The following is a 51286-nucleotide window of genomic DNA, read 5'->3' on the forward strand; positions in this document are numbered from 1 at the left end:
TCTGCAACACAATACATAATTTCCCCTACGTAGTGTACAGTATGTACTCTTACATACATCTCTATCTGAATATCTGAATTCACTGCCTTCTATAGCATATCCTCTGCAGCACAATACATACTTTACCCTGCGTAGTGTACAGTATGTACTCTTACATACATCTCTATCTGAATATCTGAATTCACGGCCTTCTCTAGCATATCCTCTGCAACACAATAGTGCCTCCCTCTTTCTTTGTATAACAACATTTTGTTCCAGAATGTTCCATTTGTTGAGTATTAACATGAGTGCGTACGCTAAAGAAGACGTTTTCGCGTTAATGTATCAGATAAGTCAACTTCAAATAAGACTCTACCAATGGGATGTGATGCCGATACGGGTCTTGATTAATTTGCTAGTAAAAGGTATAATTAATTAATACAAATTAGTTTAATTAGCTTCCCATCTAAACTGAGTCTTGTATTTTTTTTATCCCTGAATCCACCGAAATGGAAAGCGACCGCTGCCCATAAACATCCGTAATTGCAGATACGTTGCCTACCCCTGACGGAGAAGAAAACGCACATAAAGAGCACATTTCCCCTTCGTATGCGTCTCTTCCACCGTCAAATCCACTTTTCCTTCCCATCCTTTCCTTTTAAGAAAAGGGTGGAAAGGGAAAGAGACTAAACTTAGGCCTCCGCCACCACACTCATCAGACGAAACGCGAAATTGCTTCCACTTCACGCCTGTTTTCTGCGTGGTCGTGGTATTACACCGGGCGATCCACCCATTGGTGCTAAGATGTTAAAGCGGGCACTACCACTGTAGAATAGCCAGCCAGAATAGTATAGCCTTTTTTAGTTAAATTATAAGTTGGCAAACGAGCAAGCGACCACCTGAATCCGCCAAAATGTCGAAACGACTGCCCATAGATATCCGAAATTGCGAAGCGTTGTCTACCCTTAAGCGACGGAGACGCACATAAAGAGGATGTTTCACCTTCCTATGCGTATCCTTCACTGTCAAATCCACGTTCCTAATAAGTGACTATAGTTGGGCTTTTAAATATTGGAGAAATTTAAAATTAAATTGTGGTATTATCTGGTCTCTATTAATAATTAAACTGTGATTTGATTTTAGGAAAACCGCATACTTTCCGCAATTTAAAAGCAAGCATGAGAGAAATGTTCGAAAATTGGCATTTAGATTTTCGTAATTTGACGAAGATTATTGAACAGACCCGTATTATACGACCCGCGTGTACAATAACATCACAATATACTGGTATAATTCATACAAATATTATAAATGCGAATGTTTAGATGGATGGATGTTTGTTAGCGTTTGTAGCCTAAACGGCTAAACGCATTTTAATCAAATTCGGTATAGATGTAGAGGGTAGTCTGGAAGAACACATAGGCTACTCACTTTTGCTTTTTTTAATACCACGCGGACGGAGTCGCGGGTGAAAGCTAGTTTTTAATATGAAACAAAAACTGCTGTCTGTATGTTTACTTGCATCTTTAAAATTACGCAACGGATTTTGATGCAGTTTTTTTTTTATTAAATAGAGTGAAGAAAGAGAAAGGTTTATTTTTACAATACATGTGTAATATTGTAGAGAAATACTGATGATTTTTTTAAGTTTCCGATTTTAAAGTCTGTCCGTGTCGAATTAAAAAAATACAAAAGTAAGTAGCCTATGTCTCCCTCTAGTCTGTGCTCTATATCTATGACTTCCTTTCGCCGGCGACTCCATCCACGTGAAATTAAAAAAATATATAAAAGACAGCCTATATTATTCACTGATAACGTAGCTTTTTAATGGTGCAACAATTTTTGAAATCCACCCAGTAGTTTTTGAGTTATTTCAGTACATATAAAAATACAAATCTGTCCTCTTTATAATATTAAGTATAAATATCAGTAAGCCTAAAAAACTATTTTTATTCAGGTTCAACGAAAACTGCCAAAGTGTCGAGATATAAGGAATTCATGACAACAACGATACAAACGAATACATAAAAAACAAATAAATACGGTGCGTTTTGAAGAATGTAAACTGCGCCATATTGTGACGTCATTGCTCTCAAATCGAAAAATGGGTACTGTCGGTAAAACAGATTTGATGGCTATGTTTTATTTTAATCCGATATGTCAAATTCTTAAAACATTTATTTTTAATTGCGTAATTAATAAACGATTTTTTACAGATAATTAATTAATAGTACATTCTTAATTGAAATGTTTGAAGAAATAAACTAGTACAGTTTAATACCAAGTTTTTTTTTAAATCCTCGAGTTTTTACAATATTTAGGGCCTGTCCCACCATTACTGTCACTGTTAGGTAAGGGAACAAAATTTGTCATCGCATATTTTTACATACGTCTGGCAGGCGACAACGCAGGACAGACGACGCTGGCGCTCTCTCGTGTCGGAGGCTAAGACCCACTTTGGGTCGCTGCGCCAACGCAGTAAGTAAGTATATTTTTACATTCGTTTGTTATCAGACAATTTACAATTTAGTAGGACAGGCCATTAGTGTCTGGTTTGCAACCAAAATGTGCATTTAATAATTTCTCCTGTCGGTTTTTTGAAGGCCTTTGACATTGCATAACAATTACCGTTACCATGGCAACCTTTTGCTCTTAATGTCAACTTGTAGTTTATGGTCCCTTTCTCGCATGACGGAGTTTTCCAAATTATTTACTCTCTAAGTTTAAAAGAGTGAAAATATATAGCCAAAAGCGTGGCGTAAGTGTAGATTTGATAAAAAAAATTATTCGAAAAAATGCTATGATTGCTGGCATCCATAATTAGTGTTTTTACGTTTTATTATCTTACTAATCTTACTAATATTATAAATGCGAAAGTTTAGATGGATGGATGGATGGATGTTTGTTAGCTGTTGTAGCCTAAACGGCAGAACGGATCTCCATGAAATTTGGCACAGGTTTACAGCGTAGTCTGGAAGAACACATAGGCTACTTTTTATCCCGGGAATAGTTACGGTTCCCGTGTGATTCATTAATTTAGTTTTATAATATTTACTCGATTATTCTGCAACGGTTCAAAATATCTTATTGAAATTTGGCACAGATATAAAACAAAGTCTGGAGTACACATGGGATTAGCTTCATCCCCGAGAAATGTCCAGTTCCCGAGGGATACGAAGCGTTTTGTAATTTATATAGTTAGTATGTTTTCTAATACCACGCGGACGAAGTCGCGGGCAACAGCTTGTAGATACATAAATTGGGTATAAACAAAATGAAACTATAAATTTGTAATGAATTTATATAATAATAAAATATTACATTTGTCTAACAGACAGACCATTTATAGTGTATTTTCTTACCTTTTTTATCTGTCTGTCAAACCTTGGTCTGTAATCGATATGACGAGATCTTTTTCCAGCATCTATAAGTTTGTTTGCTGATATCTTTTTCAAACCTCTATTGTTGAATATATAAAAGTTGATTGGATTAATTTGATCCATTTCTTTAGGTATTTTTAGAATTATTTGGTCATCTGCAAATATTGGTTTGCAAAGAGTAAGAAGTAAAAGAAACGACATGTTTGTAATCTATGTATTAAATATTTTATTGTTTTCATTTTTATTTTAATATCAAATATCTGAATCGATATAAATTTTAATATTTGAAATATAGTTGTTTATTGATTTACATTTTTGTTACGAATTTGTACGCTCTTGGAAATACGCGTTGATGCTTTATGCAAAATCGTCTCTCCACTTCTAACAAGACATTGCAAATAACAAATTAGGTATAACGTGCTTACGAAATATCAACAAAAAGCAATTATCCCCGTACCCTTGTTAATACTGACACATTTGCATAGCATTTTTATTAATAAACGAACAATTTTTTATTTTTTTTTATAATCGAAGTGTTTAATACAATTACTAGCTGTTGTCCGCGACTTTACACAATATTAAGATTAAAAAGCCTATAATATGCCCCTCTATGTCAACTACCCTTCAGTGAAAGACCGGTCGAAATCGGCCCAGCCGTTTAAGACAAAGAAAAATTTAAATGCGATTTTAGTTATCAGCAACGCAAATACATCATTTTCCCGAAATCTGAAATTTTTCTTTTTATATATAACAAACAGACATTCCAATTTTATTATATGCATAGATATATATCTTTCAACCCTAAAGAGGGGGATCTGCTCCCCTCTTGGTAACTATGTCCTGGGGTAAAAGTATTTTTAAAGAGTCATTTAAATTCACAGGCATGTTATGAGGAGGGATGAATTGCATGTTACAAGGAGAACGTTAGTTATGAGTGTAGTACACCGGTAGAGGTAGACATAGAAAGAGATGGATGGATTGCGTGAAAGGTGACATGATAAAGGGATGGAGTGAGATGTATGACAGAGTTATGGAGGACAAAAACCTGTTGCGCCAACGGGAGTAGGGTAAAGAGCATGATGATTTTCGCGGAAGATTGCGCAAGCGTTCCCGTGACCCAGCCACTGGCGGATAGAAGGAACACCGCTGGGTTTTTAGTGGGTATTCCGGCCATTTTCCATCTTCTCGGCCGGCGAGTCCCGCATACCCTCCCTGGTAACGGGGGGGGGATGCGTAAATGCATTTTCCCAGCAAGAAAAAAAAAAGGAGCATGGTGATGAATTAAATTCACTCTGGTTCTCATCTCCGTGTCCTACTCCCGTAGGGTCGGCGCAACAGGTTTTTGTCCTCCACATAACTCTATCATACGTCATCTCAGTCACTCACGAATTTACAAATATGATTCACAGTCAAATTCACTCTGGTAGGCATATAAGAATAAATAAAAATTGTTTTTTTTTTTTAAATTTATTTTTATATCGCTTTCTGTTTTTTGTTTATCCTTGAAGGTGGTTTTTTAATCGTTTTTATGTTTTCCCTTACTCTGTCCTTTTCAGGTAATGGTTCTCCGAAATCATATTTATCTACTATTGTTGGTGATTCTTCGTAATTGAACGGTGTTGTTTGAAAACGTGGTTTTTTAGATTTAGCAGTACTTGTGGATATTTCTTTGATATTTCCTTCATTTTCTTCGATATCATAGTCACCGTCAACCCATAAATAACTAGTCACAGCTCTTACTATGTCCGTTTCTTTGCTAACTTTATTCATACTTTTTATGTTATCTAGGTTACTTTTGATTTTTTTATTATTCATTGGAGTTTCTTGTATCTTTTCATCTTTTTCAGAATATTCATTGCTACTGTTTGTGTTTAATTTTATTCTTTCATAAATGAGATCTTTTGTGGTTAGTTTCTTTTGGGATACTTTTGCTTTGGTATATCTCGATGGTGTGATGTATTCTTTTCTTGTTTTCTTTATAAATCTGAATTTTCTCGTTGTAGTTTGTTTATTTTTTACACGTCCTTCTATATCTTTTTCCTCTAAAGAGTCCACTTTAGGTTGCAAAATTACAAATATTTCATTACCTTTTACTTGTTTGTTTCTAACACTGTTCTTAATTGTATAGCGAGGTTTTCTTTTCTCAATAATGTTCGGTGTTGGTTTAGTTTCTGGTATTTTCCGTAGTAATTCATTTGGGTTATTGTTAAAATTTTTAGCATAATGTTTTCGTGTCCAACGTTTGTTTTGCGATTGTTTGTTTTCCCTTGAAGTTTCTGTTGATTTTTTGATGTCATTCCAACGCTTTTTCTGCATTTGTTCATTTTCTCTTGAAATTTCTGTTGATTTTTTGATATTATAGTCATTTTTATGTTTCGTGTTAGGTTTTTTATATTGTGGAGTCTTTGCTGTGTTTATAATTCTTTGTGTACTTTCTGTTTGAGCGAAATTTAATTTGTTTCTTAAATATTTCGATACTAAATCTTCAATTACTCGTTCTTTTATATGTTTTCCTAGTTGTTCGATGACATATCTGTTAGCTTCTTGTATTATTTCATCATCACTTTCTTCTGTTTCGAAATTGTTAGTTTTAGACGATCTTCTGAAATTAAATTTTCTAGAATCATCTGAATAATCATCGCTTTCGTTAGAAATATCTTTCCTTTGTCCATTTGATATCTTTATTATCTTATTCAATATTTCAAGTACGTTCCCTTGAATTATTTTCCTTGCCATAGTGTTTAAATCACCCAAATTCGCAGACAATAATATATAACTATTTATACATTTTGTTAATATAAAGATGCTGTCTGGAAAAGAATAAAAAATGTAGTTTCAAAAGCTGTCGCGCAAATTTGGACCACCCGTTACGCCATTTTGACGGCGAGGAATTAAAAAAAAAGTAGCTTATAATATGCCTATCCATGTCAGCTGCCCTCCTGTGAAAGTCCCGTCGAAATCGGCCCAGCCGTTTCAGACGTATCCCGGAATGAACGCGGCTTGGAGACAGACAGACAAAAAATTTTTAAATTCGAAAATCATTAGTACAGCGGCATTCGAACCCAAGACCTATAGGTGCTTAAATCACTAAGCCATCGACGCTCTTAGCAATCTTACTAATGTTAAGCATGCGAAGTTAAGTTTGTTAAAATTTAAGCTGAACGGATCTCGATGTTTCGCATAGATGTACTTACTTCATCTCCCCTGCCTTATCCTACTCCCGTAGAGTCTACGCACCGGGTTTTCGTCCTCCAAAGCACTCTATCATCCATCATCTGTCATCACTCCCTTCTTGATCATGTCACCTTTCACGCAATCCATCAATCTCTTTCTACGTCTACCTCTACCGGTATACCACACTCATAACTAACGTCCTTTTTACATGTGATAGATGATAGTACTTACTTATTTCTTTAAATCCCATGACGAAGTCGCGGGTGAAAGCTAGTATTAGTATAGATAATGAATTTAACTTACATATTAATGTAGGAATGGATAATAAAATCATCTCTTATGCTATTTTATAAATCCTTTGAATTATCTTGCATAATGTTTCACCATCTGTACTGAATATAATAAAATTATTATTTTTTAGTAAGAATGGGCTGTCGCCCGCAAACTTCGTTAGTTCAAATTTGGAATACCCGTTACGCCATTTTGCCTATAATATGCCTATATGTCAGCTACCCTCCAGTTAAAGTCCGGTCGGAATCGGCCCAGCCGTTTCGGAGATTACCCGGAACAAACGCTGCTTGCGGACAGACATACAGACAAAACGCAAATATCATTTCGAAATCAGGATTTTTTTCTTTTGACATTACAAACAGACACTCCAATTTTATGCAAGTAGAGACATTAAAGAAATCTTTAGACTAGACATATAATATTTTTCACCGGTAACTTCTTTGTACGGTAACATCTTAGTGTATTGATTACCGAACACCAGGTGGCATTAGTGAGGTTATGTGAACAATGTTTCATCTGATATGTCAATTATGCTTCATATTTTCTTGTTAATCTGTGCATTCAAGTATGCCAGTTACTTGAATGTGTTATCTCGACCTTAGTCATGTTTTGCTTACCTTATAGTTGTTTAGAATCATTAATAAAAGCAACAAATAGGTTAAAAATGCAATTAAACACAACTTAAAGATCGTTTACTAATGTTTTTGTACTAGAAATCCAATAAAATAGTCATCCTATAGTTTTGAAAAGCATAGGAATTTAATCGAAGAATTGTTATTGAATTTTGTTTTACGAGTTCTACAAAAATGTTAGAGTTTTATTACTATAGTGCGACACTGTTATTTGGCCCGGCAAATTATATTAAACTAGCTGTTGCTAGCAACTACGCCTGCATGAAATAAAAATAAAAAGATAACCTACATTATTCACTGATAACGTAGCTTTTTTATGGTGAGAGAAATATTGAAAACGACCCCGTAGTTATTGAGTTATGTCAATACATACAAAAATAAAATTCTTTCCTCCTTATAATTTTAGTATAAACTAACAGTTCCCATGCGGCGTCATCAGCATGAAATTATGAAAATTTAATTTTATTGTTTATATTTGTCAAATTATCAATTGCAAATGTCAAAATGACATAACATGACAAACCTTGGCAATCTTGTTTCCTTGATGTTGGCAGCAACTTATGGTCTCTTTCCCACATTAAAGTTTTTATCCAAAATATTTACCCCCTAAGTTTAATGGCGTGAAGATATATAGCCCAAAGCGTGACGTAAGTGTAGGGCTTTTTATTGTAAAAAGAATTATTCAAAAGTATGCTGTAATTGCTGACATCTTGGGCATAAAGTTGTGTGTGTTTACGCTTTATTATATTAGTATAGATTCAAACTACATTTTTTTTTAATTTCAAGCGTGTGAAGTCGCGAGCAACATCTAGTTAGAAATAAAAAGATAACATCAATATGAGATCATTTATTTATAAGTAACTTATATGACTTAAGTTGTACTTAGTCCAAAACATATTTAATATGCCTTATAACTTATAACCGTCCATTTCATGCCATTGTATTTTTACATATTTTGTCTCTGTTTGTTCAAATAGGATAGAAGAGTTATGTTTTTATACTAATTCCACAGTAGATAGTAATTCTTGCCAGTCGTCTGCATTTTATTTCGATTTTGTGCTGTTAACACTCCTTGCCACTCTAATATTCTCCGGATAGAGTTCTGTGAATGGACAATTAACGTATTCATTTAAAAATAATTTCCTAGATTACCATTAAAATAATATTTAATCGTACTTGAACTCGTTAAAAATATATAAACAGTGCCATCTATTGACACTGAACTGAAATTAAATTTTAACGCCATCTATCGGTAAGGTTCACCCTTTAATTACCTGAAGTTTGATAAAGGGGTTATAAATCGCATTAGGCTACAATCGATTATATTTTAATATATTTTTTTTGTTTCTATTACCTTTGATAATCTTCAAGTTAGAAAACAATAGATTTTTTTACTACTTCTCCTGAGTAAAAATTACGGAGTACAATTATACATTTTTTAATTTGATTTGTAAATCAGGCTTTTAAGGGATTAATACCTACCATATGCCAGTTCCCTGCCAAGACGTGGTGAAAACTGCACAGTGCGGCCCAATCTCGGTGAGAAATATTCCGATCTGATATCAACACGATCTCGGCCAGAACTGTTGAAATCACACATCATCTACTTATAATGACAAATAACTAGCTATTAAATAAAATAGAAAATGAATACTGTATCATTCTGTATTCTTATATAAACATAACATATATTTGAATTTCTTCTCCGACATGTGCAATCACGATGTTTTTCCTTCACCGTAAGAATGTCGGGTAAATTATGTACATATGAAAATTCGTGTCACATTGGTTTGGCGAGATTCGAACCAAACACGTAGTCACGTCAAACTCTAAATCTAGCAGGGTTTTTTTTATGTTACAAGGGCAAACGACCAAGCGGCCACCTTAAACCACCAAAATGGCGAAGCGACTGCCATGTACATTCGCAATTGTATGCGTTGAGAACCCCTTAATGGACGGAGGAGGAGACGCACATAAAGAGGATATTTCCTCTTCCTACGCGTCTCCTCCGCCGTTAAATCCACTTTTCAATACCATCCCTTCCTCTTAAAATGGTGGAAATGGAAAGGGACTAAAATTAGGCCTCCGGCACCACACTCATCAGGCTGTACGCGGAATTGCTCCCACTTCACGCGTGTCTTATATGGTCGTGGTATTGCTGAGTCGAGCCCCAGTGCGAAGATGTTAAAGCGGAGTCTACCACTGTTATAATAATATTTCATCTTACATTTCTTGTTCCGGTGTTGTGGCAGATTCAGGGACTCGTCTACCAAGTCGTGGTGTGAATTCCACATTTTCGTATGCTCTTTTCTCCTCGTTTCTTTCCAAACTGCGTCCCAATTTAGGTGTGAAAATCACTTTCTTGATGACTAGAAGAAATAAATTATATTTAGAAATTTTATCTACATATTTATACATATAATAAAATTGATGTGTCTGTTTGTAATATCAAAAGAATTCCAGATTTCGGAAAGATGTATTTGCGTTGCTGATAACTAAAATCGTATTAAAAATTTTTTTGTCTGTCTGTCCGCAAGCAGCGTTTGTTCCGGGTACATTCCGAAACGGCTGGGCCGATTTCGACCAAACTTTGACTGAAGGGTAGTCGATATAGACGGGCATGTTATAGGCTACTTTTTGATTCCGCGTTGTTAAAATAGCGTACCGGGTAGTCTAAATTTGAAAGAAATTTAAGGGCGACAGCTCTTTGAAAAAAAAAGAGTAGAAAGACTTTAAATAAATATACAGACGAGACAACATTTTTTCACCGGTACTTTCTCTGATAGGTACTATATCAGTTGTCAAATTTAGTGCCGTTTCGTATTGACATATTATAAAACATTTTACTAAATTATAATAATTCAATTTTCTGTTAGAAAAAATAGTGTTGAACGTTGGCAATTATATTGATTGTGGTTTTGAGGTTAAAAAGGTCTTAAGTGAAGTATCAAGTATGGCTCCTCTATATATTTTTGAATCTGTCTGTGCATTAGAAAAAAGATTGCGATGTACATTCGCGCGTTTGACTATTGAGAAATGGACTAATCAGCGACTGTTGTAATTCTGTCAGTATTCGAATGTTAAAAATAAATAAAATAAAATAACATTTAATCTTATCACAAGAAAACACAACAAAGTAATTAAAAAAAGGAATAATAAACTCGTAATTACAGGACAAACAAAGTATTTAAAATGTGTATTGCAATGCTGACCGGATTGGGTCCTCGCTTGCTATAAATGCTGGATAAATGATCTTAACTTAATGTAACTTACTTGTACATATTACACTTAAAATGTTACCTTTCTGGGGTTCATCCAATTGGGATTCGTAAAACGGCAATTGGTCATAATAATATTTTAAGGTGTCCGCCGCTTCCAAAAGTCGAAGAAACTTTTGACTGTAATTTTTTAAAATAATAAAAACATAACATTATACACAAGAAACGATATAATTAAAAAAATTAATAAAAACATTAATATTTGGTTATTTTAAGAATATCATATTCATACTAATATTATAAATACGAAAGTTTAGATGGATGGATGTTTGTTAGTTTGTAGCCTAAACAGCTAAACGGATTTCGATGAAATTTAGTACAGATGTAGAGGATAGTCTGGAAGAACGCATAGGCTACTCACTTTTGTTTTTTTTTTAATTCCACACGGACAGAGTCGCGTGAGAAAGCTAATTGTGAAATAAAATAAAGTAATATTTTAGGAGCGGTGACTCAGGGGTTTTAACACTTGACTTGTAATCTACAGGTCTTGGGTTCGAGTCCCGGTGTTATGTATTTTCGAATTTCATATGTACATAATTTACCCTGCGTTCTTATGGTGAAGGAAAACATCGTGACGCACATATCAGTGGCGAAATTCAAAGATATGTGTGAAACCAGGACTAAGGCCTAGTCACGTAAGCTCCGAGCCCCTTAGTGGAGATGCATAGTGAGGTGATGAATATTTTAAACTAGCTGTCCCCGTGCGGCTTCATCCGCATTCAATAATGAAAATTTTATTTTATTGTTTACATTAGTCTAATTGTCAATTGCAAATGTCAAAATGACATGACGTGATGACAAACCATGGCAACCTTGTTTCCTTAATGTGGGCAGCTTGTAGTTTATGGTCCCTTTCCCACATTAGAGTTTTTATCTAATTTATTTACCCCCTAAGTTTAACAGCGTGGAAATATATATGCATAAGCATGTCGTAAGTGTAGGGCTTTTTATTAAAAAATAATTATTCAAAAAATGTGCCGTAATTGCTGACATGTTAGGCAACAAAGAAGTGTGTGTTTACACTTTATTATAATAGTATAGATAGATAAGCAACGATAAGTATATCGTATGTAGATATGTTTTTGTTAATTTTAGAAATATATTTAACCAGTAATATGTTACCTGTTGGCTTCTGAAGATAGAGGTAGCGATCTTTTTCCCAATCGAGGTCCGAACCATAGACCATTCCGGTCACTATGAGCACCTCTATCCAATGTGTCTTCCTGTAATAAGAAAAAAATTCAATCTTCCATCTTTATCCATAACGAAGTTACAGTGGTGTCAAAAAAGCCCTGAATCGCTTCGAGATAATAATGTTCGGTGCACTGCCGTACACAGATTACACTCTGTATAAAGACATCTAAGAAATACGTAGACTAGACATCAAGTTTTTTCACCGGTAACTTCTTTGAATGGTACCAAGCTAGTTCTCAAGTTTAGAGGCTCACGTCTTTGTATTGACGTTAAAAAACATTTAACAAAATTGTAATAAGCTCCATCTTTTGTTAAAATAAATAGTGTCACAAAATAAACATTTAATTATGATTTAGTGACATCTATTGACAATTTATTTCAATGTTAATTCTCTTCAGTCAATGTAGATTCATTTTATATGAGAAGGGGGCAAACGAGCGGCGGGAACACATAGGTGGTCAACGACGCCCATGGATATCCGCAACACCAGAGGTACTACAGATGCGTTGCCGGCCTTTGAGGAAATTGTAGGCTCGCTTCTTGAAGGACCCTAAGTCGTATTAGTTTGGAAATACCGCCGAGGACAGACCGTTCCACAACGCGATTTCCACATTACTTAAACGTTTCTATACTTTCAATTGTCGATTGTTATGGTAAAAATGTAGAAAGCCTTACGTAGAAGTATCACTGCATACCTTGGCTAACACCGACATCTAAGTAATAATTGTACAATATAGACATAACAGCTACAATACTTTTTAGTGAACTGTTTTTTTTTTTTGAGAATATTTTGTTTTTAGTGTACTTTATTTGGAAGTCGGTTTTGTTATTTTATTAATTTTTTTATTTATCAAAGTAATACTGCCGACACTGCGACACCGAACTGCATGACAGTGAGGGCTTGACGCAGTATATCCATGAAAAATTAAATCCACACATAACTGCTACTCATTGAAGGAAATACAGTCTTCACATGTGTAAACATAAATAACATATAAATTTTTGCATTTGCGTCAGCAAAATTTCCCCTTAAAATGAGGATATCATTTGAACGTAATTGTTAACGAATAGGATATTTTTAATGCTGTAAACGTTGAAATACATTTTTATGTAATTAAAAAAAACACAATGAGTTTATTGAAGAATTATTTAAGCTTTCCACAATAATAAATGTTGCAATAACATTTTAGGTTTGATAGTGGTAAAGCCCGCTTTAACATCGTAGCAGGAATGGGCCGGCTCGCCCGATGTAATACCACGACCACACAGAGGACAGGCGTGAAATGGAAGCAATTCCGTGTTTCGTCTGATGAGTGTGGTGCTTGAGGCCTAATTTAAGTCCATTTCTCTTTACCACTTTTCTTATAAGGGGAGGATGGGAATGGGAAGTGGATTTGATGGTGGAGGAGATGCATAGGAAGGAGAAATATCCTCCTTATGTACGTCTCCTCCTCCTCCGTCGGATAAGGGTAGGCAACGCATCTGCAACTGTTGATGTCTATGGATAGCGGTCGCTTCGCCATATTGACGGATTCTGGTGGCCGCTTACTTGTTTGCCACCTTACGGTATATATAAAAAAAAGGTTAAACCCTTTATACGGTGACTAGCTGTTGTCCGCGACTTCGTACATTAAAACATACGAAAAAAAGAACTATTTATCCCTTGGGAACTCTTTTCAGAGATGGATTATATCCCATTGACTAAACCAGTATTTTGTTTAATATTTTTGTCAGATTTCAATAAGATATGTCGAACCATTGCAGAATCAAACATGAAAAAACAAAATTAATGTATCCCATGGAAACCGAAACAATTTTCGTGATAAAGTTACCTTTGGATTTATTCAGACTCTACATGACAATCATCGAGATCCTTTCAGTAGTTTAGGCTACAAACTCTAACAAACATCCATCTAAACTTTCGCATTTATAATATTAGTATGATTTCTATGAATTATTAAAAAAAACTACATATTGTAGTTAAACTAGCTGTTCCCGTGCGACTTCATCTGCATGAAATTATGAAATTTTTATTTTATTGTTTACATTAGTCAAATTACAAATGTAAAAATGACATACATGATGACAACCTTGCTTCCTTGATGTTGGCAGCAACTTATGGTCTCTATCCCACATTAGGATTATATGCAAAATATTTACACCCTAAGTTTAATGGCGTGAAAATATATAGTCTAAAGCGTGACGTAAGCGTAGGGCTTTTTATTAAAAAAAGAATTATTCAAAAATATGGTGTAATTGCTGACATCTTAGGCAACAAAGAAGTGTGTGTTTACGCTTTATTATAATAGTATAGACATAGATTTGACTTACCTTTATTTCTTCGCATATTAATAAACTATACAAGTTAAATACAAACAAGCATAGAAGAAAATCTTTTACTATAGAAAACATTGTTTTTTGAATTACTTTGAAAAGTTCCTTGTTTTTACCAATGTCTTGGTTGTGACTGAAGAAAATCGAGTCCTACTACCCTTTTATACTATTCTAAAAGCAGGGAGGCGGTTTTAATGAAAAGGGGATGTTCGGGTAAATATGTATACAAGAAAATTAACAATTTAGATTATTTATTTAATAATATTCTTAACGTGATTTCATTTAATAATTTATCTGTGAATTTCTCCAACCTCTCTCCCCAATCTCTCCTTATAAGAAAAGGGTGGTAAAGAGAAAGGGACTTAAATTAGGCCTTCCGTACCACACTCATCAGACGAAACACGGAGTTGCTTCCATTTCACGCCTGTTTTCTGTGTGGTCGTGGTATTACACCGGGCGTGCCGGCCCATTCGTGCTAAGATGTTAAAGCGGGCACTACCACTGTTGAATATGTTGTCTATAACTCTATCATACGTCATCTCAGTCACTCCCTTCATCATGTCTCCTTTCACACAATACATCCATCTCGTTTTAGGTCTACCTCTGCCGGTGTACTACGCTCTTAAGTAACGTCCTTCTTGTTACATGTGATTCATCCCTCCTCATAACATGCCATACTAACCTTTTACTCTTTACCTTCTCTACCACTGGGGCTACTCTCAAACTTCCTCTAATATACTCATTTATCATTTTCGTATATACTCTCTTTTCTTTCTCTCTTGGTTTCCTATGTCCTCAAAGTGGGGCAGAGGGCGTCCACAGTACGCCGCCAGCTCGGTCTGCCCTCTGCGTTTGGTCTCGGACCATGACAGCCCGATTCCCTTCAAGATATACTCTCTTAGAGAATATAAAATACGAAAATGTAACAGAGAATTCAGTTACGCAAAAACCGTGTACCATTTTTCCCCCACACACCCCTGCCTTTATAAATTAGCGACAAATTGAAACAAATCGTCTAAACGTAATGATTTCTGTACATCGAGGTGATCTGTCAATACGAGTCTATTAATTCCTTTCTCTATTCCTCTTTTAGCTAAAAACTAGCTTTAGTCCGCGACTCCGTCTTCGTGGAATTAAAAAAAAACAAAAAAGCAGCTGTGTTCTTCCAGACTAACTACGTCTGTGACAATCATTGAAATACGTTGTAAAAGAAATGTAGGCTATGTTATTCAGTAATAACGTAGCTTTTAAATGGTGTAAGAAGTTGAACGGCCCTTATAGTTTTTTCAAATTATTTACCCTCTAAGTTTAATAGCGTGAATATAGCTTGAACTTTGAAAGTGTGGGGTTTTTAATTTATAAAGAATTATTCAGAAATGTACTGTGTTTGCTGACATCCTACGCCACAAATAGTGTTTACGATTTATATTAGTACTAGGTTACACCCGCGACTCCGTCTGCGTGGAATAAAAAAAAATTGTAGCCTTTGTGTGCTCCGGGCTGTCATCTATATATATGACAAATTTCATCGAGATCCGTTCAGCAGTTTTGGCTACAAACTCTAACAAACATCCATCTAAACTTTCGCATTTATAATATTAGTAATTAGTAAGATAAAATTCCATTTCTAACTACTTTTTAACTTGTGAACTAGTATTTAATATTAGTTAATAAAATTAAATAAAGATTTGGACATTTTAATTTTTATATGTATTGTAATAACTCAACTACCGAGACAATTTTAAAAAATTCCTTCACCGTTAAAAAAGTAATTTATCTGTGAGTACCATAGGTTTTTTTTTTAAATTTCGCGTAGACGATGTCAGGAGTAACAGCCAGTTAATGAATAAAAGGATTACAAACACACAAACAACATTCCCGTGATAATGTTTTTGTTTAAATAAATTAGGTGGTTTAATTCCATTTCGTGCTAAATTACAACTGTATTAGATTTGTATCTCTATAAACATTGACTTTTAAGAGACAGGACTAATCAAGGACGCGCAACCCTTCCTAACAAACATTTGTTCGTTTAATAACCTCTGAAGTTATTTGTGTGCTCGATTTGCTATGTTTTGTTACTTGAGGTTACGAACAATCGACATCTTAGGAGACATATTCTAAAACAAGCTTGTTAATCGTCATCCAAAACGAAGACGGTTACTAATTTGTCTGCATATTTTGTTTTCATTTTTTAAATTTAACCTAAAAGTTACAGCGTCGGTGGCTCAGTGGTTAAAGCACTTGACTTGTAATCTACAGGTCTCAGGTTCAAATCCCGCTGTACTAATGTGATTTTCTATTTTTAAATTTCATATAATATAATTTACCCGATGGTCTTACGGTGAAGGAAAACATCGTGATACTGCACATATCGGCGAATAAATTCAGATATGTGTGAAGATTATTAGTTGCAACTAAACAGTTGAATTGGCTGCAATACAATCGACAATCGCACAACAGTTGTGGGATAGTTTAGTCAAGAGTGTGTGCGCCCTTAAACTCACCTCCTTTGATGATTGGAATGATACATCATAATATTATAAATGCAAAAGTTTAGATCGATGGATAGATATTTGTTAGAGTTTGTAGCCTAAACGGCTTAACGGATTTCGATGAAATTTGGTATGGATGTAGAGGATAGCCTGGAAGAACACAAAGGCTACTTAGTTTTTTTTTAAATCCACCCCAACGAAATCGTGGGCGAAAGCTAGTTTGTTATAATTGTTTATTTTTGCCTAGTCCATTTTTTTGTACCCAAAGTTAACACGAAACAAACAATAAGATTTGGTGTAAGACAAAATTCCTTACAGTAAATATATAAGAATTTTAATAGTTTTTAACCTAAACCATTCATCTATGTATATCTATACTAATATTATAAAGAGGAAATATTTATATTTTAGTATGTATTGAAATAACTCAAAAACTACTGGACCGATTTTAAAAATTCTTTCACCATCAAAAAGGTAATTTATCTGTGAGTAACACAGGTTACATTTTATTATTACTAATGTTTAGGAACTATTAATAAACAGCGTGTTTTTTTTATTATATCATAAGGTGGCAAACGAGGAAGCTGCCACATGAATCCACTGTAATAGAAAGCGCCCGCTGCTCATAAACATCCATAATTGCAGATGTGTTGCTTACCCTTCATTGACAGAGGAGGAGACGCAAATAAAGAGGACATTTTCCCTTCCTATGCGTCTCCTCCACCGTCAAATTCACTTTTCCTTCCCATCCTATCCTCTTAGGGGGGAAAGGGAAAGGGATTAAAATTAAATATTGTATATATCAAAAGTGTCCTACTAACTTTCGCACTCGGCTCCGTCTGTGATATTAAAAAAATAACAGAAATAAATATCCCATGTGTTCTACCAGACTTCGCGTTACATCTATGCCAAATTTTATCGACCTCCGTTCAGCAGATTAAATTTTAACTAACTGAAACAAACATCCATCGAAACTTTCGCATTTATATTGTTAGGAAGATCATCTTGGTCCACTTATACATATCTCAATCATCTATACATATAATAAAATTCGAGTGTCAGTTTGTTGTTGTTGTCAGTTGCTGATAACGAAAATCGCATTTTATGTCTGTCTGTCTGTCCGCAAGCCGCGTTTATTCCGGGTAATCTCCGAAACGGCTGGACCGATTTCGACGTGACTTTCACTGGAGGGTAGCTAACATGGCCGCGCATTTTATAGGCTACTTTTTAATTCCGCGCTATCAAAATGGCGTAACGGGTGGCCCCAATTTGCGAAAAGTTTGCGGGTGAGAGCTAATCTTACTAATATTATAAATGTGAAAGTTTAGATGGATGGATGGATGTTTGTTAGCGTTTGTATCCTAAACGGCTGAACGGATATCCATGAAATTTGGCACAGGTTTAGAACGTAGTCTGGAAGAACACATAGGCTACTTTTTATCCCGGAAGTAGTTACGGTTCCCGAGGGATTCATTAATTTAGTTTTTTAATGTTCACTCGATCATTCTGCAACGGTTCAACATATCTCATTGAAATTTGGCACAGATATAAAACAAAGTCTGGACTATACATACATAGTCTGGATACGTAGCTTTTTGTAATTTATATAGTTCGTATGTTTTCTAATACCACGCGGACGAAGTCGCGGGCAACAGCTCGTTATAACTAAAGTAACAGTCAACATTTATTCATACATGACTACATGAAACCGCATTACAAATAAAATAATTGAAAACCTAATTACAATCTTTTTTCCTCCTAAAATTATATAAAAACCGAAAACATTATAATTGTCCTCAGTCACTAAACATTGGTGTATATTCTGTGTTTTGAACAATAGTAAAGTAAAATTTTCAAACAAAAGAAACAATGAAATTAACAATATTCCTATTGTGTACTGCTGTTATGTGTGAAAACGTATTTGGATATTTTTCAATAAATGTGGCAACATTTTTAAAACAGATAAGCAGTTTTAATATGGATATAAAATTAAACATTGACAATATAGACAATGGATACGATTTAAATAATAACGTTGACCAACAGGACATTGGTGAAGATAATTTTAAGGGGAATTTTGATGTACCGCATAAATGCCCAGACAACAAAACTCCCGGCATTGCAGGTTGTACAAATAAGAATGTAACAGTCAGAGGCTTGATAACCAAACAAAATATTATTCGCAAAAAACCACGGACGTAAGATGTAATACACTCCAAACTTTATAGAGGCTCGCAGAATGTATGCAGCATGGAAGACGCAATCATACGAACTGTGTTAACACAATCGATGTTTTTAATAAAAAAAGGGGTTATTGTGGGACAATCTTAATATAGATATATTATTTTACGGACTTCAACTTAGCAAATTTAAAGGGCTACAATTATTCCATACATCATTTTTGTGTAAATCTTATAGTTTAGGCTACGTAAGCAAAGAAAGCAAGAAAAAATAAACCAGCGTTTTTAACTTAAGTCGACTAATTTTAAAGTAATGGCGGACGACTTTTAACAAATGACATGTGAAATAGAAATAGAAAATTACAACTATAGTTATTATATTAAATGCTTATAACAATTTGAAATGAAATAAATGATATAGCTTTATTGATTTTCCTTTTGGGCAGAGATGTGTCCAAACTTGAGTTTCCCTATGAATCACCGGGCCCCCATCACTCAGACCACAACGAAATTTACAAAATAAAAAAACAAAATAAAAGAACATTATGAATTTATCAGAACAAGCATAGAAATATTTTAAGAAAATAAAGAAGAAATTAAAACTATATGTGAGGTGTTTGTGCGTAATGTGTAAGGAGTAGAAAAAATGAAATAAATGTCACAAAATCAACAGTGAAACCTATTTGCATGCCAGTTACTTTAATGCTAGTTGGCATATGCCAGTACCAGTCACATGCCAGGTACTGGCATGCAATAAGCTAACGTGACTGCTACGTGCTTACAAGTTAACACATTTACTGCGGCAAGTAAATTCATAAGTAATGTGGTGTGGCGACGCGCCGAAATGCGCCCCCAATTTCCACCAGTGCGGGGCAGGTCTTTTTAAACCCACTAGGATAGATTAAATTGCTATAAATTTGGTGGAAACATATACATTTTATGTAATGTACACATCTGAGATAATTGTTTCACTCTAGCATGAAGGATATAGTTTTCGTCCGCACCAGATTACCGCGGCAGGTCGAAATCGGCCTGTTACGCAGTGAAAATGTTAAGAGTGGGGTTAAATGGGTCGGAAACTAGACTGTCTCAGTGTGGTCTCATGAGATCTTATTGGCATTTTATTAGTACGTGTATAGCCATAATTATACATAACATGTATCAGGTAAAATGGACGCTATATAATATCGATTTTCTTTAATAAAGACATGCTTACATAAAATGAATTTTATTTGTATCCAATATTTCGTGTACTGTGATGTATTTTTGATGTTGTTTGCTACAGCATCTTACCGCTGCTTATTAGTTACTAGGTGTTCCCGTGCGACGTCATCCGCATGAAATTATGAAAATTCTATTTTATTGTTTACATTTGTCAAATTATCAATAGCAAATATCAAACTGACTGACTATATATAGGAAGTTTGAGGGTAGCCCCAGTGGTTGAGAAAATAAGGAGTAAAAGGTTAGAGTGGTATGGGCATGTTATGAGAAGGGATGAGTCGCATGTAACAAGAAGGATGTTAGTTATGAATGTGGAGGGGTACATCGGTAGAGGTAGACCTAGAAAGAGATGGATGGATTGCGTGAAAGGTGACATGATCAATAAGGGAGTGATGACTGAGATGACGGATGATAGAGTGCTTTAAAGGACGAAAACCCGGTGCGCCGAACCTACGGGAGTAGGATAAGGCAGGGGAGATGATGAAACTGACATGACATTACAAACCTTGCCAACTTATGGTTTCTTTCCCACATTAGGGTTATTATCCAAAATATTTACCCCCTAAGTTTTAATGGCGTGAAAATATAGCCTAAAGCGTGACGTAAGTTTAGGGCTTTTTATTAAAAAAAAGAATTATTCAAAAATATGTTGTAATTGCTGACATCTTACGCAACAAAGAAGTGTCTGTTTACGCTTTATTAACAGTAATAGATAACGAGATGGAATTTGTCTCGATGCAAGAAACAAAGCAATATAAGTGGTATACCGCAGATTTCCTCGACTGTACATGCAGGTTTTTTTTATCTTATGTGTTGTAAATCTTTTTTATTGAGAATTAGCTTCAAGTGATCTTTTAGATTCTTGTATTACATAGTCTAATAATCGCCGTGTCTTGAATAATTCCTTCCTTAGAGTATATACAATTTTTTCTGACGTTTCCTCGTTTATATCTTGAAATTCCTCTTTGACGTTTCGCTTTATTATATCGAAATTCTCATCCGGTATACCATCTTCTATATTTTGACTCAAATCTATATTTTCAACATTACCTTTCAAGATTTCTCTTAAATGATGGGAGAAGTTTTCTAAGAACTCTTCCAAGATGATTTTTACAGCTTTCATGTCATTTATTGTCAGATGTTGGTATTCTTTTTTGACGTAATCTGACAAGATTTGTTTGAAGTTTTCAACGTAGGTGATCAGTTCGAATTGTCGATGGAGCTCCGCGACGGAGTCATTCTCTTTGATGTACGGTTCCTCTTCCACTGGTCGAGCGTTGCTCAGAACTATTGTATAGAGGAGTAATAGGTAGCCTGAAATAAGAAAATGTATTTATTAACAAATTAATAATGTATCAATTTTAATAATCTATATCTATACTATTATAATAAAGCGTAAACACACACTTCTTTGTTGCCTAAGATGTCAGCAATTATAGCATATTTTGAATAAATATTCTTTTATAAAAAGCCCTACACTTACGTCACGCTTTAGACTATATATTTTCACGCTATTAAATTTAGGGGGTAAATATTTTGGATAAAAACTCTAATGTGGGAAAGAGACCATAAATTGCTGCCAACATCAAGGAAGAAAGGTTGCCATGGTTTGTCATAATGTCATGTGAATAATAAAATTTCATAATTTTATGCGGATAAAGTCGCACGAGAACAGCTAGTAAACAATAAAAGCAACTTTGATTAAACTATCAAACAACTGTTTTGCGATTGTCGGTTGTTTAGCAGCCAATTCAACTATTTAGTTGCATAACTAAAATTCGAGTTGTACAAGGTAGATAGATACACGCGAAAATGTTATAGATAGATGGCCATATTTTGACCGACTTCCCATAAGAAGGAGGTACTCAATTCGTCCGTATGTTTTTGACCGTCTTCCCAAAAGAAGGAGGTACTCAATTCGTCGATATGTTTTTTTTTGTTACGGCATAACTCCGCCGCTAGTGGACCGATTTTGATAATTCTTTTTTTATCCGAAAGGTAATGCTTGCAGGTGGGTCCCATTTTTGGATTGATTTTTAGAGTCGAAGACTACGACGTAGTTAAATAGTTTAGCTCAAAATCGCGCGACGAAATTTAGGGTCATTTTAGCTTTCTTTGCTTACGTAGCCTAAACTATAAGACTTACATAAAAATTATGTATGGAAGAATTGTAGCCCTTTAAATTTGCTAAATAATATATATCTATCTATTAAGGTTGTCGCACAATAACCACTTTTTTCCGAAAGGTAATGCTTGCAGGTCGGTCCCATTTTTGGATTGATTTTTGGAGTCAAAGACTACGTCGTAGTTAAATAGTTTTTTAATTCGTTGGTAACGAAGTTTCTGGGCGACAGTACGTTATGATTAAATGGATATTTCCTATAATGTATCATTATTCAATATGCTTTTACGTTGTTATTTGCAATCGAGTTATGTATTTCCTTAAACCAATATCGCTTGAGTCATGTATTTATGTAAAATTACAATAATTGCGTCCAATTAGTGTTTACATTTTTTAATCGTTTACCTTTTATACTGATAATACATTTATTAGAAAATTCTCTCGTCTACTAATACGAGCGGTTGCCCGCAACTTCGTTTACATGGTATTAGAAAACATACAAACTATATAAATTACAAAAAGCTACGTATCCCTGGGGACCGGACAATCCTCGGGGATGAAGCTTATCCCATGTGTACTCCAGACTTTGTTTTATATCTGTGCCAAATTTAAATAAGATATGTTGAACCGTTGCAGAATAATCGGGTAAACATTAAAAAACTAAATTAATGAATCCCACGGGAACTGTAATTATTCCCGGGATAAAAAGTAGCCTATGTGTTCTTCTAGACTATGTTTTAAACCTGTGCCAAATTTCATATAGATCCGGTCAGCCGTTTAGGCTACAAACGCTAACAAACATCCATCCATCTATCCATCCATCTAAACTTTCGCATTTATAATATTTGTAAGATTAGTTATAAGGAGAAAAGATTTATATTTTTGTATGTGTTGAAATAACTCAAAAAATACTGGACCAATTTAAAAAAAAATCTTTTACTATTAGAAAGATTATCTGTGAGTAACATAGGCCATATTTTTTATTTTTTTTTAATTTACACAGACGAAGCGAGCAACAGCCAGTAAAATGTAAATACAAAAGTTTAGATGTATGTTGGTTTGTTAGGATACTTACTTTTATTTTTTTTTTTAATACCACGCAGATCAAATCACAGGAAGCTTGTAATTATATGATTGTTTTAATATATTTTTCAAATGGTACATAAATTAAAAATTGTACGATGGATTTTATTACATTTTTCCTTCAAGTATTTCATTTACCTTGTAACTATATAAAAAGATATTAATTTTGTTCATATAAATGACTAGCTGTTCCCGTGCGGCTTCATCCGCATGAAATTATGAAAATTTTATTAATATGACATGACAAATCTTGGCATTCTTGCTTCCTTGATGTTGGCAGCAACTTATGGTCTCTTTCCCACATTAGGGTTTTTATCCAAAATATTTGTCCCCTAAGTTTAATGACATGAAAATATATAGCCTAAAGCGTGAGGTAAGTGTAGGGTTTTTTAAAAAAATTATTATTCAAAAACATGCTGTAATTGCCAAGATCTTAGGCAACAAAGAAGTGTGTGTTTACGCTTTATTATAATAGTATAGAATATAGAATATATATTAATTTTGTTCATATAAATGATTCCTCTTTGACTGATTCGATTATAATATGTGTACTTGAATTATTTTACGACGCGAGGCATAAAACCGTGTTTGTTTCACAAAAGTGAATAAATATAACCTTTTCTGAACAATTGTATGCTTCTATACTAATATAATGAAGCGTAAACACACACTACTAAGTTATGCATGATGTCAGCAAGCACAGTATATTTTTGAATAATACCTTTTAATAAAAATCCCTACACTTATGACACGCTTTAGGTTATATATTTTCTCGCTATTAATTAATAATTTGAAACAACCTTATGGGAAAGGGACCATAAACTACAAGCTGCCAACATTAAGGAAACAAGGTTATTATGGTAACGGTAATTTTGACATTTGTAATTAGTAATTTGACAAATGTCAACAATAAAATAAAGTTTTTACTATTTCACGCGGATGAAGCCGCATGGGAACAGTTAGTTTTATATAAAAGGACATTTCAATGTCAAATATAGAATACTAGCTGTTCCCTTGCGGCTTCATCCGCATGAAATTATGAAAATTTTATTTTATTGTTTACATGTGTCAAATTATCAATTGCAAATGTCAAAATGACATGACATGATAAACCTTGACAATCTTACTTTCTTGATGTTGGCAGCAACTTATGGTCTCTTTCCCACATTAGGGTTTTTATCCAAAATATTTACCCCCTAAGTTTGATAGCATGAAAATATATAGCATAAAGCGTGAGATAAGTGTAGGGTTTTTTTATAAAAAAAATAATTATTCAAAAATATGGTGTAATTGCTGACATCTTAGGCAACAAAGAAGTGTGTGTTTACGCTTTATTATAAAAGTATAGATTGAATAATCTTATATGGAGGTCCGCACACTATTCGATTTTAAGTTGTGCAACTAATCAGTTGAATTGGCTGCAAAACAATCGATAATCGCACAACAGTAGTTCGATTGTTCAATCAAAGCTGTGCGCCCGCTCAACGATAAAAGGCGTGCGTCATGACCCTTAACGCTTATTAACACGCTCACTGCGTAACAGGCCGATATCGACCTGCCGCGGTACTTAAGCTGGTGCGGACGAAAACTATGTCCCTCTCGGTATTGCGACACGATTATCTCAGGTGTATACATTACATTAAATAAAAAGTATTGTTTCCACAATGTTTGAGCAATTTAATCTATCCTAGTGCTGGGTGTAGAACGACCTGCATTGGCGGAAATTGGGGGCGCATTTCGGCCCGCCGCACCAGATGAATAATGATTTTACTTGCCACAGTAAACGGGTTAATATGCGTCACCATTGGCGATAAAAAAAACGCTTTATTATTAAAAATTCGATAACATATTTACTCACGCATTGTGAATAGCGAAGATTCGTGGACGTCTGGCTGCGACACAATGCAAACTTGCAAAGCGAGATATGACCCATAAATAAGGATGGTATTATGCATTAGTAAACAAACATACAAAATAATCTGTTATTATTTAAAAGTATTACTTAGTGTTTTTTTTTTCGTATTATAATACATTTTTAATATTATAATATTCATACATATATATATACTAACATTATAAAGGGGAAAGTTTTTTTTTAAAACATAAGGTGGCAATCTGAATCCGCCCAAAATGGTGAAGCGACCGCTGCACATAGACATCCGCAATTGCAGATGCGTTCCCTATCCTTATCCGACGGAGGAGGAGACGCACGTAAAGAGGACATTTGCCCTTCCTATGCATCTCCACCGTCAAATCCACTTCCTCTTCCCATCCTCTCTCTATAAGAAAAGGGTGGTAAAGAGAAAGGGACTAAAATTAGGCCTCCGGCACCACACTCATCAGACGAAAAACGGAATTGATTCAATTTCACGCCTGTCTTCTGTGTGGTCGTGGTATTACACCGGGCGTGCCGGCCCTGCAGTGCTAAGATGTTAAAGCGGACACTACCACTGTTGCATGCATTAAAATAACTCAAAAACTACTGGACCGATTAAAAAACCTCTTGCACCATTATAAAGCTACGAAAAAACGTAGCATATGTTAGTGATTACGTAGGTTTTTAAGGAAGCAAGAATTTTTGATTTCGGCCCAATAGTTTTTGAGTTATTCCAATACATACAAAAAATAATATACACTAGCTGATGCCCGCGTCTTCACCTGCGTGAAATATGCCTATGCTGAGTAGTAATCTGTGAGTACAGATACCTTTTTACCGGCGAAATAATTTTTAAAATAGGCCAGTAGTTTTTGAGTTATTAATACATACGAAAATACAAATCTTGCCTCTTTATATTAGTATAGATTACACGGACACACTTGTACAAACAAACATTCCGTATCACCATTACATAGTATTAAACAAAGTCTTTTCCCTCTGTACGCTTACGTCTTTAAAACTACGCAACGGATTTTGAAATTGTATTTTTAATAGATAGAGTAATTTAAGAGGAATGGTTATATGTACTATTATAATAAAGCGTAAACTCACACTTCTTTGTTGCCTAAGGTGTCAGCAATTACAGCATAATTTTAAATAATTATTTTATTTAATAAAAAGCCGTACACTTACGTCACGCTTTAGGCTATATATTTTCACGCCAATAAACTTAGGGGTAAATATTTTGGATAAAAACCTTAATGTGGGAACGAGACCATAAGTTGCTACCAACATCAAGGAAGCAAGGTTGTCATGGTTTGTCATATCATGTCATTTTGACATTTGCAATTGATAATATGACACATGTAAACAACAAAATAAAATTGTCATAATTTTATGCGGATGAAGTCGCACGGAAACAGCTAGTAAATTATAAAGAAGAAAGATTTGTATTTTTGTATGCATTGGAATGACTCAAAAACTAATAGGCTGATTTTAAAAATTATTTCACCAATAACAAAACTACGTTATCAGAAACTTAGGTTATATTATTTTTTAATTACTGGTAGACGAAGTCACGAGCAACAGCTAGCATTTTATTAAAATACTGATTATTTTAGAGGTTTCTAATGTGATGGGATCCGTGCGAAGTCGGAGTGGCTGGTAAAGAACAAAGTATTCTCTTGTTATAGTGTCTAAATAATTTAGATTAGTTTGACAATTCATTTCAAATTTAGTAGGGATGGGTTGTGTAAAATAAGTCATGAATCTTATCGATTTTCGATTTTTATTCTTATAGAAGTTGGAATCGATAGATTTATAGTTATAATTAATGAAATAAAAAATAACACTGTTTTCTCAAATTAATAATGACCATAACAAAAAATGAGAGTAAATAAATGTTTATTACTACTACAGCCGTACGTAATCGAATTGGATTTCGCTATTATTTTTGTCATCGCTAAATTCTCTACACTAAAATCAATACTAGAATTGTCCTTTAAATTAGTTATTAATAAAATAATAATTTAAGTCGATTTCGATTATTATTTAAACCGAATATCGATAGTTCGAAATTATTCGCTGCGTGTTTCGTCACTACGATACCTGTCTATTAAGTACGGCATTTGCCTTCATACAAATTGAATTCGATACTTCATATGCGTCATTTATCAAACTAATTTATTTTATTTAGACAAACTATAATCAGAAAAATATTATTAATGAATGCATGTTGTATAACACCATTCAGTCATTTAAACTTGTTATGCATATAAAGATTATATTGTTCTGTCCACCTTTGACTAAAATCGCACAACGGTTGTGCGATTGTCAATTGTTTTATAGCCAATTCAACTGTTTAGAACAACTAAAATTGAGTAGTATAACCTCCACATAAGCTCTAATCAATGCGTGAACAAAAGTTGTGCGACAATCTAGTTTCAGGTGTGCGCGCTGTTATTGTTTAGATTTCGATTGGAACACTGCGTAGGTGGCAATGTCAAGTAAATAAAGGAGGTAGAATTATTGCTTAAACGAAGGAAGTGATTATCTACTTGGATATAAAACTGCGTTTCCACTAAATCATTTTACGCGAACGACTATTTTTATCTATACCATTATAATAAAGAGGAAAACTTTGTTTGATTGTAATGAATAGGCTCAAAAACTACTGGGCCGATTTTAAAAATTCTCCCACCGTTAGAAAGGTAATTTATCTGTGAATAACATAGGCTATAATTATTTTTTTTTTTAATTTCGCGCGGACGGAGACGCGGGCGGTAGCTAGTCATAAACTAGCCCATGAACACGAGTCCACCTAAACTAAGTGAAATTTTATTCTATTGTATGGTAGAGGTGTTTGACTCGGGATCGAGTATATATACAAGGATCATATGTCAGTTGTCAATTTAGTGAACTAAAAATTTCATGAAAACGTCACATTTCGATCTATGAAGCGGCTAAACGGAATGTCTCCATTTTGATGTCTAAATTCGGACTAAAAATCCATACGGTTTTGTTTCCAACGTGGAAGAATATCGAAAAAAGTGATTACTGCTTACTGGTTACTAAGAGCAGGCATTACCTTTGACTATACTATGACACAACTGTTTCGTCGCGCTTTGATTCCTAGGTGCACTATTCGATTTTTTATTGTGCTAAACAGTTGAAGCTGCGAAACCGACAATCGCTCAACTGTTTTTTTTTATTTCTCTTTTAATAATACAAAAACAAATAAATCTAGCTTAATCTAAAAAAACGCTAAATAAACCTCAATGGTTTTTCACTAGCGTTTCAGTGGCTTGCGTACATAAATATTGTTTCAGTTTATGCATGTTTTTTTGTGTTATACATTTTATTAATGTTGTTTGATTGTTTTGTCAAAGTTCGCTCTAAAAAATAGTAGGCCTAATTTAGTCCCTTTTCCTTTCCTTTTCTTCAGAGGAAAGGATGGAAAAGAAAAGTGGATTTGACGATGGAGGTGATGCATGGGAAGGGGAAATGCATCTGCAATTGCAGATGTTTATGGGCAGCGGTCGCTTTCTATTTCGGTGGACTCAGGCCGCTTGCTCGTTTGACACCTTATAATAAAAATCCGGTTGTGCTAAACAGTTGAATAGGCTGCACGACAATCGCACGACAGTTTAGTCAAAGTTCGCTCTAAAAAGTAGCAGTTCTGTCAATGTCAAAAGTGCCGTAAGATCCTTGTGACACACATGGCCATTGGAACATGTTAAGAAAAAAAACTCACACATCAATTGTCTTTTTTCGTTTTATTAACGATACTTTTTAGTTTCCTGCGTGTGTTTATAATGTTCTTTTTTAATCTGTAAACAATCTCGTCTGCTGTGATATCATCTATATCTGGAAATTCCCTCAAAACTGTTATTTTTATTGCTTCATCTAACTCAGGTAGATTGTTTACCTTTTCTTTAGTATCCAATTTTTCTTTTTTCGATAAAACTTCGATTAAATCTTCACTAAATTTAATTATAAACTCATCTAAATTATTATTAACTTCTTGTTTTTCTTGTTGCGATAAATTTATGTATTCCTTTTCGACGTTTTCTGATATTGTTGTTTTAAATTTTTCGATGTATGAAGATAGAGTTTCTTTGACATCTGTCATTTGTTCTTGTTTTATATCTTCCGTCGGCTTTGCATTCACAAATGCTATTACAATCGAAATAATTAAAACATCTGTAAAGAAAAACGGCAATTATATAATAACTAGATTTCGCCCGCGACTCCGTCTGCGTAGAATTAAGAAAAACAAATGCAAGTAGCCATGTGTTCTTCCAGACTATCCTCTACATTTATGCCAAATTTTGTTGAAATCCGTTCAGCAGTTTAGGCTACAAATTAACAAACATCCATCTAAACTTTCGCATTTATAATATTAGTAAGATTATTTTGAACGAATCACAATGGATCGCTAGTATAAAATAAATTATTCATACTTCATACCAATATTATAAATGCGAAAGTTTAGATAGACGGATGGCTGGATAGATGTTGGAGTTAGAGAGAGAGAGTTAGAGCCTACATGACTGATCTGATTTTGATGGAATTTGGTACAGATGTAGAGGATAGTCTGGAAGAACACATAGGCTACTTTTTATCCCGGAAATAGTTACGGTTCCCCTGGGATGCATTAATCTTGTATTTTAATGTTTACTCGATAATTTTGCTATGCTTAAATTTCAACATATCTTATTGAAATTTAGCACAGATATAAAACAAAGTCTAGAGTACACATGGGATAAGGTTTATCCCCGAAAAACGTACGGTTCTCAAGGGACACATTATTTGCATAGTTCGTCTGTTTTCTAATACCATGCGGACGAAGTCGCGGGCAACAGTGTAAAATATTATTACAAAATGTACTTACACATTTTAATAACAAAACAATGTTGCTATGTGGTAACTCTTGCACTAAAATTATTTCGACAGCGTTTGTATTAAATACGAGAAGTCAGGGTTATGTGAATTTTAAACAATATAGCATTTCTAAAATAATTCTCAAGTACAATATGGCGATAGACAACCTCTGATATCGGCAGAGAGGTTAAAAAATTCACAGAGTGTCCGAGAAAGACGTGTACAATGGACTACCACAAATTACTTGGTTGTTATATTATGACGATTTGACCCAACTTACCTCTATCCCTTTGTTTCTCTCTCTAGTGCCTCTTCATTAATGGAGGTTGGCCGTCAGCTCAGCGAACTTTTCCCGGTCTTGTGTCTCTCTTCCTTTGTTTAAGAGTTCTAAATTTTGCTAATTATTTTACATTTATTTTTTTATATTATAAGGTGGCAAACGACCAAACGGCTATCTGTATTCGTCTAAATGGCGAAGCGACCGTTGTCCATACATCCGCGATTGCAGATGCGTTGCCTATCATTAATCGACGGAGGAGACGCACATAAAGAGGATATTTCCCCTATGCGTCACCACCGCTGTCAAATCCACTTTTCCCCGTCACTTTCTGTTAAGAAAAGGGTGGAAAGGAAAAGGGATTAAAATCAGGACTCCGGCACCACACTCTTTAGACGAAACGCAGAATTGCTCCCACTTCACGCCTGTCTTCTGTGTGGTCGTGGTATTGCTGGGACGAGCCGACCCTGCAGTGCGAATATGTTATAGCGGGCTTCACTATTGTTAACTCAAATATCTCGAAAATCCTTTAACAGATTTTATTCATATTGAGACAATTGTTTTCATTTGTTAAAGTACATCTTTTTGTGATACATCCCTTTGTCATTAAGTCCTCAGGGTGTTCGAAAACTCGAAGATCGTAACAAATTTTTTATCACATTCTTGTAACCGCCTGTATAATCCTGTAGCGTTTTATTCTCAGATAGACAGTGTTATTTATATTATTTTTGGTCTCTTTAGCGTATGGTTTTAGAACCAAACAATATTTTATAAATAAACTTCGTTAAAGCCCAATGTTTGTGCTGAAATATTCGATTGGATTTTAGATTGGATTAATCATCTATACTTCTATACTATTATAATAAAGCGTAAAAACACACATCTTTGTTGCCTAAGATGTCAGCAATTACAGCATATTTTTGAATAATTCTTTCTTTAACAAAAAGCCCTACACTTGCGTCACGCATTAGGTTATATATTTCACACCATTAAACTTAGGGGGTAAATATTTTGGATAAAAACCCTAATGTGAGAAAGAGACTATAAGTTGCTGCCAACATCAAGGAAGCAAGATTGCCATGTTTTGAATGTCATGTCATTGTGACATTTGCAATTCATAATTTGACACATGTAAACAACAAAATAAAATTTTCACAATTTCATGCGGATGAAGTCGCACAGGAACAGCTAGTTTCTGACATTTAAGGAAAAATCGTGACAGGAAACTAAATAAAAGCATGTTTTGATATTAACAAAAATGCATTTTATTCATCTGTACAAAAATAACAACACAAAATATAGTTACTGAAAGTGTGGAATGTTAAAAAAAACACGATTTACTTGAAGTGTAAAATCTAGTAAAGGTCGGAGACAATATATTTTTAATTATTGGACAACAAAAGGGACGGATGAAAAGACACTACATGTGGCGAAAATGCGAATGTTAAGATGGATGTGTGGGGTAACACGATTAGGTAAGATACGAAATGAGTATATTAGAGGAAGTTTGAGAGTAGTAGTGGTAGAGAAGGTAAGGAGTAAAAAGGTGAGTGGGTGCATGTTATGAGAAGGGCTGAATCGCATGTAACAAGGACGTTAGTTATGATTGTGGTACACCGGTAGTGGTAGACATAGAAAGAGATGGATGTATTGCGTGAAAGGTGACATGTTCAAGAAGGGAGTGATGACTGAGATGACGGATGATAGTTATTTGGAGGACGAAAACCCGGTGCGCCGACCCTACGGGAGTAGGTAAGGCAGAAATTATGAATCTAAGGCATTAGTATTTGCTTATATCCATTGATGAACATAATAAATGGTCTTGTGCCGCGTTTCTTTTTCAAATAGCTCAATAATTCTTCACCATTTTCTGGTAATTGTACATATACAACACTTGGTTTCAAATTGACATCAATCTGTACATTATCTGTGTTTTCGTTGCCATCTTTATTATCTGTTGATTCTTTATTTTTACAATAATTGACAGTTATATCGAGTACGGTATCTTTTTCGTCTTCGTCCTCATGATGTTTGTCGATTTGTAATTTTAACGAACGTATATCGAAGTCGTCGTAACGATCTGATAATGTATTTAGAAATTCAACTATTTCGTTGACCATCTCGTTTATTTTGACCTCATTGTCTTTTGTTGAATTTATACAATTTGAATCTAAAGGGTTATCTGGAAAAGTAAAAATATTTAATCTATTTTAATATTATAAAGAGGAAAGATTTGTATTTTTGTATGTATTTGATTTACGCAAATATTGCTGGGTCGATATTGCAAAATCTTTTACCATTAGAAAGTTAATTTATCTATGAATAACATGGGCTAGGCTATTATATTTTAATTTCTTACGGACGAATTCGCGGGCGAAAGCCAGTAATCTATATATGTTTTTTGTAGTTTTTTATTTGTACCATTTTTACCTCCATCAGTTTTTATGGATTATTATTTTTTTTAACTGACATTCCAATAAGAGATTGTTATAAAATTGCAGAAAAGTAAGATGGCCGCTTGAATTCGTCGAAAGGGTTCTGTCCATAGACAATGCAATGCAGATGCGATTTTAACCGACAAAGGAGACGCAATGAAAGAAGATATTTTCGCTTCTTATTCTTTCCTTTTCTTCGCCAGTCACTTCCCCTTTCCATCCATTCCTTATAGAAAAAGTTTGGTAAGAAAAATGCAATAAGGCCTTCAGTAATGACTAGTTAAATTTTTTTTCACAAAAGACAAAATAACAAAAGTATATAATTTCTAAAATAATACCTGTGGATGGTATCGCGAAAGCCGCATTAAAAAACTGAAAAATAAAACCTTTGTAAAAAAATATTTTATAATTAAAACAGACAATAAGTTAATCAATATTATAAAGAAAAGAGATACATATTTTTGTATGTGTAATAACTAAAAAACTACTCTTCCTATTTCAACAATTCTTACACTATTTAAAAGCTACGTCAGAGAGTAACATAGGCTATATCTTTTAATTTCACTCTGACGAAGTCGCTAACAGTTAGCAGTAATAAAGTCAAAAAACTACTATTTCAGACAGATTTTAATAATTTTTTAATTTCGCTCTTTTGAAGTTATGAACAAAAACTAATCATTACATACGTACGTAAAAAATAACATTCAATTGAAAATTATAAATTGCTATAATTTCAAAATTTTAATAGCAAATATTTTTTTAATGAAATTTGCGGATACTTTTTTGAAAATGTTTTCAAATTCTCAAACAGTATTTATTAAATATTTACAAGGTATAATTAATAAATAAAAACTTACTCCAAACAATAATAAAATGTTTATCATTGTTATTTTGTTAATCCAAAAATGTCCTGCAAACTCTATTACTTAAACGCAACTGAAATCTAACCAAACATATGTCTAAAACATCTGCACGTTACAAAACAATTGGTTACTAATTTGCATAAACAAATTAGATTCATAAAAATACTTTTTCGTTTGACGTAGTTTCTATTTGATGTCATTCCTTTCTTAAAGTTTGTCTAAATTAGATAGATTAGTTTGATAAATGACGCATATGAAGTATCGAATTCAATTTGTATGAAGACAAATGCCGTACTTAATAGACAGGTATCGTAGTGACGAAACACGCTGCGAACAATTATGAACTACGAGCTGTTGCCCGCGACTTCGTACGGGTGGTATTAGAAAACATACAAACTATATAAATTACAAAAAGCTACGTATCCCTCGGGAACCGGACATTTCTCGGAGATGAAGCTTATCCCATGTGTACTCCAGACTTTGTTTTATATCTGTGCCAAATTTCAATAAGATATGTTGAACCGTTGCAGAATGATCGAGTAAACATTAAAAAACTAAATTAATGAATCCCACAGGAACAGTACCTATTCCAGGGATAAAAAGTAGCCTATGTGTTCTTCCAGACTATGCTCTAAACCTGTGCCAAATTTCATGGAGATCCGTTCAGCCGTTTAGACTACAAACGCTAACAAACATCCATCCATCCATCTAAACTTTCGCATTTATAATATTAGTAAGAAGTAAGATTGATATTCGGTTTTAATAATTATCGAACTCATCTAGTTAGTGTATTGTTTTTTAAATAAATTAAAATTATATATCTATACTAATATAATAAAGCGAAAACATACACCACCTTGTGACGTAAGATGTCAGCAATTCCAGCACATTTTTGAATTATTATTTTTTTAATAAAAACCCCTACTATTACGTCACTCTTTAGGCTACATATTTTCACGCTATTAAACTTAGGGGGTAAATAAATTGGAAAAAACCTTCATGTGGGAAAGGGACCATAAACTACAAGCTGCCAACATTAAGGAAGCAAGGATATTATGGTAACGGTAATTTTTATATGCAATTGAGAGTTTGACACAATAAAATGAAGTTTTTATAATTTCGAGGATGAAGCCGCACGGGAACAGCTAGTTTTAAATTAAACGCATACATTTGTAGGAAATGTAACAATTTTTCATACTTTATTGACTGAATAGACGATTATTTAAGTTTTTTATTTGTACAAGTGTAAGTTAACGCGTATAACCTCAAATAGCTAATGATTTATTACATTTACATTCATTTGCGTATTATATTGTTTCAATATTTAATGCTATTGTTTTATTTCTATACTATATGTTGCCCCAAACTTCGTCCGCATTGAATTAATGTAGCCTATGTTATTCTCGAACACATCAACTATACTTATAAGATAGACTAGCTGTTCCCGTGCGGATTCATCCGCATGAAAATACGAAAATTTTATTTTATTCTTCACATGTGTCAAATTATCAATTGCAAATGTCAAAATCACATGACATTACAAACATAGCCAATCTTGTTTCCTTGATGTTGGCAGCAACTTATGGTCTCTTTCCTACATTAGGGTTTTTATCCAAAATATTTAACCCCCAAGTTTAATAGCGTGAAATTATATAGCCTAGAGCGTGACGTAAGTGTAGGGCTTTTTACTAAAAAAAGGAATTATTCAAAAATATGCTGTAATTGCTGACATCTTAGGCAACAAAGAAGTGTGTGTTTACGCTTTATTATAATTGTATGGATTAGTTTGATAAATGACGTATATCAACGAACGAGTTAAATTTGTATGAAGGCAAATGCCGTACTTAAGACAGTGAGAAGTACTTAAGAAGAGTGATGACAGATACGTATGATAGAGTTATGTGGACGACTAAAACCTGCCACTACTGGAGTAGAATAAGAAGAAAGATGAGACGCAAATATTCAATCAATAAACTTCAGATAGAGACAAAAAAACACCATAACTATAATGTATTTATTTATTGAAAATCACACTTAAAAACCTGCGCTCTGCAGTCAAGATTCGTAAATTTGTTAATCTACATTGACACTTCCGTCGTTTACATCTGGCAGCTTGACTTTGATGCCTTTCACATACTGCATAGCTAATGCTCGTCTTTTACTTCGTAGGTTGTATGTATATGCACTTTGTGGTCGATTTTGTACAATACTTTCAAACAGTGGTGGTTCACCATATACTGGTTGAATTAACCCACTGCCTGAATATGAAGTTGGAACTTCGCCTGTAAAAGAAAAATTGTTAGTGTTGCCACAACTTCGATCGTGTGGTAAATCATTACTGATTTGACGAACCACATTCCAAGTATTAATTGTCTCAAAGACAAGGAATGTATAGACTATAGTGTGTCTAAATAATTTAGATTAGTTTGACAATTCATTTCAAATTTAGTGGGGATGGGTTGTGTAAAATAAGTCATGAATCTTATCGATTTTCGATTTATATTCTTATAGAAGTTGGAATCGATAGATTTATAGTCATAACACATGAATTAAAAACACACTGTTTTCTCAAATTAATAATGACCGTAACAAATAAAGAGAGCAAATAAATGTTTATTACTACCACAGCCGTGCGTAATCGAATTGGATTTCGCTCTTATTTCTGTCATCGCTAAATTCTCTACATTATAATCAATACTAGAATTGTCTTATAAATTAGTTAATAAAAAAATAATAATTTTAGTTGAGTTCGATAATTATTTAAACCGAATATCGATAGTTTAAAATTGTTCGCTGCGTGTTTGTTTCATCACTACGATACCTGTCTATTAAGTATGGCATTAGCCTTCATACAAATTGAATTTGATACTTCATATGCGTCATTTATCGAATAAATGTCAAAAGTTTTTTTTTGTATAATTTTTTTTGTGTCTAATAAATGTTTTTTTTGGTTTTTTTTTCACCGGTAATTTCTCTAACAGGCAATATATAAGTTGTTAAGTTTAGTACGCCATTTCGTGTACGGGTATCGACATTTTACAGAATTACTAGCTGTTCCCGTGCGGATTCATCCGCATGAAATTATGAAAATTTTATTTTATTGTTTACATTTGTCAAATTATCAAAATGGGACATGACAAACCTTGGCAATCTTGCTTCCTTGATGTTGGCAGCAACTTATGGTCTCGTTCCCACATTAGGGTTTTTATCAAAAAATATTAACCCCCTAAGTTTAATGGCGTGAAAATAGCCTAAAGCGTGACGTAAGTGTAGGGCTTATAAAGGATTATTCAAAAATATACTATAATTGCTGACATCTTAGAAAACAAAGAGGTATGTGTTTACGCTTTTTTATATTAGTATTGTGATAGATATAGATGAAATATTATTTTTAACTGACAATATTAACATACCTCGAGGTGCTGCCAGCGCGCTCAGGACCTGCAGAATAACATCAAATATGAAAGACGTGCTGTTGCCCGCGACTTCGTACGCGTGGTATTACAAAACATACAAACTATAAAAATTACATAAAGCTACGCATCCCTCAGGAACCGGACATTTCTCGGGGATGAAGCTTATCCCATATGCACTCCAGACTTTGTTTTATATCTGTGCCAAATTTCACTAAGATATGTTGCACCGTTGCAGAATGATCGAGTAAACATTAAAAAACTAACTAACTATTCCAGGGACAAAAAGTAGCCTATGTGTTCTTCCAGACTATGCTCTAAACCTTTGCCAAATTTTATGGAGATCCGTTCAGCCGTTTATGCTACAAACGCTAACAAACATCCATCCATCCATCTAAACTTTCGCATTTATAATATTAGTAAGATAGATTACGGTTGATAGCCATCTGACATTGACAGCCAAATGTCATAGAGAAGGACGTGTCTGGTTGTGGTTCTGCGCGCACACCTTTGACTAACTATGCAACTGCTTAGTGTCGCTTTGATTCCTATGAGATTGCATGGAGGTGCACACTTCTAGATTTTCAGTGCAACTAAACAGTTGTATTGGCTGCGAAACAATCGACAATCGCAACAGTTGTGCGATGGTTTAGTCAATTGTGTGCGAACGATCTATAAATGATGTGATCTGTTTGACGTACTTTGATTTCACTCCTTTATTATTCTCTCCTATTTAGATCTACCTTTTTCTATATAACAAAAGGTGGCAAACGAGCAAGCGGCCACCTGAATCCGCCAAAATGGCGAAGCGACCGCTGCCCATAGACATCCGCAATTGCAAATGCGTTGCCTACTCTTATCCGACAGAGGAGATGCACATAAAGATGATATTTCCCCTACCTATGTATCTCCTCCTCTGTTAAATCCACTTTCCCTTCCCATCCTCTCCTTATAAGAAAAGGGCGGTAAAGAAAAAGGGACTTAAATTAGGCCTCCGGCACCACACTCATCAGACGAAACACGGAATTGCTTCCACTTCACGCCTGTCTTCTGTGTGGTTGTGGTATTACTCCGGGCGTGCCGGCCCTGCAGTGCTAAGATGTTAAAGCGGGCACTACCACTGTTAACTACCTATGAAATCTAGTTTCAGACTTAAACACATTTTACATAAAAAAATATAGTTACACGGCTATATTTTAGCGATGTAACATTTTAGAGTCCAATCTAATCCGACACGCTTCTTCTTAACATGACAAACTAGCTTTCGCCGGCGACTCCGTCTCCGTGGAATTAAAAAACAAAAGTGAGTAGCTTATGTGTTCTTCCAGACTCAGACATCTATACAAAATTTCATCGAGATCCGTTCAGCCATTTAGGCTACAAACTCTAACAAACATCCATCTAAACTTTCGCATTCATAATTCTAAAGTTTAGATGTTTGGAAGAGCGCTTTTGTTTATTTATTTCATTTGAACGGAGTCGCAGTCGAAAGCTAGTAGATTTATAAGTCCTTAACATTACAAAATAACTTACACTGAGCGTAAAAATGAGGAAAACAGTGAACTGACACATTTTTTGGCTTACAAACCAAACAAGACTATAAAAAACCTAATACTCGACTATCACTCCCTAACTACAGTTCTGGTACCATTTTATATAAGAACCGAAACACCGGAAATGTCAGCGTTGTAAATAAAAATGCAATAAACCGACCCCCATTCAGTTGTGCAAACTTAATCTTCGTTATTTATGGAATGAGTTGCTATTTATACAGGGTGATTCTTAACAGACGAATGAACTGCTTTGTGAAGTTAGAATGTCAAAATTCAGGCACAAATGACAACGAAGGTCCTTGACTTGGACACCAATTACCGCAGCTGATCCCGGAAGACATTCAGACAGCAAGTGGAACACAGACGGTGCGAGGGGAGCATGAACGGGGCGAGCGGGGGACATATACCGGCACAAACTCGTACTTTACTCCGCGCCTGATCGTTCTACCGGCAATAGGGAATATGCATGTATTTTTTTTCTTTTTTCAACGATTGAGCTAAAAATTCTTAAGGTCAAAAAGTCAAAAATCGATTCATTTTTATTATTCCTGGTACAAATAAGTGGTAACGGTTTTTTTTATTTTAAAGTTGGTTTTGATATCGTGTTTACAGTAAAATACTTCAAGAGTGTATTTCTATATAAACTAACGTAAATGAACTGTGTATTGTCAACACAGCGACGCCATATTAGATAAGCCACTTGCTTCGACCAATAGTGTGCGTTTTAGAACTTAGCGAGGGAATTTGAAAAAGACACTTTTAAAGGATTAAATTTTGTCACTAAATCATACTATATTTAAAAAATCTTTGCAGGAATGTTTTTATAGTTATAAAGTATACTAAAAAAAAGTTTGGTACAATTTGGCGTCATATGCATATTGCCTATTCGTAGTGACAAAACGCTCGGTAAAAATGCCGAACCTGGGATAATGTGAATAGCTTATATGAATTGTAGCCACTAGCCCTTCCGGTAGATTTACCGGCGCGGCAGATCTGCCCGTCCGTAGTGGGAACCTGGCCTTACATGGCAATCTTGCTTTCTTAATGTTGGCAGCTTGTAGTTTATGGTCTACTAGCTAGGCCATCCGTGCTGGTTTAGTGAGCAAGGCGCATATCTTTGAGTGATTTGGAGTTGAGCAAGCAGAAACGAGTAATTTGGGATGATGTGGTTTGTGAATGGCAGAAATGACGGACAAAAGATACAAAAGGTCGGGAGCTGTTTCGCTTTTTCCCGGACGTAAGGGCTCGACTCAGGGCCACCTGGGTCGCAACCGACTACCAAGTCTTGCAGATCCTCAGCGGCCATGGATGTTTTAGAAAGAGACTGTACGATATGACACTGGTCGAATCGAGTATGTGTGAGTGCGGTGAGGATGAGGAGGATGCTCATCACGTTCAGTGGGAGTGTCCTCAGTATGCAGACCTGTGAATGAATATGATGGATGGGATTATTCGGCGGGATCCGGGTCCGATTTATTATCTGGATCTTGTCAACAACGGGACGAACTAGGCTGCGTGAGTTCGCGCATCGATGGCATCATCGAAGATGCAGGCTAGAATGCGCTGGAGTGGATGCCCGACTGCGATGGTGTTCATGTTTCGTCATGCCCATTAGGGGGAGAGTGACTCAACACTAAGGAACGGACGAAATAACTTGTAGGGAGTCAAGAAGGTGCGTGCGGAGCGGAAACCGGCCAAACCGCGCGCCCCTCCCGCGATTCGGCCCGTATGACCCGATGGTCGGTGGGGTCATGGGTGGTGGTGGTCCACTAGCTGTTCCCGTGCGACTTCATCCGTGTAAAATTATGAAAATTTTATTATATTGTTTACATGTGTCAAATTGTCAATTGCAAATGTCAAAATGACAAGACATGACAAAACTTGGCAATCTTGCTTCCTTGATGTGGGCAGCAACTTATGGTCTCTTTCCCACATGAGGGTTTTTATCCAAAATATTTACCCCCTAAGTTTAATGGCGTGAAAGTATATATCCTAAAGCGTGACGTAAATGTAGGGGTTTTTTTAAAAAGAAAGAATTCTTCAAAAATATGCTGCAATTGCTGACATCTTACGAAACAAAAAGTGTGTGTTTACGCTTTATTATAAAATAGATTTCCCACATGAAGGTTTACAAATTTACCCCCTGAGTTTAATAGCGTGAAAATATAGAGCTTAAATTATGGTCGTTAGTGTAGGGTTTTTTTTAAAGAAAAATATATTACGTTGCTGACATCCTACGTCACGAAGTAACGTGTATTTACTCTTTATTATATTAGTATAGTATAGATTATTATGAAAAGGAAACAGAAAATTCTATTTATTTAAACACCGTAATACAACTTCCTTGGACATTAAATGTATTAAAAGCAAATAAAAAAAGCAATATATTATATAAAACAAACATATTAATGGCCACACATTCAATTAAAAACAAAAGCATAGTTTACACAACTGAAATTTAGGGTAAATTTATTACATTTTTATTTACAAAGATAATATTTTCGGGAGTTAAGTTTTGGTATAAATACTCTACCATTTATGAGGTTAAGCATAGTCAGTCTGGCTTTAGGTCTTATATGGTCCTTTATGGTCCATAGGCCTTAATATGGGTCAGTACACAACTTTCCTCGTTGCCACGCTCAGTGTAAGTATTTCAATTTCTTCCATTAGTTTAATTGTCGCGACTTCTTCCGCGCAATATTAAGATACAAAAGTAACCTATATGTCCGTCTCTGTCAGCTACAATCGGCCCAGCCGTTTCCGAGAATTCCGGAAAAAACGCGGCTTGCGGACAGACAAGAATTTTAAATGCGATTTTCGTTATTAACAACGCAAATACATCAAGAAATCTGGATTTTTTTCTTTTGATATTACAGACACTTCAATTTTATTACATGTATATATAGATATCGATTAAAGAGGTTTAAAAAATATATCCAAAAGGCATAGTTGACACTTCACTTAAAACATTTTCTCTCACTAACGATATATATTCGTAGATTTTTAAATCTAATTATTTGTTTTTTAATTTAAATGTTTTTATTTCATTTTATAACACTGTTTGGTTAAAAGTATAACGAAATATAGAGGTTATAATTTAGCAAATTCTTGCCACGAGATGGCACTAAACTTGACAACTGATTAACCTTTCAGCGAAGGTAAAAAAATCTTGTTCGCTATCTATATACTTTTTAAATGCAAGTGAAATAAATTTAAGATTTTCGTACGTTAAAAATTGTACCAATTTTGGTTCAATTTAATAATATTTTAGACCTCTTTAATAACGAGAAAAATTTAATTCAGTGCCAAAAAATATCGATACTACTAACGCCATCTATGTTTAGTTCAACGCACACCTCTTGTCATTCTGTTTTCTCGTTAGACATTATAACCTATAGGATTAAAGCATTTTATTGTTGAAATAATCTTGAAAATCAATCAGTTTGAGATTATTACTTACAGAAAAGAGCGCCGGCACACCTTTAACTATCGTAAAACCGTTTAGTCTCGCTTTGATTCCTTTGATCTTATATGGTGGTGCATTTCTCAATGATTAATTGTGCAACTAAACAGTTGATTAGGCAGCGAAACAATCGACAATCGCACAACGGTTATGCGATAGTTTAGTCAAAGGTGTTTCTGATCATAATGTTGATTTTTTATAGACATTTGTGACAGTAATTTAATCTTATTTAATGATATTTATCTGCAGGTCCTGAGCGTGTTGGCAGCACCTCAAGGTATGTAATGTTTACACCATTTTCACTCTACAAAATAACAGAAAATATAGCTGCCTCTGTTGTTAGATTACTTAATTTGTTAAAGTCTTTCCTAAGGGCACTTAGCTCGTTTTCTCTATTCATTTTGTATACGTGAAATAATTCCACATTTTGTTGTTAAAAGCGCTGCCGTATAACAAATATGCTACACGTAATATATCGTTGATTGTTTTATTTTACAGATGACCAGGGGTATATATTTCAAGATACTGAATCCTGTAAGTATTTTATTAAAATATGTAATTAATAAACTAAATAGTGTGTACAGAGATTCAAAAAATATGCAGTGAAAGCATAGTTGTTTACTTGAGACATTTTAGCATATTACTAATACTTTCGCCATCTATTGATAAATTCTCAAAACATGTAAATATAACTAATTGTATTTAAATTAATTGCCAATAGATGTCACTATATCGTACTTTAATATTTGTTTTCTTATTTTGTGAAATTGTTTAGTTTATTTTATAACAATAGATGGAGCTTATTATACTCGTAATTTTGTAAAATGTTTTATAACATGTAAATACAAGGCTAGAGGTGGCGTAAAACTTGACAACTATCATATTACCTTTCAAGGAAGGTACCGGTGAAAAAATGTCTTTGTTTAAAGATAGATTTAGCAAAAAAAAAAGCTAATTAACTTAGTAAAAATTAGTTAATTAATATAGTTTTTCTAATATAACAATATAACTTTTCCAGATGATTCTTCGAACGCAAATTCGGATTCATATTTAGGTAAGTTTTATTACCCAGGGCCGAGGTCCCCCACAAATGAACTACGGCCGTTACTCCGTGATGTTGTCAGCTTGTAGTTTTTGTCCCTTTCCCGTATGACGGATTCTTTAATAAATTTATCCCATAAGTTTATTGCGTGAAAATATAGCCTAAAGCGTGTTAATAGGGCTTTTTATTAAATAAAAAATTATTCTAAAACATACTGTGATTGCTGACATCCTACATAACTGTTTATTCTTTATTTTATTAAGTATAGATAGATATAGGTAGATTTGTAATACAAACTCCTGACTAATCTATACTTCTATACTATCTATCTATACTCTATACTATTATAATAAAGCGTAAACACACAATTCTTTGTTGCCTAAAATGTCAGCAATTACAGCATATTTTTAAATTCTTTTTTTAATAAAAAGACCTACACTTACGTCACGCTTTAGGGTATATATTTTAACGCGATTAAACTTAAGGGGTAAATATTTGTATAAAACCCTAATGTGGGAAAGAGACCATAAGTTGCTGCCAACATCAAGGAAGCAAGGATGTCATTTTGACATTTGTAATTGATAATTTGACAAATGCAAACAATAAAATAAATTTTTTCTTAATTTCTTGAAGATGAAAATACACGGGAACTGCTAGTATTATATGTTTAACTAGCTTTTACTGGCGACTTCGTCCGAGTAATATAAAAAAATATAAATTTTATTACTCACAGATAACCTTTCCTAACGGTGAAATTTTTAGAATCTGCCCAGTAGTTTTTGAGTTATTTCAATACATACAAAAATAGAGATAAAAAAAAGAATTTATTCTCTTTATATTAGTATAGAGAGAGAATATTGGTATTTTTTTCAGATATATCCTCCAGCTCTAATAACAACAAACAGTACCAACGCACAGAGCAACAATCTCATGCCGATTCGCAGGCGTACAGCAATGCGCGGAGTCAGTACGGCAACTACGTGCCATGGTCGTACCCTGGACCTGTAAACGGTCAGTATTACTATAGTAGCGAGGGAACAATTCTCAAACCTAAACCCTTAAAAGCCTGATATTTAAACGTATTACAAAATGTATATTGTACCCTTTATTTTTAACTAATGGGAAAATAGTAAACATTACCTTTCGGATAAAAAAAGAATTATCAAAATCGGTCCACTTGCGGCGGAGTTATACCGTAACACACATAAAAAAAAACATACAGACGAATTGAGTACCTCCTTCTTTTGGGAAGTCGGTCAAAAATCTAAACGATTTTTTTTTATTTTCTAACTTAAAGATTATCAGACAAAGGTAACAAACAGGCTGATATTAAAATAAAATCGATTGTATTAAAGAAACTTTAGGTATTTAAGGTTGAAAAATGTTACTTTAGATGTCTGAACGTTTCCGATCATAGCCTATGTTACTCACAGATAAATTACCTTTCTATTGGTGAAAGAATTTTTCAAATCGGCCCAGTAGTTTTTGAGTTCTTTCAATACATATAAAAATACAAATCTTTTCCTCTTTATAGTATTACTATAGACTAGTTGTTTCTCGCGACATCGCCTGCGAGAAATTAAAATATATAGCCTAAGTTACTCACTGTTAACGTAGCTTTTTAATGGTGAAAGAATTTTTTAAATCGGCCCAGTAGTTTGAGTTATTTCAATACATACAAAAATACAAATCTTTTCTCTTTACAATATTAGTATAGGTATACGAGAAAATAGAAAATGACTATTAAAAGTAATTATTTCTAGTAAAAATGGATAAATAAGATAATACAATATATAGGCCTAATTTTAATCCCTTTCCACCCTTTTCTTAAGAGGAAAGGATGGGAAGGAAAAGTGGATTTGACGGTGGAGACGCATAGGAAGGGGAAATGTCCTCTTTATGTGCGTCTCCTCCGTCAATTAAAGGTAGACAACGCATCTGCAATTCCGGATGTTTATGGGGAGTGGTCTCCTTCGTTTTCAGTGGATTCAGGCAGCTTGCTCGTTTGCCACCTTTAAAAAAAATAGCAAAAATCAGTAATAATTGGTAATTTTGTCCACAGGTCGTCCGGTACAAGCGCCATGGGACGGCAGGGGTGTCCCTCCGGTATACCCCATGATACCCATGATCAAGGAGATATACGATTATATGCCATACCCGCAGTACCCGCCCATAGCGCCGGTACAGCCCTACCCCACATCGCCACTCATCAGGCCAGGTATTATAATTGCTTCATCCATAACAGTGGTAGATCCTGCTTTAACATCTTCGCACTGCAGGCCTCGCCCCCAATACCACGATCACACAGACAAGCGGGAAGTGGGAGAAATTCCGCGTGCAGTCTGATGAGTGTGGCGCCGGAGGACTCATTTTAGTGTCTTTCCCTTTCAACCCTTTTTTTAAGAGGAAAGGATGGGAAAGAAAAGTGGATTTGTCAGCAGATGAGATGTACAGGAAGGGGAAATGTCCTGTTTATCTGCGTCTCCTTTTCTGTCAATTATAATTTGGAAATGTATTCGCAATTACATGTCTATGGACAGTCACTTCCCCATTACAGAGGATTTTTGTAGCCTCTTGCTCGTTTGCCAACTTATATTATGAAAAAGTCGACTTGCCCTAGTCCCTATAGAGAGTCGACACAGTAGTTAAAAATATATATACAATGGTCACGTAATCCTCATGTTCCTTATAATCTTTTGCCGTCCAAAAATAACACGTTTACTGCGGCAAGTAAAATCATAATTCATCTGGTGCGGCGGGCCGAAATGCGCCCCCAATTTCCGCCTTTCTAGACCCCAGCACTAGATAGACTAAATTGCTATAACTTTGTGGAAACATAATACATTTTATGTAATGTAATGTATACATCTGAGATAATCCTTTCACACTAGCGAGAGGGGCATAGTTTTCGTCCGCACCAGCTTAAGTACCGCGGCAGGCCGATATCGGCCTGTTACACGTAAGAGTGTTAAAACAAGCTTAATTTTCAACAGTGCCAAGAAGTGGGGCATCAGCGTATGGTCAGGCTGGCAGCGGATATAATCCAGCAGGTCCTTACTCTACGGCACAAACTGGAGCCAACGCATATACTCAAGGTAAACCCTTCCTCTTTAATAACTAGCTGTTTCCGTGCGACTTCATCCGCATGAAATTATAAAAAAAATATTTTATTGTTTACATTGCAAATGTCCAAATTGTCGTTACCATAATAACCTTTCTTCTTTAATGTTGGCATCTTGTAGTTTATGGTCCCTTTCCCACATGGAGGTTTTTAACAATTTATTTACCCCCTAAGTTTAATAGCGTGAAAATATATAGCCTAAAGCATGTAAGTGTTTTATTAAAGAAGGAATTATTCAAAAATATGCTGTGATTGTTGACATCCTACGTCACGAAGTAGTGTGTTTACGCTTTATTGTATTAGTATAGATTTTAATTATTTTTCCAGGCCAACCTTCGCCACTTCTGCGTCAAGGAAGACCGGTACAACCCCTCTACCCGCCGTACTACCCCAGACCGTACATACCCGTTATTGGACCTAAGGGATGGCCAGCACAACCCCGTAAGAATAATCTTATTTTACTTGTATTCACAAGAAACTGTTTAGTCAATAACAGAGGGAAAATAATGTTTCTTGCAAAGTTTTGCGTTGATTTGCCTTAAACGACGGAGGAGAAAAAATAAGAAAACTACTTTTCTTTGCTCTTTTCCAAAACCGTTCTTTCCCATCCTTAAAAGGAATGGGAATCGAAATGAACTAAAATGAAGTTTCCGGCACACTCTTATAAGACGTGGAATTACTTCCACTTCACCCTCGTATATTGAGCTGGTGATGATAAGAGCGTCGGTGGCTCAGTTGTTTGAGCGCTTGACTTGTAACTCACAGATCCTGAGTTCGTGATATCAAAGTTTCATCCGTCCCACTTTTTAGTCCAACTGCCACCAATAAGATGTCAGATGGAATCGTAATTAAAATAAGTGCCAACTGTCCCCTCGTCACAAAATGTGAAACGAATGAAACTTTTCATTCTCACGTGGGGACAGAGCGGGGTGATGGTTGAAAATAATCCCCTACTGAAGGGCTCGGAGGCTACCCTGATAAGGTGACTAGGGCTTAGTCAACCAACGTACACTGCGGGTTGGTTGACTTCACACATATCTTTGAATTTCTTCACAGATATGTGTATATTCTCATCTGTCTCCACGTGGGGACATCGGGGTGACGGTTGCGAATAATCCTCAGTGAGAACGTATAGTCAGCTGGTGATGATGAAGATGTCATGTTTCTATTCAACAGATAAGGGTTCTGGTAGCAGAGCGGTCACCAGTAGTTATGTATCAGATGCCAATTCTGCAGCGTCAGCCTCATCTAACGTTATCTCCTCATCTTCCACTAACACCGGTCCCCAAGGTAAGTGACAAAATCTTAACTATCTTTTTTCATAAGGAAATTCGATAAGGGTAAATACCCTCCATTTTGTCACCATTTAACAGCTGGCAACCCCCTCTCTTGCATGGATAATGATAGGCAACCCCACCTTAGAGTAATGTTTACGTTACGTACTACCGATTGGTGGCAAAATTTTCAGGAAATTCGATGAGGGGTTTTTCTTCCAAAAATTGGCTACTTCAGAGATCAATTAAACATAGCTTGGCCAGGCTAGGATTAGACAACCCGGTTACAACATGTTTAAAAAAATGTGCTCTTTCATACAATTTGATTCATTTGGTTTTATTAAAAAATCTGATGAGGGAAGGATGTTAGAGTTTATTTCCTAATGTGCTGAATGGATCTCGATGATTGTCATATACATGTAGAAGATAATCTGGAAGAACTTATGGGGTACTTACTTTTTTAATTCCACGCGGACGTAGTCGCCGGTAAAAGTTAATTTTTTTTATGAAAATAAACAAGCAGGCAATGTGAAAACCATCTTGTTTATTTGTACATTCTGAATTTATGACCCAATTTGCTGTGATCTTACTATTATAAATGCAAAAGTTTGAACGGATGGATGTTTGTAGCCTAAACTGCTAAACAGATCTTGATGGAATTTGGCACAGATGTAGAGGATAGTCTGGAAGAACACATAGGCTACTCATTTTTGTTTTAATTCCACGCGGACGTTGTCGCGGGCGCAATAAGTAAATTTATATAACTTACTTTATAGGGACTTCAAGCAGTTCATTAACGTCGTCTTCGAGTGCCTCGAACAGCAACTCAAACAGCTACTCTTCTATATCTACCGGATACACCGAAATTGAAGGTAAATCTTTTGCTGTAGCGATTGTACGTAATCCATACTAGTAATATAAGAAGTAAAGCCGCAGTTATGTCACTCTGTTGAACTAATAATTGCGATAAAATTAACTGTAAAAAATTGACACATTTATCAACAGAGAATAGTGTACTTTAAACTTGTATTTTTTTAATAATGTCTTCATTTTAACCAGATAACGACACTCAAAACAATTCGCCTACCGGCAACCCAAGTGGAGGACCTAGCCCAGGAGGAAGCCCAAGCCCCGGCGGAAACCCAGGAGGAAGCCCAAGCCCTGGCGGAAACCCAGGAGGAAGCCCGAGCCCAGGTGGAAGCCCAAGCCCTGGTGGAAACCCAGAAGGAAGCCCTAGCCCTAGCGGAAACCCAGGAGGAAGCCCGAGCCCAGGTGGAAGCCCAAGCCCAGGAGGAAGCCCAAGCCCAGGAGGAAGCCCAAGCCCAGGTGGTAGCCCAAGCCCCGGTGGAAACCCAGGAGGAAGCCCAAGCCCAGGAGGAAGCCCAAGCCCAGGTGGCAGCCCGAGCCCAGGTGGGTACCCAGGAGGACAACCCCGCCCAGGCAAGAAACCAAAGCGAGGTAATTATGATTATTAACGTAATCATTTCACGTTTTAAAGACTCCAATGTAACGGATCGAATAAAATATATTTAATGAAAATATAACAGGATAAAGATGGTTACCAAACAACGAAAGACCGCATGTAGCTTGGCCTTAAACATAACTAGTATTCTAACTTTCCTTTTGTCATAGTTAATTAGTTAACCAGGAATGGCGAACCTGTGGCAGTCGTGGCAATAAAGACACAATATTTTGGGCACCTCTGATCACGCTACGGAATGTTCACGTCATTGATCATTTCTTTAAGTAAATGTTTGCCACCGCTGGTTAACACTCTAGTTTTTGGTAGACCTAACATTAACGGGATATTTAATTAAAAATTTCAGGAAAGAAAACTAAATACACAAAACATAAGAGTAAATCCTCCGCCTTAGCCGAAGCTGAGGCTTCAGAGGAATCAAGCACTGAGTACACAACGACAACAAACACCGAAGAAATCGGTAAACTATTTTTTAAATTAAACTAGCTTTTGACCGCGACTCTATCTCGTGGAATAAAAAAAAAACACAAGTGAGCGGCCTATGTGTCCCTCCATACTATCCCGTACTATACCAAATTTTATCAAAATCCGTTCAACCGTTTAGGCTATAATCTATACTCTATACTCAATTATAAAAAAGAAAGATTTGCATTTTTGTATGTATTGAATTAACTAAAAAACTACTAGGTAAGTTATCTGTGAGTTACATAGGCTACATTTTATTATTACTAATGTTTAGGAACGATTAATAAACAGGGTGTTTCTGGACGCCGGCGTTAAAAATTTAACTTTTCTCTTCTTACGCTGCCTAAACCGTTAGAAGTATATAAAAAGGATGTATGAAAGAATTGTAGATCTCAAAAAGTTCTACAGAAAAGTCCGCGATCGCATAAATTTATCTTGAACGGTTTTCCTACAATAGCCACTGTTTTTTTTACAAAATGAATTAATAACCGCACGTTATTTGCGGCCTTCTTTTATTGGTTTCAATATTAATCCTTATCCAAATAAATGTGTTTATCAGGAGAATTTAGTGTAGAAAAAAATTGTCCTTTACAGTATTTAAATTGGACTTAATGTTTTGAAGATTTCGCTAACACAAACAATAAGGGTAATCGGAAAATCAGCTTACAAGTTACCGGGCTTAGACATTTTGGATCTTGCATCGGTAGATTTCTGTTATTACGTAGATTACTAATAAGATAATACTTTCGGTAATATTTTGAAAAAAGGGCGAACTTAAGTTTTGTACTTTCAAATTTCACGCGGACGAAGTCGCAGGCAAACGCTATCTCTAATACATCTGAACTTTACAATATTAGTGTCATTTGTTTAATTCCAGGAACAATAACATCTACTAGTACTACAGGCAGGACTTCTAAAAGGAGTCACAGTAAAAGTAAAGCTTCAACATCCAGTGAAGTGGAAACAGAAACATACGAAATAGGTAAAATATAAGCAATACGATTTATACCTTTTCAACCACTCCAATAAAAATATCTTGTACTGGACACTTTTAACAATTTATAAGCGACAAGCTATTCCCCAAGTTTTAGTCCGCATAGAGTTCAAATTTCAAAGCTTATTAATCTATTTAAAGTTATAAGTTTAATTCTTTATTGTTTAAGCGCAAATAATGTATTTACATCACATTACAAAACACTAAAATCATCAGTATTTCTCTACTATATTACGCATGTACTCGTACAATGTATACATGTAAACCTTTCTCTTGAATCACTATTAAAAAAACACTGCATAAAAATCCTTTGAGCAGTTTTAAAAAAATCAATACACAAAGAGATAGCGAAAAGCCACTTCGTGTTTTATTATGTAGTGACAAATGACCGAAAAGTCAAACGTAAAATTTATTTACAATGCCTTGGAATAACATCAACATAATAAGCTATCAGATTATAAATAGTTTGTTTAATTCACACCAAACTTTGTCGGTCTGTATTCTGCTAAGCCACAATTGTAAATCTATAAAAATATTACATAAAAGTTAGCGATTACATTTGTAATGTTGCCACCAACAACTAATGTATAACAAAAGATATATGTGATTTAATTAAGATTAATATTTTATTTTTGTAGGATGTGATGATGACACACCAGACGGTGATGGTAACCCAAGCCAAGGCGGTAGCCCAAGCCCCGGTGGAAACCCAGGTGGTAGCCCAACCCCAGGAGGAAGCCCAAGCCCAGGTGGAAACCCAGGAGGAAGCCCAAGCCCTGG

General features: G+C 34.9%; 4 protein-coding genes across 12 annotated transcripts in view; 1 reads left to right on the top strand and 3 right to left on the bottom strand.

Moving 5' to 3' along the window:
• Positions 1-8349: 8349 nt before the first annotated feature.
• LOC106107919 (PBAN-type neuropeptides-like) lies at positions 8350-14371 on the bottom strand. Its single transcript, XM_013288948.1, has 6 exons — positions 14260-14371; positions 11857-11957; positions 10757-10854; positions 9684-9825; positions 8939-9039; positions 8350-8558 (listed from the first exon to the last, which is right to left on the bottom strand). Exons 1-6 carry the CDS (start codon positions 14338-14340, stop codon positions 8500-8502), a joined length of 582 nt encoding a protein of 193 aa, XP_013144402.1. The 5' UTR covers positions 14341-14371; the 3' UTR covers positions 8350-8499.
• A 6424-nt stretch (positions 14372-20795) lies between these two features.
• LOC106107882 lies at positions 20796-25307 on the bottom strand. The gene is made up of 2 exons (XM_013288892.1): positions 25225-25307; positions 20796-21475 (listed from the first exon to the last, which is right to left on the bottom strand). Exons 1-2 carry the CDS (start codon positions 25226-25228, stop codon positions 20988-20990), a joined length of 492 nt encoding a protein of 163 aa, XP_013144346.1. The 5' UTR covers positions 25229-25307; the 3' UTR covers positions 20796-20987.
• A 3692-nt stretch (positions 25308-28999) lies between these two features.
• Positions 29000-30217, bottom strand: LOC106107845. Its single transcript, XM_013288850.1, has 2 exons — positions 30137-30217; positions 29000-29445 (listed from the first exon to the last, which is right to left on the bottom strand). Exons 1-2 carry the CDS (start codon positions 30138-30140, stop codon positions 29000-29002), a joined length of 450 nt encoding a protein of 149 aa, XP_013144304.1. The 5' UTR covers positions 30141-30217.
• A 12087-nt stretch (positions 30218-42304) lies between these two features.
• Positions 42305-51286, top strand: part of LOC106108170 (collagen alpha-1(III) chain) — a 12413-nt gene continuing 3431 nt past the window's right edge. For 3 of the 9 annotated variants that reach the window (XM_013289265.1, XM_013289269.1, XM_013289272.1), the window contains exons 1-13: positions 42305-42407; positions 42629-42664; positions 43149-43184; positions 44046-44183; positions 45235-45390; positions 46166-46267; positions 46621-46734; positions 47470-47583; positions 48344-48439; positions 48627-49025; positions 49394-49507; positions 50390-50494; positions 51145-51267. In XM_013289265.1, coding sequence (XP_013144719.1) covers positions 45288-45390; positions 46166-46267; positions 46621-46734; positions 47470-47583; positions 48344-48439; positions 48627-49025; positions 49394-49507; positions 50390-50494; positions 51145-51267 — 1270 coding nt within the window. In that variant the 5' untranslated portion in view covers positions 42305-42407; positions 42629-42664; positions 43149-43184; positions 44046-44183; positions 45235-45287. The remainder of the gene's footprint in view (positions 42408-42628; positions 42665-43148; positions 43185-44045; positions 44184-45234; positions 45391-46165; positions 46268-46620; positions 46735-47469; positions 47584-48343; positions 48440-48626; positions 49026-49393; positions 49508-50389; positions 50495-51144; positions 51268-51286) is intronic. The other 6 variants (XM_013289266.1, XM_013289271.1, XM_013289273.1 and 3 more) reach the window with 3 other exon arrangements.

The sequence above is a fragment of the Papilio polytes genome, unplaced genomic scaffold, assembly GCF_000836215.1.
Source record: "Papilio polytes unplaced genomic scaffold, Ppol_1.0 DF821845.1, whole genome shotgun sequence".
Lineage (NCBI taxonomy): Eukaryota > Metazoa > Arthropoda > Insecta > Lepidoptera > Papilionidae > Papilio > Papilio polytes.

Coding starts and splice junctions, on each gene's coding strand:
- LOC106107919 (XM_013288948.1), bottom strand. CDS start 14,340: ATGTTTTCTATAGTAAAAGATTTTCTTCTATGCTTGTTTGTATTTAAC. Junction 9,826..10,756: donor ATTGGATGAACCCCAGAAAG/GTAACATTTTAA, acceptor TATTTCTTCTAG/TCATCAAGAAAGTGATTTTC. Junction 8,559..8,938: donor TGGCAGGGAACTGGCATATG/GTAGGTATTAAT, acceptor GTCCATTCACAG/AACTCTATCCGGAGAATATT.